This window comes from Pseudophryne corroboree, chromosome 5 (genome assembly GCF_028390025.1).
Source record: "Pseudophryne corroboree isolate aPseCor3 chromosome 5, aPseCor3.hap2, whole genome shotgun sequence".
NCBI lineage: Eukaryota > Metazoa > Chordata > Amphibia > Anura > Myobatrachidae > Pseudophryne > Pseudophryne corroboree.
In genome coordinates, this window is record NC_086448.1 from 146,081,844 (window position 1) to 146,153,932 (window position 72,089).

The window sequence follows — 72,089 nt, forward strand, 5'->3', positions numbered from 1 at the left end:
CTAACAGGGGTTCCACCGTGAGGTGCTGCTATTTGAAGCGCGTGATAAGGGTATTTTTTCTTTTTATATATATATATATATATATATATATATACATACAGAGTATGGAGAGAGGTAGCACTCTGAAGACTGGCTCTTGAAAACAGTTAATAAACTGAAACGTTGAGAAAGATTTCTGCTATCCTCGTTTGGTTATCTGCATCACGAGTGCCGCATCTTTTGGAATATACAAAGCTGCATTGTGTCACAACTGAGGGCCTGAGCTGACGGGAGGCAGCCTCAGTTGTAGGGGCTGAGATGTACCGGAACCTGGGAGGTTGTATCAGACCCCTGGACATGTAAGTAACATGAATAATAACTGCCCGAAGGCGTGACCACGACAACTTAGATAAAAGTCAATGATGTTTATTATGACAACTCCGCATCACAGCAGCAATAAAAGAAAACGTAAAAATCAGCAAAGAATAAATACAGTTCCTGAGTACTACAGCATGGCAGGAGCCACAGGGCACTGGTAGTGTGAGATAGTTCTTATGATCTTCTAGATGGAAAGTCCTTACCAGGCCCGGCTGTAGCAATGGAGATAACCCAGGATTATACCAGCTGGTGTTCCAGGAAGAGCTGGGTTGCTGAAGGTAAAACAGCTGCTGTGGATACTGGCTGGAACCAGACTGTTGTTAGCACGGAGTGGATACTGGCTGGAACCAGTTAAATAATAAATGAACTTTGGGAGCGATGAAATGTGAACTGAAATGTAGAACTTGAGAGCGGAGAAATAATAATTCCGGTGGAGAGTGGTAAAGTGTAGAAAGGACACCGGCCCTTTAAGGGAAGCTGTACTCTGCTGGAAGCTGAGGCTGGAAGCAGGTAGTGTTGTAGCTGGAAACAGATGAATCCACAATGGATTGGAGAGTCAGGCTACACCGCAGGTGGAATGCTGGTGCGGGTCTCTATGGTGGAAGTCTTGAGACAGGAGCTGGAACCTGGAAGACAATCATAGAAGAGAGACAAACAGGAACTAGGTTTGACAACCAAAGCACTGACGTCTTCCTTGCTCAGGTACAGCTTACTTATACCTGCAGCAAGGAAGGGGTTGGCTAGGCAATTATGCAAATCAACAACACAGACAGCAGATTGGTGGAAATGATCAGATGACAGAATCCAAGATGGCTGCGCCCATGCAGACACTTGGAGGGAAGTTTGGTTTGTAATCCATGTGGTCTGGGAAACAGTAATGGCGGCGCCGGCCACCGGAGACAGGAGACGCCAGGCTGATAGATGCACATTTAACCACGCGGGCACAGCGGAGGCCGCGGCTGATGAAAAGACCACTCTGTATGTGGAAACTCAGGAACAGCGGAATCCGGTCCTGGAACGCTGAGCCCGCCTTAGGAGGCATCTGAAGGGTAAGTAATGGCGTCCAGATACCCGGATCGTGACAGCACCCCCCCCTTTAGGAGTGGCCCCAGGACACTTCTTAGGCTTTAAAGGAAACTTTGCGTGGAAATTTCGGACCAAGGCAGGAGCATGGACGTCAGAGGCATTGGTCCAAGAGCGTTCTTCAGGACCATAGCCCTTCCAGTCAATGAGATACTGAAGTTGACCGTAACGGTGACGTGAGTCCAGGATCTTGGCCACTTCATACTCAACGCCTCGTTGAGTTTGGACTTTCGGAGTTGGTGGAAGTGAGGAATGAAACCGATTCAAGATTAGCGGTTTCAACAGGGAAACATGGAATGTCCTGGGTATTTTTAAGAAGGGAGGTAACTGGAGTCTGTAAGCGACAGGATTGATGACTTGATCAATTTTGAAAGGACCGATGTAGCGAGGTGCAAACTTCATACTGGGAACTCTTAACCTCAAATTCTTCGTGGATAACCATACCCGATCACCCACCTTGAGAGCAGGAACTGCTCGACGCTTCTTATCCGCAAACTTCTTGTACCTGAACGATGCCTTGAGCAGAGCTGATCGTACGCTCTTCCAGATATTGGCAAACTGATGCAAGGTGATATCCACTGCGGGAACAGAAGTTGCTGGAAGCGGTTGGAACTCAGGGACTTTAGGGTGGAATCCAAAGTTGGTGAAGAATGGTGTTGAAGAAGATGAAGAATGATACTGGTTGTTATGACAGAACTCGGCCCAGGGAAGTAATTGAACCCAGTCATCTTGAGAGGAGGACACATAGATGCGGAGGAAGGCCTCCAAGTCCTGATTCACCCTCTCAGTTTGACCATTGGTCTGAGGATGGTAAGCCGTGGAAAACTTTAACTTGACTTGGAGGACTTGACATAAACTTCGCCAGAATTTGGCTGTGAATTGAACTCCTCGATCTGAGATAATTTCTTCTGGAAGACCGTGGAGTCGGAAGATCTCTTGTATGAATACTTGAGCCAACTTGGAAGCTGACGGAAGACCGGTGAGAGGAATGAAGTGTGCCATCTTGGTGAACCGGTCAACTACCACCCAGATGGTATTGAACTTGTTGCACATGGGCAAATCTGTAATAAAATCCATCGACAAATGGGTCCATGGTCGACGGGGAACAGATAGTGGAACCAGTTGCCCCGCAGGCGACTGGCGGGATACTTTATGTTGAGCACACTTTGGGCAAGATGCAATAAACTCCAAAACGTCCTTTTTCAGAGTTGGCCACCAATAGGACCTAGAGATAAACTCCAGGGTTTTTTGGATACCTGTATGTCCGGCAAAACGGGAAGCATGGGCCCAATGCATGAGCTTCTTCCTTAGTGTCGGCTTCACAAAACTTTTCCCTGATGGGGGCGTAGAGTCCATCCCTACCGTGGAGAATGCCAACGGATTTATAATAGGATGCTTGTCTGAAGACTCTGACTCATTTTCTTGCTCCCATGAGCGGGAAAGGGCATCGGCCTTGCGATTCTGAGAGCCCGGACAGAACTGGAGTTTAAAGTCGAACCTGGAAAAGAAAAGTGCCCATCTGGCCTGACGAGGGTTGAGACATTGTGCGCCTTTTAGATATAGAAGGTTCTTGTGGTCTGTAAGGATGGTGATTGAATGAGAAGCTCCCTCCAACAGATATCTCCACTCCTCTAGAGCGAGCTTGATGGCTAGCAACTCCTGGTCGCCAATGGCATAGTTGCGCTCCGCTGGGGAGAACTTCCGTGAGAAGAAACTGCAAGGATGTAAATGACCATCTTTAGCCCTCTGAGATAACACCGCTCCTACTCCAACGGAGGAGGCATCCACCTCTAAGATGAAAGGAGAGTCGATGTCAGGCTGTTTCAGGACAGGTGCAGAGATGAACCTCTGTTTTAAAAGATGAAAAGCTTGCATGGCTTCTTCAGACCACTTGGACGGGTTAGCACCCTTCTTGGTGAAAGCAGTAATAGGCGCCACAATGGTGGAAAAGTCTCGTATAAACTTTCGGTAATAATTGGCGAACCCTAAGAACCTCTGGACCCCTTTGAGGGTTAAGGGTACCGGCCAATTCTGGATTGCTTGTAGTTTCTCAGGATCCATCTCTAGTCCGGAACCGGACACAATGTACCCTAGAAACGGAATGGACTTGACTTCAAAGACGCATTTCTCTAATTTGCAGTAGAGATGATTGACACGGAGACGGGACAGAACCTCCTTTACCCAGAAACGATGTTCCTCTAAATCGTTGGCAAAAATGAGGATATCATCTAGATAGACCACGACATGACGGTATAGAATGTCTCTGAAGATCTCATTGACGAAATGCTGGAAGACAGCTGGAGCATTGCTCAATCCGAAGGGCATGACGAGGTACTCATAATGTCCGTCACGGGTGTTAAATGCGGTCTTCCACTCGTCACCCTCACGGATCCGGATGAGATTGTATGCACCTCTCAGGTCCAGCTTTGTAAAGATGGTAGCTCCGCTAACTCTGTCAAAGAGCTCAGTAATCAGGGGTAAAGGATAGCGGTTCTTGATGGTAATGTCGTTCAAACCTCTGTAGTCGATGCACGGCCGCAGACCACCATCTTTCTTCTTTACAAAAAAGAAGCCTGCGCCGGCTGGAGAAGAAGAAGGTCGAATGAACCCCTTTGCTAGGTTCTCTTTAATGTATTCCTCCATAGAATGTGTCTCGGGGAGAGACAACGGATAAGTTCGGCCTCGAGGTGGAACCTTCCCTGGAACGAGATCAATCGGGCAGTCCCATTCTCTATGAGGAGGAAGGATATCAGCAGAAGCTTTACTGAACACATCCGTGAAATCTTGATATGGAGGAGGTGGAACATCAGACGACCTGGGGGAGGAAGAACAGACAGGCAACACTTTAAACAAACATGTCTTAGTACAGGAGGAACCCCATGCCAGGATTTGCGTAGTCGTCCAATCAATTGTAGGATTGTGAAGACGGAGCCATGGAAGGCCCAGGACCACAGGATGTGTGGCTCTTGGAATCACTAAAAATGAAATAAGTTCGGAATGAAGAACTCCCACTCTCAGACGAACTGGTAGAGTCCTTAGAGAAATAACTGTATCAAAAATTTTACTGCCATCCACAGCAGTTAAGGAAAAGGACGAAGGAAGTCTCTCGGTGGGTAGGGACCACCATTTAACATAGGCTTCAGTAATAAAGTTCCCAGCTGCTCCGGAATCCAGGAGGGCAATGACGTTCTGATAACGTTGAGCAACTTGAAGCGAGACTGGGAGGTTACAATCTTGAGGAGATGGAGAGGAGATCATTACTCCTAGCCGGCCCTCTCCTTGGCGAGCTAGGATTTGGAGTTTCCCGGACGTTTGGGACAGGCATTAATGGTGTGAGACGGAGCTGCACAATACAGACAGAGAAACTCGGAGAGACGTCTTCGGCGCTCAGCAGGAGTTAAACGGGAACGGCCAATTTGCATGGGTTCATCTGTAGTTGGTGACAGTTGGCGAGGAGGAGGAGTAGAAGATTTTGGAGCAGATGATCTTCCACGCTCAGTTGCTCTCTCTCTGAAACGCAAGTCAACTTTCGTACAAAGTGAGATTAGCTCATCTAACTTGGAGGGTAAGTCTCTGGTAGCTAACTCATCTTTAATACGCTCGGATAAACCATGCCAGAATGCAGCATACAGGGCCTCGTCGTTCCATGCCAGTTCGGATGCCAGGATCTGGAACTGTATAAGATATTGTCCTACAGTACGTGATTCCTGGCGTAAACGGAGAATCTCAGACGAAGCTGAAGTTACCCGGCCTGGCTCGTCGAAGATGCGCCTGAATGTTGACACAAATGCAGTGTAAGAAGATAGCAGGGTGTCGGACCTCTCCCATAACGGTGATGCCCAATCAAGGGCTGAGCCACTGAGAAGAGAAATAATGTAAGCAATTTTTGTACGGTCACTGGGAAAATTGCCAGGTTGTAGCTCAAACTGAATCTCACACTGGTTGAGAAATCCCCTGCAGAATCTTGGAGATCCGTCAAATTTTGCTGGCGTTGGAAGATGAAGACGTGGAGCAGAAATGGGTAAGGTGGGTGGGGTTATAGCTGGAGTCACTGTGGTTGACGCACCAGACGCGCCTGATCCACGGAGAGTTGTCTGAATCCCATCCAGCCGAGTAGAGAGATCCTGGAGACAGCGGATGATGTGGCCCTGTGCAGCCTCCTGATGTTCTAGTCGGGCTGCCAGTTCTTGCATCGGCCTGGCCGCTTGATCCTGGTCTCCGGCTGGATTCATTAGGTCAGTGCTTACTGTCACAACTGAGGGCCTGAGCTGACGGGAGGCAGCCTCAGTTGTAGGGGCTGAGATGTACCGGAACCTGGGAGGTTGTATCAGACCCCTGGACATGTAAGTAACATGAATAATAACTGCCCGAAGGCGTGACCACGACAACTTAGATAAAAGTCAATGATGTTTATTATGACAACTCCGCATCACAGCAGCAATAAAAGAAAACGTAAAAATCAGCAAAGAATAAATACAGTTCCTGAGTACTACAGCATGGCAGGAGCCACAGGGCACTGGTAGTGTGAGATAGTTCTTATGATCTTCTAGATGGAAAGTCCTTACCAGGCCCGGCTGTAGCAATGGAGATAACCCAGGATTATACCAGCTGGTGTTCCAGGAAGAGCTGGGTTGCGGAAGGTAAAACAGCTGCTGTGGATACTGGCTGGAACCAGACTGTTGTTAGCACGGAGTGGATACTGGCTGGAACCAGTTAAATAATAAATGAACTTTGGGAGCGATGAAATGTGAACTGAAATGTAGAACTTGAGAGCGGAGAAATAATAATTCCGGTGGAGAGTGGTAAAGTGTAGAAAGGACACCGGCCCTTTAAGGGAAGCTGTACTCTGCTGGAAGCTGAGGCTGGAAGCAGGTAGTGTTGTAGCTGGAAACAGATGAATCCACAATGGATTGGAGAGTCAGGCTACACCGCAGGTGGAATGCTGGTGCGGGTCTCTATGGTGGAAGTCTTGAGACAGGAGCTGGAACCTGGAAGACAATCATAGAAGAGAGACAAACAGGAACTAGGTTTGACAACCAAAGCACTGACGTCTTCCTTGCTCAGGTACAGCTTACTTATACCTGCAGCAAGGAAGGGGTTGGCTAGGCAATTATGCAAATCAACAACACAGACAGCAGATTGGTGGAAATGATCAGATGACAGAATCCAAGATGGCTGCGCCCATGCAGACACTTGGAGGGAAGTTTGGTTTGTAATCCATGTGGTCTGGGAAACAGTAATGGCGGCGCCGGCCACCGGAGACAGGAGACGCCAGGCTGATAGATGCACATTTAACCACGCGGGCACAGCGGAGGCCGCGGCTGATGAAAAGACCACTCTGTATGTGGAAACTCAGGAACAGCGGAATCCGGTCCTGGAACGCTGAGCCCGCCTTAGGAGGCATCTGAAGGGTAAGTAATGGCGTCCAGATACCCGGATCGTGACACATTGCCTATGCTGCACCGGATCAAGCTGCCCACTGGTTATGTGAGTGCCGGACCATAACTGATATTATATATATATATATATATATAGAGAGAGAGAGAGAGAGAGAGATAGCACTCTGGAGACTGGACAAGGTTAAATATCACCACAAAAACTTGTTTATTCTGTCAACGTTTCGGGGTTCCTGCCCTTTCCTCAATACATGGGGGGTAAGACAGACCTGATCGCTAGGGTGCGTTTTTTGCATCCCTGCGATCAGGTAGTTGCCGCCTACAGGGGGAGGGGGAATTCGCTGTGCAGGGGTGCGATTGCATGTGCAGGAGAGCTGCACAAACAGAACTTTGTGCAGTCACTGCACAGCCCAGGACTTACTTAGCCGCTGCGATGATCGGGCCGGAGCTGACGTCACGAATGGGTCCCTCCTGCGTTTTTCCGGACACTGCCTAGAAACGGTCAGTTGCCACCCACAAACGGCCTCTTCCTGTCAATCTTTTTGCGATCGCCGGTGCGATCAAATTTGTCGCACCATCCCGTCGCTGCCCAGCGCTCCCTGTCGCTGAGGACCATCGCGCCTGCGCATTGCGGTACATACGCATGCACAGTTCAGACCTGATCACCCGCTGTGTGAAAACGCACAGCAGCGATCAGGTCTGAATTAGCCCCATGATTAGAATAATACAAAGAAGATTTTTAGAAATATCACCTTTGTACTATTCATATCATTTTTGGGTTGTTCTGATTATATTTATAGTCAAAACTCACCACCAAATCATATGTGTGTGTTTAAATCTGTCTCTGACACTAGCCAGTGCCTCCCCAGCCATTGACCTCACCACACATCACTGATCAAATCCCACATTATAAAACAAAAGTGTAGCTAATTTTAAATGGGCAAGAACTAAAATGAAAACCAGGCTCGGTTAGCATTCTTTTCCATTGATGGCAGAGAGCCAATGGTTCTCTGCTTTCAATAGCTGAATAGCACCAAATATATAATTTTTTTAACCGTAAGGAGCTTAACCCCCCCCCCACACACACACACACACACACACACACACACACACATTTTTTTATCGTGGTGCAAACCATGGATGGTTCATCATAGATGGTTTAAGTGCCATTGATGGTTTCCATGAACTCACTGCAAATGACGTAACAGGGAAGAGGTTCCTAAATGGTTAATGGCCCTACCTCTACTTGCTGTTGTCAAGATTTGGGTAAAAATAATTCCACACATAAGAGGTGGATTTTTTGGTGTCCAGGCAGGACAATGACCTTCTTATTATTATGGACAAGAACTGATTCCACTGGTGCCTGTCTTACACAAACAACATCCTCTTCATCAACATCCTCAAAAGCATTGGCGTCAGCTAAACAAATATTCCCCTCATCCTGTTGCACTTCCACACTGGCATTCTCAATTTCTATGTCACCAGCTATACTGCTGCTGCTCATCCCCATATTTGCAGAGGGTGCAGAAATGGTGGAAGGAGGCTTCTCTACGAGTACGGTATCAGAAAGGTCGGACTCACACATAGCACTCGTGGACACACTTGGACTCTCTTCAGAGATTTGTGACATATCTGTTTCTGAACACACAGCGTAATTCTACTGCCTTAGTCGTTTTACATTTTTTTCAGCACTGATTTTCCAGTTTTACATGTTTTTGACACCTCTTACACACTCTGAATGAGAAGGGCTTGCATCGTCAACATGAGAGGCAGAAGAAGATGCCTTACTGACAGTTGCAGAACCAATATTCATAAATAAAGGCCGAGGCCTGAGCCTTTTCTTGCCACTGGCTGTGGTGAACATCATATTGGCAATTTTATGTTTTTCGACACAAAAATCAACATACAATCACTGTATAATTCATATCAAGGTTTCTTTTCCAGACTAGGTAGTTCATACTGTAAGGCGAGGTGCAAAGCGAGCACGTTGGGGGTGGGAGGGTTGTTGTCTTTATGCAACAACTTATATATTGTTCCTTTGGATTCTATTCCATCATGGCTACAGTGTAGTGGAGGAGAGGACTGAGAAGGGTCGTATGAACTACCCAGTTGGGAAATGAAAGCTTGATGTGAATTATACAGTGGTTGTAGCTGTAAGTGGGGTACGCCCCTTTTTCCATCTTTTTACACACCACTTACTGACCCATTATAGAAAATAGACGTTTGAAGATTGGTATATCGGTGGTCTATAAAGATACCTTTATGTTTGGAGCCCACTTTATCTTGGTATAAGTACGGTACAACATTTTTTATATATCCCTGTGGTGAAGAAGGAACCAACTTTGGAAATACTATACCGGCCATTTGAACTATTCACTTATCTGCGACCTACTACACTATGGAGGTCATTCCGAGTTGTTCGCTCGCAAGGCGATTTTAGCAGAGTTGCTCACGCTAAGCCGCCGCCTACTGGGAGTGAATCTTAGCATCTTAAAATTGCGAACGAAGTAATCGCAATATTGCGATTACACACCTCGTAGCAGTTTCTGAGTAGCTTCAGACTTACTTGGCATCTGCGATCAGTTCAGTGCTTGTCGTTCCTGGTTTGACGTCACAAACACACCCAGCGTTCGCCCAGACACTCCTCCGTTTCTCCGGCCACTCCTGCGTTTTTTCCGGAAACGGTAGCGTTTTTTCCCACATGCCCATAAAACGGCCTGTTTCCGCCCAGTAACACCCATTTCCTGTCAATCACATTACGATCGCCAGAACGATGAAAAAGCCGTGAGTAAAATTACTAAGTGCATAGCAAATTTACTTGGCGCAGTCGCAGTGCGAACATTGCGTATGCGCATTAAGCGGAAAATCGCTGCAATGCGAAGATTTTTACCGAGCGAACAACTCGGAATGAGGGCCCATATTCCTCTATTGTTTTTTCCTATTTCTTATGTCCCGAGAACATTCTTCATTTGGAGGCTCACGAATAGCTAAGGACTGAAAGAGAAGACACTAACCGGGATGCTTGCATGCAGCATTTAACTTCCGTCCAGCTCTGAATCAGGCCCTAAGTCACTTTTGCCCAAGCATGGTTAGCCTTAAAACCTGGAGTGTTATGGTGCCTTGAGGACCAAGTTTGGGAACCCCAGACCTAACCATTGAAAATTGCATTATTATATCATGCCTTTACTAACTGCTCAGTTTTGATTAACATACAGTATGTTTCTTTTTGTTATTATTTAATCAATGTCATACATTAATCTGCATTCATTGCACTCAAGCAAATGTGTATTTATATTCTACCCTACCTGTCTACTACAACTCACATGAATACAGGATCTAAGTTCTAGCTTGGCCAAGATAGAAAGCTCCACCATTGGTGACTTGGGGATCTCTGTTAGAAGGATTCTCCTAGTGAAGGTAAACAAATTATGTATTTCTGTCATTATTTTAATTTTCTAGTGGTTATTTTTTAGATTTATTTTTTAAATCATTGGATTGTGCCTATTTGCCATCAGAGAATTGCACTCAGTATTCTGAATACACGGATTATAAAACTAGTTAGTGGACAATGCCCCGGAGGCCGGCCCCGCCGATATAGTCAATGTTGGGCTGCTTGCACAGTCTATTTTTTCTTGTGATGCCGATTCCACGGGACCGCGCATCGGTATCGCAAGCTGTGTACACACGGTCAATATGCACTAACTTTCCTTACAATTTTGACTATATAGTAATCGTAAGGAATCGTAAGGAAAGTTAAGTGCATATTGTATCGTGTGTATGCACCTTAAGTAATATAACTTGTGTAACAACTGTAACTGTGTCACTCAGTACCAGTCTTGCTTAGCAAATAAGAGTCACTTTGTCACTTTAATTACACCCCATCATATAGTGTGCAGTGCAGACAATTATATAGTGTACTAGGTGATTCATCGCGCCCTACGGGCGCTCTTCACACCGTAGTGAGAGCTATGTCCCCTTAACCCTTGCACGCTCTTGTGGCGTGCAATAGTTGTATTATATGGAGTATTACCTCCAATCATAATTGTGAGTGGTTAAATATTGCACGGACAAAGGGCGTGCAATGGTTAAGGGGGTCATAGCCCCTTGCAATGGCGTGAACAGCGCATGCAGGGCCTAATGAATCACCAAGTAGGTGCTGTGGTTGGGAGAGTGGCGGGTGCGGGGGAGACGCGAATGGGGGAGGGGGTCTGGGGGTGCCGTGGGAGGTGGAGGGGTGGTTGTGGGGGTGGTGCGGGTGGGGGAGGGGCCGGTGCCGCGGGTGGGGGTCTGGAGCCACCACGGGAGCAGGGGTGCCACGGGTGGGGCGGGTGCAGGGGTGCTGCGGGTGGGGGAGAGGGTCCAGAGCTACCGTGGGTGGTGGAGGGGGTGTGTACGGGTGCCGCAGATGGGGCCCGGAGGTACTGCGAGTGGGGGAGGTGTGGGTAATGCTTCTCCTGCGTCTCCTCCTGGAAGCAGCTAGGCTGCTGTCCTCCTTTTGGCAGTGGCTCTCCCGGAGACTCGCATTACAGAGAAGAAAATGCACTCAATAAACTACAGCTGCCAGCAGCCCTTAGCGCCTGAATGCTTCGGCGCTAAGGGTTGCTGGGAGCTGTATTTTATTTAGTGCGTATACGTCCCTGTAATGCGGCGCCATGGGACACCGGCGCTAACAATAGTGACTGGCTGGCAGAACTGACTGACTCGCTGAATCAATGTAAAAAGTGAGAGTGCTGTGCAGTGTCAGTGTCAGCGTCCAGACATTACCCTCCGTGATATCACCCACTCTATCCGTTACATTAGCCGGCCGGCCAGTTGCTGTGTTGTGGAATCCGGGCCTCTGGGGATCTGTGAGCGGCTGTGGCAGGGAGGCACTTCTGAGACATCATGCGCAGAGGAGGCTCCGGGGCTCAAGAGTATGCGGTGCTGGGAGGGCTCTGAAAGCCTTCCGCTGCACCGCTTTCATACACATCTATGCTGGTGGCCACAGCAGCTTTTGTTCCACGTGCGCCGCGGCCAGGGAATGGGGATTGTTGATGCCGGAGGCGGCAGGCGGACTTGAAGCAGGACATAGGGGGTCATTTCGACCTGAAAGCAGCTGTGCTAAATTTAGCATAGCTATGATCATTTACACTGACACGCCACGCCTGCATTAGCCGGACCGTGGCCACAAAATGGCGAGAAAACACCGCCATGCCGCCCCCTCCCTGTCAATCAGGCAGAGATTATCGCTAGGCAACGTCAGCCGTCGGCTTTCAGCCATGTGCCGGCGCATGTGCTATTCTGACCTGATCGCTGCACTGCGATAAACTGCAGCAAGCAATCAGGTCAGAATGACCCCCATAGGACGCTGCAGTAAAAGGATTCTCCCTCCTTATCTACAGCGCAGAGACTTGCTGCAGATGCAGTGGCATATCCTCCAGCTGTACCTTTTTGGCAGGTACAGTACCTTTTTTTTATGGTCTGTACCGATGTTTGGCTCTCCAAACTTCCATTGAAAGTATAGGAAAAGGGGCGTGGCCATGCCACTGTACCCGTGGCCTCGCCCCCCTTTTCGAATTTGTGTAAATTGTTGGAGGGTATGTTGCTGCAGATGCAGTGGACCTATTTTGGGGTGTGGAGCTGGAGCTGCAGCTCCATCGGCCCCATTGTTAATCCTGCTCTGAGAACACACAGCAGCCAAAGGACAGAGCCTCCCATTGGATGTAACCTGTGTCGGAGGGCATTTCTCACCCAATCAGCTGTGGACTGGGTGTGATAGACCTGCGGCTAACCCAATGAGAGCTCCTAGCCACGCCCAGCGTTAGCCACTCAGTCACAGAGTGACAGATCTGGGCAATTATATAGGAGATTGTGGTATTCCACCAACCGGTGTGCCTGTTCTTATTGACACTTTTAATTTCATTCTATACAGTTTATGTTCTTAAATCACTTGTATATAGTGAGTCCATCAGTTATTTTCCTGTTTACTCTCAGAGCAGTTGTCTGTAATGGATTTTATATATGATCTAGCTACATATTACCACAATATTTTCTTAAAAATCAAACTATAAATAAAAATGTAACATGCAAAACACACCAATACATTAACAATAGAAGAGACTTTCTGCATTGCCACCTCCTGGCCAAATATGATACTACAGCTACTCTTTTTTATTTTTTTGACTGATCCCAGTCCCGTTTCTGAAAGATTCAGGCCCTCATTCATTTAGGATCGCTACTGAGGCGGAAATAGTGATTGTCTAAAAACTGCTACTGCTAAAAAATCAAGTGACGATCCGCCCAGAAAGAAACTTGACGGCCACCGCTGCATTCACAAATTTGCATATGCAGTTGCACAACTGCAATGCATATGCAGAAATCGAGCACCATCGACAGTTGCCATTGACCTATGCATACTCAAAACAATGCAATTTCAGTCACATCGGGCGCCATGTTTTTCATTGCAGTGATCGCAGCTGTTGTCAGATGCACGCCCCGGAAATGGCCATGACACGCCTGCATTTTCCCAACCACTGCTCACAAACTCCATGGGGTATGTTTACTAAGCTCCCGATTTTGATCGAGTTAGTGTTTTTTCATCTCGGGAATTTACTAAACTCAAATCTCGGCAGTGATGAGGGCATTCGTATTTTTTTGGAAGGCAAAGTAAAAAAATACGAATGAATACACCATCGGTCAAATACGCCTGTTATTTTATACAATTTGGTAATCTACTAAAAAATCGAATTCACAAACACTGCCGGCAATAGCCAAACACTGCCGTGAAAAAATACAAATCGTCAAAAAAAGCAGTTTTAAAATAGACCTGCTTTTTTTTACCGTGTTCTGATAGGCATGCATGGATCCGAGAGATCTGTGCATGTTTATCAGTGGGAAGGGGTGGGAAAGAGTTAAAAATCTGAAAAAATATGTGTGGGGTTCCCCCTCCTTAGCATAACCAGCCTCGGGTTCTTTGAGCCAGTCCTGGTTGTAAAAATACGGGGGGGAAATTGACAGGGGTTCCCCCATATTTTAACAACCAGCACCGGGCTCTGCGCCTGGTCCTGGTGCAAAATATATGGGGGACAAAACACGTAGGGGTCCCCCGTATTTTTAACACCAGCATAGGGCTCCACTAGTCAGAGAGATAATGCCAAAGCCGGGGGACACTTTTATATTGGTTCCTGTGGCCCTGGCATTAAATCACCAACTAGTCACTAGTGATGAGCACCGGAAATTTTTCGGGTTTTGTGTTTTGGTTTTGGGTTCGGTTCCGCGGCCGTGTTTTGGGTTCGAACGCGTTTTGGCAAAACCTCACCGAATTTTTTTTGTCGGATTCGGGTGTGTTTTGGATTCGGGTGTTTTTTTTCAAAAAACCCTAAAAAAACAGCTTGAATCATAGAATTTGGGGGTCATTTTGATCCCAAAGTATTATTAACCTCAATAACCATAATTTCCACTCATTTTCAGTCTATTCTGAACACCTCACACCTCACAATATTATTTTTAGTCCTAAAATTTGCACCGAGGTCGCTGGATGGCTAAGCTAAGCGACCCAAGTGGCCGACACAAACACCTGGCCCATCTAGGAGTGGCACTGCAGTGTCACGCAGGATGGCCCTTCCAAAAAACACTCCCCAAACAGCACATGACGCAAAGAAAAAAAGAGGCGCAATGAGGTAGCTGTGTGAGTAAGCTAAGCGACCCTAGTGGCCGACACAAACACCTGGCCCATCTAGGAGTGGCACTGCAGTGTCACGCAGGATGGCCCTTCCAAAAAACACTCCCCAAACAGCACATGACGCAAAGAAAAAAAGAGGCGCAATGAGGTAGCTGTGTGAGTGAGCTAAGCGACCCTAGTGGCCGACACAAACACCTGGCCCATCTAGGAGTGGCACTGCAGTGTCACGCAGGATGGCCCTTCCAAAAAACACCCCCCAAACAGCACATGACGCAAAGAAAAATGAAAGAAAAACGAGGTGCAAGATGGAATTGTCCTTGGGCCCTCCCACCCACCCTTATGTTGTATAAACAGGACATGCACACTTTAACCAACCCATCATTTCAGTGACAGGGTCTGCCACACGACTGTGACTGAAATGACGGGTTGGTTTGGACCCCCACCAAAAAAGAAGCAATTAATCTCTCCTTGCACAAACTGGCTCTACAGAGGCAAGATGTCCACCTCATCATCATCCTCCGATATATCACCGTGTACATCCCCCTCCTCACAGATTATCAATTCGTCCCCACTGGAATCCACCATCTCAGCTCCCTGTGTACTTTGTGGAGGCAATTGCTGCTGGTCAATGTCTCCACGGAGGAATTGATTATAATTCATTTTAATGAACATCATCATCTCCACATTTTCTGGATGTAACCTCGTACGCCGATTGCTGACAAGGTGAGCGGCGGCACTAAACACTCTTTCGGAGTACACACTTGTGGGAGGGCAACTTAGGTAGAATAAAGCCAGTTTGTGCAAGGGCCTCCAAATTGCCTCTTTTTCCTGCCAGTATAAGTACGGACTGTCTGACGTGCCTACTTGGATGCGGTCACTCATATAATCCTCCACCATTCTTTCAATGGGGAGAGAATCATATGCAGTGACAGTAGACGACATGTCCGTAATCGTTGTCAGGTCCTTCAGTCTGGACCAGATGTCAGCATCAGCAGTCGCTCCAGACTGCCCTGCATCACCGCCAGCGGGTGGGCTCGGAATTCTGAGCCTTTTCCTCGCACCCCCAGTTGCGGGAGAATGTGAAGGAGGAGATGTTGACAGGTCGCATTCCGCTTGACTTGACAATTTTGTCACCAGCAGTTCTTTGAACCCCAGCAGACTTGTGTCTGCCGGAAAGAGAGATCCAAGGTAGGTTTTAAATCTAGGATCGAGCACGGTGGCCAAAATGTAGTGCTCTGATTTCAACAGATTGACCACCCGTGAATCCTTGTTAAGCGAATTAAGGGCTCCATCCACAAGTCCCACATGCCTAGCGGAATCGCTCTGTGTTAGCTCCTCCTTCAATGTCTCCAGCTTCTTCTGCAAAAGCCTGATGAGGGGAATGACCTGACTCAGGCTGGCAGTGTCTCAACTGACTTCACGTGTGGCAAGTTCAAAAGGTTGCAGAACCTTGCACAACGTTGAAATCATTATCCACTGCGCTTGAGACAGGTGCATTCCACCTCCTATATCGTGCTCAGTTGTATAGGCTTGAATGGCCTTTTGCTGCTCCTCCAACCTCTGAAGCATATAGAGGGTTGAATTCCACCTCGTTACGACTTCTTGCTTCAGATGATGGCAGGGCAGGTTCAGGCGTTTTTGGTGGTGCTCCAGTCTTCTGTACGTGGTGCCTGTACGCCGAAAGTGTACCGCAATTCTTCTGGCCACCGACAGCATCTCTTGCACGCCCCTGTCGTTTTTTAAATAATTCTGCACCACCAAATTCAAGGTATGTGCAAAACATGGGACGTGCTGGAATTTGCCCAGATTTAATGCACACACAATATTGCTGGCGTTGTCCGATGCCACAAATCCACAGGAGAGTCCAATTGGGGTAAGCCATTCTGCGATGATCTTCCTCAGTTGCCGTAAGAGGTTTTTAGCTGTGTGCGTATTCTGGAAAGCGGTGATACAAAGCGTAGCCTGCCTAGGAAAGAGTTGGCGTTTGCGAGATGCTGCTACTGGTGCCGCCGCTGCTGTTCTTGCGGCGGGAGTCCATACATCTACCCAGTGGGCTGTCACAGTCATATAGTCCTGAGCCTGCTCTGCTCCACTTGTCCACATGTCCGTGGTTAAGTGGACATTGGGTACAACTGCATTTTTTAGGACACTGGTGAGTCTTTTTCTGAGGTCTGTGTACATTTTCGGTATCGCCTGCCTAGAGAAATGGAACCTAGATGGTATTTGGTACCGGGGACACAGTACCTCCAACAAGTCTCTAGTTGCCTCTGCAGTAATGTTGGATACCGGAACCACGTTTCTCACCGCCCAGGATGCCAAGGCCTCAGTTATCCGCTTTGCAGCAGGATGACTGCTGTGATATTTCATCTTCCTCGCAAAGGACTGTTGGACAGTCAATTGCTTGGTGGAAGTAGTAAAAGTGGTCTTACGAGTACGACTTCCCCTCTGGGATGACCATCGACTCCCAGCAGCAACAACAGCAGCGCCAGCAGCAGTAGGCGTTACACGCAAGGATGCATCGGAGGAATCCCAGGCAGGAGAGGACTCGTCAGAATTGCCAGTGACATGGCCTGCAGGACTATTGGCATTCCTGGGGAAGGAGGAAATTGACACTGAGGGAGTTGGTGGGGTGGTTTGCGTGAGCTTGGTTACAAGAGGAAGGGATTTACTGGTCAGTGGACTGCTTCCGCTGTCGCCCAAAGTTTTTGAACTTGTCACTGACTTATGATGAATGCGCTGCAGGTGACGTATAAGGGAGGATGTTCCGAGGTGGTTAACGTCCTTACCCCTACTTATTACAGCTTGACAAAGGCAACACACGGCTTGACAAATGTTGTCCGCATTTCTGTTGAAATACTTCCACACCGAAGAGCTGATTTTTTTTGTATTTTCACCAGGCATGTCAATGGCCCTATTCCTCCCACGGACAACAGGTGTCTCCCCGGGTGCCTGACTTAAACAAACCACCTCACCATCAGAATCCTCCTGGTCAATTTCCTCCCAAGCGCCAGCAACACCCATATCCTCCTCATCCTGGTGTACTTCAACACTGACATCTTCAATCTGACTATCAGGAACTGGACTGCGGGTGCTCCTTCCAGCACTTGCAGGGGGCGTGCAAATGGTGGAAGGCGCATGCTCTTCACGTCCAGTGTTGGGAAGGTCAGGCATCGCAAACGACACAATTGGACTCTCCTTGTGGATTTGTGATTTCGAAGAACGCACAGTTCTTTGCTGTGCTTTTGCCAGCTTGAGTCTTTTCATTTTTCTAGCGAGAGGCTGAGTGCTTCCATCCTCATGTGAAGCTGAACCACTAGCCATGAACATAGGCCAGGGCCTCAGCCGTTCCTTGCCACTCCGTGTGGTAAATGGCATATTGGCAAGTTTACGCTTCTCCTCTGACAATTTTATTTTAGATTTTTGAGTCCTTTTTTTACTGATATTTGGTGTTTTGGATTTTACATGCTCTGTACTATGACATTGGGCATCGGCCTTGGCAGACGACGTTGCTGGCATTTCATCGTCTCGGCCATGACTAGTGGCAGCAGCTTCAGCACGAGGTGGAAGTCGATCTTGATCTTTCCCTATTTTTGGAACCTCAACATTTTTGTTCTCCATATTTTAATAGGCACAACTAAAAGGCACCTCAGGTAAACAATGGAGATGGATGGATACTAGTATACTTATGGAAGGACGAGCGACTGCCGACACAGAGGTAGCTACAGCCGTGGACTACCGTACTGCGTCTGCTGCTAATATAGACTGGATGATAATGATATAAAAAATATATATATATCACTACTGCAGCCGGACAGGTATATATTATATAATGACGGACCTGCTGGACACTGTCAGCACTGCAGACTCCTAAAGTAAGCTACTAGTATCAAGAAGATAGAAAGAAAAAAAAACACCACAGGTAGGTGGTATACAATTATGGATGGACGAGCGACTGCCGACACAGAGGTAGCTACAGCCGTGGACTACCATACTGCGTCTGCTGCTAATATAGACTGGATGATAATGATATAAAAAATATATATATATATCACTACTGCAGCCGGACAGGTATATATTATATAATGACGGACCTGCTGGACACTGTCAGCTCAGCACTGCAGACTCCTAAAGTAAGCTACTAGTAGTATCAAGAAGATAGAAAAAAAAAAACACCACGGGTAGGTGGTATACAATTATGGATGGACGAGCGACTGCCGACACAGAGGTAGCTACAGCCGTGGACTACCGTACTGCGTCTGCTGCTAATATAGACTGGATGATAATGATATAAAAAATATATATATATCACTACTGCAGCCGGACAGGTATATATTATATAATGACGGACCTGCTGGACACTGTCAGCTCAGCACTGCAGACTCCTAAAGTAAGCTACTAGTATCAAGAAGATAGAAAGAAAAAAAAACACCACGGGTAGGTGGTATACAATTATGGATGGACGAGCGACTGCCGACACAGAGGTAGCTACAGCCGTGGACTACCGTACTGCGTCTGCTGCTAATATAGACTGGATGATAATGAGATATAAAATATATATATATCACTACTGCAGCCGGACAGGTATATATTATATAATGACGGACCTGCTGGACACTGTCAGCTCAGTACTGCAGACTCCTAAAGTAAGCTACTAGTATCAAGAAGATAGAAAAAAAAAAAAAACACCACGGGTAGGTGGTATACAATTATGGATGGACGAGCGACTGCCGACACAGAGGTAGCTACAGCCGTGGACTACCGTACTGCGTCTGCTGCTAATATAGACTGGATGATAATTATATAAAAAATATATATATATCACTACTGCAGCCGGACAGGTATATATTATATAATGACGGACCTGCTGGACACTGTCAGCTCAGCACTGCAGACTCCTAAAGTAAGCTACTAGTATCAAGAAGATAGAAAAAAGAAAAAAAAACCACGGGTAGGTGGTATACAATTATGGATGGACGAGCGACTGCCGACACAGAGGTAGCTACAGCCGTGGACTACCGTACTGCATCTGCTGCAGTGCTAATATAGACTGGATGATAATGATATAAAAAATATATATATATCACTACTGCAGCCGGACAGGTATATATTATATAATGACGGACCTGCTGGACACTGTCAGCAGAATGCGTTTATAGAATAAAAACACCACACGACGAGTGTTTAACTTTTTCAGGCAGACAATCACAATATACTGGTGGTCAGTGGTCACTGGTCAGTCACACTGGCAGTGGCACTCTGGCAGCAAAAGTGTGCACTGTTAAAATATGTACTCCTGCTATAACTGCTCCCCAGTCTCCCCCACAATTAAGCTGTGTGAGCAGTGAGCACTCAGCACAGTCAGATATACAGTATTACATAGATGATGCAGCACACTGAGGCTGAGCACAGATATGGTATGTGACTGTGTCACACTGTGTATCGTTTTTTTTCAGGCAGAGAACGGATTAATTAAACTGGTGGTCACTGGTCACACTATCAGCAAGTAGTACTCCGTCCTAATATGCTCCCCAAAATTAGTAAATCAAGTGTCTCTACTACTCTCTAGTCTACTCTAAACGGAGAGGACGCCAGCCACGTCCTCTCCCTATCAATCTCAATGCACATGTGAAAATGGCGGCGACGCGCGGCTCCTTATATAGAATCCGAGTCTCGCGATAGAATCCGAGCCTCGCGAGAATCCGACAGCGGGATGATGACGTTCGGGCGCGCTCGGGTTAACCGAGCAAGGCGGGAAGATCCGAGTCTGCCTCGGACCCGTGTAAAAAGCGTGAAGTTCGGGGGGGTTCGGTTTCCGAGAAACCGAACCCGCTCATCACTACTAGTCACCCCTGGCCGGGGTACCCTGGAGGAGTGGGGACCCCTTAAATCAAGGGGTCCCCCCCCCTCCAGCCACCCAAGGGCCAGGGGTGAAGCCCGAGGCTGTCCCCCCATCAAAGGGCGGCGGAAGGGGGGCTGATAGCCTTCTGTGTAAAAATAAGAATATTGTTTTTTGTAGCAGTACTGCAAGTCCCATCAAGCCTCCCCCGCAAGCTGGTACTTGGAGAACCACAAGTACCAGCATGCAGGGGGGAAACGGGCCCGCTGGTACCTGTAGTTCTTCTACAAAAAAATACCCAAATAAAAACAAAACACACACACCGTGATAGTACAACTTTATTACATACATGCACACCAACATACATACATACATACATACATACATACTTACCTATGTTGACACGAAGCAGTCGGTCCCCTTCTCCACGTAGAATCCACGGGGTACCTGTAAATAAAATTATACTCACAACAATACTGTGTAGATCGGTCCTCTTCTTTGTTTGTTAACCACGTACAAGGGTCACTCTTGTGGTTGGCCCCACTTAACCTTGCGGTCTACCGCAGACCGCAAAGTTCCCACCATTGGATACAATGGAGCGCCTATGCGCTACATTGTATCTCCAGTGCGCCGCCTGACTGACAGCTCAGGGGCACACAGCCAATCAGGAGAGTGCCATGACGTGGCGCTCCCTGATTGGCTGAAGGGACCCTCTTTGACAGCAGTCACGGGGGGTCCCGCCAGTCGGGGAAAGTGCATGATCCGGTTTTTTTTTTTTTTGCCAAGTACGTGGATTACAAACAAAGAAGAGGACCGATCTACACAGGATTGTTGTGAGTATAATTTTATTTACAGGTACCCCATGGATTCTACGAGGAGAAGGGGACGGACTGCTTCGTGTCAACATAGGTAAGTATGTATGTATGTTGGTGTGCATGTATGTAATAAGGTTGTACTATCACGGTGTGTGTGTTTTGTTTTTATTTGGGTATTTTTTGTAGTAGAACTACAGGTACCAGCGGGCCCGTTTTTCCCCCGCATGCTGGTACTTGTGGTTCTCCAAGTACCAGCTTGCGGGGGAGGCTTGCTGGGACTTGTAGTACTGCTATAAAAAACAATATTCTTATTTTTACTCAGAAGGCTATCAGCCCCCCATCCGCCGCCCTTGGATGGGGGGACAGCCTCGGGCTTCACCCCTGGCCCTTGGGTGTCTGGAGGGGGGAACCCCTTGATTTAAAGGGTCCCCACTCCTCCAGGGTACCCCAGCCAGGGGTGACTTGTTGGTGACTTAATGCCAGGGCCGCAGGGACCAATATAAAAGTGTCCCCCGGCTTTGGCATTATCTCTCTGACTAGTGGAGCCCGGTGCTGGTGTTAAAAATACGGGGGACCCCTACGTGTTTTATCCCCCGTATTTTTTGCACCAGGACCAGGCGCAGAGCCCGGTGCTGGTTGTTAAAATATGGGGGAACCCCTGTCAATTTTTTCCCCGTATTTTTACAACCAGGACCGGCTCAAAGAGCCTGAGGCTGGTTATACTTAGGATGGGGGACCCCACGCATTTTTGGTTCTGATTTTTAACTCTTTAAACACTTTTTTTAAGGTACACAATGAAGCCCTGCACGGATCTCACAGATCCGGGCGGGATTCATTGTGTTAAGTTCGGCAGTGTTTTACTAATCACTCCCGTAAAACACTGGGTCGAAATTACGAATGACATCGACATCGGAATACACGAAAATGCAGAATACGACAGCATAGTAAATGAGGCGTAAAAAAATTTAAAAGTGCAAAGTCACACATTCGATGTCATTCGTGTTTAATCTCCCTCCAAATCGACACTAATACAAATCTTAGTAAATATACCCCCATGTTTCTGCCCACCAATGGTCACTTCCTGTCAATCACTTCACGGTCGCATTTCACTGAGCCTGCGATTGCAGAGCATTCGCACTTTGGTCTTTGTGCACTCGCAGTGCGTTCGCAGCGCATGTGCAGACTGCCGATAAACGCTCAGTGCATGTGTTCTCACATTTGCAAATTATAGTGAATTAGGCCCTCGGAGTTGTATAAGACTATGATAGTGATGTTTAGCAGCAGCAGATATACATAGCTATGTGCTGACATAACAGGCCCAGTTAGTCTGCGATTATACATTATGGGGGTCATTCCGAGTTGTTCGCTCGCAAGCTGCTTTTAGCAGCTTTGCACACGCTAAGCCGCCGCCTACTGGGAGTATATCTTAGCTTATCAATATTGCGAACGAAAGATTAGCAGAATTGCGAATAGACACTTCTTAGCAGTTTCTGAGTAGCTCCAGACTTACTTGGCATCTGCGATCAGTTCAGTGCTTGTCGTTCCTGGTTTGACGTCACAAACACACCCAGCGTTCGCCCAGACACTCCTCCGTTGCTCCTGCCACTCCCGCGTTTTTCCCAGAAACGGTAGCGTTTTTTCACACACACCCATAAAACGGCCAGTTTCCGCCCAGAAACACCCACTTCCTGTCAATCACATTACGATCACCAGAACGAAGAAAAAACCTCGTAATGCCGTAAGTAAAAAACCTAACTGCATAGCAAATTTACTTGGCGCAGTCGCACTGCGGACATTGCGCATGCGCATTAGCGACTATTCGCTCCGTTGCGAGAAAAAAATAACGAGCTAACAACTCGGAATGACCCCCTATGTGCCTGTTTATCATTTTACTTTTGTTTCATTGTGTTATAGAATATTGTTTTTGGTGTAACAACAGCCATATGTTTTATGTATTTGTGCTTTTTATTTATTTGATCTGTCCCAGCTCTGGAGTGTGGGGTTGTTTCTAATTTTTCATTCGGGAATGCAGGTATTTGATAGGTGTGCCTCAGAGAAATCATAGTGAGCTGTTAGGCTCCCTTGTCAGAAGCTCTTGGTTCCACCCTGTAACTGTATGTAGCTAACAGATACACGTTATGCGATGGTAAGAACATACAGGCCAAAGTAAGCTTTAAGAGTGCTATCTTGCTTTTTTTCTTAGATGGAGGATCTCAGGCAGGCTGTGCCTGTAACGCAGCAGCCTCCTTGCAATAAATGAGTCAGGGCAACCAGCTGTGCAAAAGTACAGACAGGCAAGTGGGCTCCACTCCTAACTTACACCATCCTGCATCAGCCGTGGCAAAACTCTGCCTATCCCCTTCCTCCTCCCACATCTCTGCCTGTCCCCCTCCTCCCACATCTCTGCCTAGCCCCCTCCTGCAGCTTATCTGATATCCCCCATGGTCGCCTAATGTCTTGCCGGGCTCAGGGACTGGGAGCCCTCGAGAGCACTGCACATCCCAGGGCGCCCAGCTTGTGAGACCATGGGGCTTCATACTGACCTGCAGGTACTGTAACTGCTCTCCTGAGAACCTCCCCTCATTGTGCTGCTGCTGAAATCTCCTCCCCATGCCTCTCTCCCTTGCTCTCTCCCCCATGCCCCTTTCCCCATATCGCTCTTTCTCTCCCCATGCCCCCTCACTCTTCCCATGCCCCCTCTATCCCATGCACACACGCTCTCTCTCTCTCTTCCATTGCTCCTTCTCTCTCCATGCCCCTCTCTCTCTCTTTCCATGCCCCCTATCTGTATGCCTTTCCCTCTCCATACCACTCTCTCTCTCCATCCCAGGCTCCCTTTCTCCATGCCTCTCTCTGACCATGCACCGCTCACTCTCTCCCCATTTCCCCTCTCTCCCCATGTCCATCCTCTCTCTCTCTCTCCTCATATCCCTTTCTCTCTCCCCATGTTCCCCTTCTGTTTCTCCCCATGCCCCCGCTCTCACTCCATGCCTCTCTCTCCTCCCATGCCCCCCTCTCTCTATCCCTTCCCATGTCCCATCTCCCTCTATTCCTCTCTCTCTCTCTCTCTCTCTCTGTCCTTCTCCATGTTATAAATGTCTCTCTGTGTGTGTACGCACACGGGGGTATATAGATATATATATATAGATATATATATATATATATATATATATATTAGAGATGAGCGGGTTTGGTTCCTCGGAATCCAAACCCCCCCGAACTTCAGCCTTTTTACACGGGTCCGAGGCAGACTCGGATCTTCCCGCCTTGCTCGGTTAACCCGAGCGCGCCCGAACGTCATCATCCCGCTGTCGGATTCTCGCGAGGCTCGGATTCTATCGCGAGACTCGGATTCTATATAAGGAGCCGCGCGTCGCCGCAATTTTCACACGTGCATTGAGATTGATAGGGAGAGGACGTGGCTGGCGTCCTCTCCGTTAGAATAGATAGAGACACTTGAGTTGATTTACTACTAACTTAGTAATTTTGGGGAGCATTAGGAGTACTCAGAGTGCAGAGTTTTGCTGATAGTTACTAGTGACCACCACCAGTTTTATTTATTATTTAATATAATCCGTTCTCTGCCTGAAAAAAAACGATACACAGTCACATACCATATCTGTGCTCAGCCTCAGTGTGCTGCATGATAATTAGAGATGAGCGCCTGAAATTTTTCGGGTTTTGTGTTTTGGTTTTGGGTTCGGTTCCGCGGCCGTGTTTTGGGTTCGAACGCGTTTTGGCAAAACCTCACCGAATTTTTTTTGTCGGATTCGGGTGTGTTTTGGATTCGGGTGTTTTTTTCAAAAAACACTAAAAAACAGCTTAAATCATAGAATTTGGGGGTCATTTTGATCCCAAAGTATTATTAACCTCAAAAACCATAATTTACACTCATTTTCAGTCTATTCTGAATACCTCACACCTCACAATATTATTTTTAGTCCTAAAATTTGCACCGAGGTCGCTGTGTGAGTAAGATAAGCGACCCTAGTGGCCGACACAAACACCGGGCCCATCTAGGAGTGGCACTGCAGTGTCACGCAGGATGTCCCTTCCAAAAAACCCTCCCCAAACAGCACATGACGCAAAGAAAAAAAGAGGCGCAATGAGGTAGCTGTGTGAGTAAGATTAGCGACCCTAGTGGCCGACACAAACACCGGGCCCATCTAGGAGTGGCACTGCAGTGTCACGCAGGATGGCCCTTCCAAAAAACCCTCCCCAAACAGCACATGACGCAAAGAAAAAAAGAGGCGCAATGAGGTAGCTGTGTGAGTAAGATTAGCTACCCTAGTGGCCGACACAAACACCGGGCCCATCTAGGAGTGGCACTGCAGTGTCACGCAGGATGTCCCTTCCAAAAAACCCTCCCCAAACAGCACATGACGCAAAGAAAAAAAGAGGCGCAATGAGGTAGCTGTGTGAGTAAGATTAGCGACCCTAGTGGCCGACACAAACACCGGGCCCATCTAGGAGTGGCACTGCAGTGTCACGCAGGATGTCCCTTCCAAAAAACCCTCCCCAAACAGCACATGACGCAAAGAAAAAAAGAGGCGCAATGAGGTAGCTGACTGTGTGAGTAAGATTAGCGACCCTAGTGGCCGAAACAAACACCGGGCCCATCTAGGAGTGGCACTGCAGTGTCACGCAGGATGTCCCTTCCAAAAAACCCTCCCCAATCAGCACATGATGCAAAGAAAAAGAAAAGAAAAAAGAGGTGCAAGATGGAATTGTCCTTGGGCCCTCCCACCCACCCTTATGTTGTATAAACAAAACAGGACATGCACACTTTAACCAACCCATCATTTCAGTGACAGGGTCTGCCACACGACTGTGACTGATATGACGGGTTGGTTTGGACCCCCCCCCAAAAAAAGAAGCAATTAATCTCTCCTTGCACAAACTGGCTCTACAGAGGCAAGATGTCCACCTCATCTTCACCCTCCGATATATCACCGTGTACATCCCCCTCCTCACAGATTATCAATTCGTCCCCACTGGAATCCACCATCTCAGCTCCCTGTGTACTTTGTGGAGGCAATTGCTGCTGGTCAATGTCTCCGCGGAGGAATTGATTATAATTCATTTTAATGAACATCATCTTCTCCACATTTTCTGGATGTAACCTCGTACGCCGATTGCTGACAAGGTGAGCGGCGGCACTAAACACTCTTTCGGAGTACACACTTGTGGGAGGGCAACTTAGGTAGAATAAAGCCAGTTTGTGCAAGGGCCTCCAAATTGCCTCTTTTTCCTGCCAGTATAAGTACGGACTGTGTGACGTGCCTACTTGGATGCGGTCACTCATATAATCCTCCACCATTCTATCAATGTTGAGAGAATCATATGCAGTGACAGTAGACGACATGTCCGTAATCGTTGTCAGGTCCTTCAGTCCGGACCAGATGTCAGCATCAGCAGTCGCTCCAGACTGCCCTGCATCACCGCCAGCGGGTGGGCTCGGAATTCTGAGCCTTTTCCTCGCACCCCCAGTTGCGGGAGAATGTGAAGGAGGAGATGTTGACAGGTCGCGTTCCGCTTGACTTGACAATTTTGTCACCAGCAGGTCTTTCAACCCCAGCAGACCTGTGTCTGCCGGAAAGAGAGATCCAAGGTAGGCTTTAAATCTAGGATCGAGCACGGTGGCCAAAATGTAGTGCTCTGATTTCAACAGATTGACCACCCGTGAATCCTTGTTAAGCGAATTAAGGGCTGCATCCACAAGTCCCACATGCCTAGCGGAATCGCTCCCTTTTAGCTCCTTCTTCAATGCCTCCAGCTTCTTCTGCAAAAGCCTGATGAGGGGAATGACCTGACTCAGGCTGGCAGTGTCTGAACTGACTTCACGTGTGGCAAGTTCAAAGGGCATCAGAACCTTGCACAACGTTGAAATCATTCTCCACTGCACTTGAGACAGGTGCATTCCACCTACTATTTCGTGCTCAATTGTATAGGCTTGAATGGCCTTTTGCTGCTCCTCCAACCTCTGAAGCATATAGAGGGTTGAATTCCACCTCGTTACCACTTCTTGCTTCAGATGATGGCAGGGCAGGTTCAGTAGTTTTTGGTGGTGCTCCAGTCTTCTGTACGTGGTGCCTGTACGCCGAAAGTGTCCCGCAATTTTTCTGGCCACCGACAGCATCTCTTGCACGCCCCTGTCGTTTTTTAAAAAATTCTGCACCACCAAATTCAAGGTATGTGCAAAACATGGGACGTGCTGGAATTTGCCCATATTTAATGCACACACAATATTGCTGGCGTTGTCCGATGCCACAAATCCACAGGAGAGTCCAATTGGGGTAAGCCATTCCGCGATGATCTTCCTCAGTTGCCGTAAGAGGTTTTCAGCTGTGTGCGTATTCTGGAAAGCGGTGATACAAAGCGTAGCCTGCCTAGGAAAGAGTTGGCGTTTGCGAGATGCTGCTACAGGTGCCGCCGCTGCTGTTCTTGCGGCGGGAGTCCATACATCTACCCAGTGGGCTGTCACAGTCATATAGTCCTGACCCTGCCCTGCTCCACTTGTCCACATGTCCGTGGTTAAGTGGACATTGGGTACAACTGCATTTTTTAGGACACTGGTGAGTCTTTTTCTGACGTCCGTGTACATTCTCGGTATCGCCTGCCTAGAGAAGTGGAACCTAGATGGTATTTGGTAACGGGGGCACACTGCCTCAATAAATTGTCTAGTTCCCTGTGAACTAACGGCGGATACCGGACGCACGTCTAACACCAACATAGTTGTCAAGGACTCAGTTATCCGCTTTGCAGTAGGATGACTGCTGTGATATTTCATCTTCCTCGCAAAGGACTGTTGAACAGTCAATTGCTTACTGGAAGTAGTACAAGTGGGCTTACGACTTCCCCTCTGGGATGACCATCGACTCCCAGCGGCAACAACAGCAGCGCCAGCAGCAGTAGGCGTTACACGCAAGGATGCATCGGAGGAATCCCAGGCAGGAGAGGACTCGTCAGAATTGCCAGTGACATGGCCTGCAGGACTATTGGCATTCCTGGGGAAGGAGGAAATTGACACTGAGGGAGTTGGTGGGGTGGTTTGCGTGAGCTTGGTTACAAGAGGAAGGTATTTACTGGTCAGTGGACTGCTTCCGCTGTCACCCAAAGTTTTTGAACTTGTCACTGACTTATTATGAATGCGCTGCAGGTGACGTATAAGGGAGGATGTTCCGAGGTGGTTAACGTCCTTACCCCTACTTATTACAGCTTGACAAAGGGAACACACGGCTTGACACCTGTTGTCAGCATTTCTGGTGAAATACCTCCACACCGAAGAGCTGATTTTTTTGGTATTTTCACCTGGCATGTCAACGGCCATATTCCTCCCACGGACAACAGGTGTCTCCCCGGGTGCCTGACTTAAACAAACCACCTCACCATCAGAATCCTCCTGGTCAATTTCCTCCCCAGCGCCAGCAACACCCATATCCTCCTCATCCTGGTGTACTTCAACACTGACATCTTCAATCTGACTATCAGGAACTGGACTGCGGGTGCTCCTTCCAGCACTTGCAGGGGGCGTGCAAATGGTGGAAGGCGCATGCTCTTCACGTCCAGTGTTGGGAAGGTCAGGCATCGCAACCGACACAATTGGACTCTCCTTGTGGATTTAGGATTTCGAAGAATGCACAGTTCTTTGCTGTGCTGCTTTTGCCAGCTTGAGTCTTTTCATTTTTCTAGCGAGAGGCTGAGTGCTTCCATCCTCATGTGAAGCTGAACCACTAGCCATGAACATAGGCCAGGGCCTCAGCCGTTCCTTGCCACTCCGTGTGGTAAATGGCATATTGGCAAGTTTACGCTTCTCCTCCGACAATTTTATTTTAGGTTTTGGAGTCCTTTTTTTACTGATATTTGGTGTTTTGGATTTGACATGCTCTGTACTATGACATTGGGCATCGGCCTTGGCAGACGACGTTGCTGGCATTTCATCGTCTCGGCCAGTATACTCGTAACTAGTATGTATGTATAAAGAAAGAAAAAAAAACCACGGTTAGGGGGTATATACAATTATGGACGGGCTGCCGAGTGCCGACACAGAGGTAGCCACAGCCGTGAACTACCGCACTGTACTGTGTCTGCTGCTAATATATAGACTGGTTGATAAAGAGATAGTATACTCGTAACTAGTATGTATGTATAAAGAAAGAAAAAAAAACCACGGTTAGGTGGTATATACAATTATGGACGGGCTGCCGAGTGCCGACACAGAGGTAGCCACAGCCGTGAACTACCGCACTGTACTGTGTCTGCTGCTAATATATAGACTGGTTGATAAAGAGATAGTATACTCGTAACTAGTATGTATGTATAAAGAAAGAAAAAAAAACCACGGTTAGGTGGTATATACAATTATGGACGGGCTGCCGAGTGCCGACACAGAGGTAGCCACAGCCGTGAACTACCGCACTGTACTGTGTCTGCTGCTAATATATAGACTGGTTGATAAAGAGATAGTATACTCGTAACTAGTATGTATGTATAAAGAAAGAAAAAAAAACCACGGTTAGGTGGTATATACAATTATGGACGGGCTGCCGAGTGCCGACACAGAGGTAGCCACAGCCGTGAACTACCGCACTGTACTGTGTCTGCTGCTAATATATAGACTGGTTGATAAAGAGATAGTATACTCGTAACTAGTATGTATGTATAAAGAAAGAAAAAAAAAACACGGTTAGGTGGTATATACAATTATGGACGGGCTGCCGAGTGCCGACACAGAGGTAGCCACAGCCGTGAACTACCGCACTGTACTGTGTCTGCTGCTAATATATAGACTGGTTGATAAAGAGATAGTATACTCGTAACTAGTATGTATGTATAAAGAAAGAAAAAAAAACCACGGTTAGGTGGTATATACAATTATGGACGGGCTGCCGAGTGCCGACACAGAGGTAGCCACAGCCGTGAACTACCGCACTGTACTGTGTCTGCTGCTAATATAGACTGGTTGATAAAGAGATAGTATACTACTAATATTATATATACTGGTGGTCAGGTCACTGGTCACTAGTCACACTGGCAGTGGCACTCCTGCAGCAAAAGTGTGCACTGTTTAATTTTAATATAATATTATGTACTCCTGGCTCCTGCTATAACCTATAACTGGCACTGCAGTAGTGCTCCCCAGTCTCCCCCACAATTATAAGCTGTGTGAGCTGAGCAGTCAGACAGATATATAATATATATAGATGATGCAGCACACTGGCCTGAGCCTGAGCAGTGCACACAGATATGGTATGTGACTGACTGAGTCACTGTGTGTATCGCTTTTTTCAGGCAGAGAACGGATATATTAAATAAACTGCACTGTGTGTCTGGTGGTCACTCACTATATAATATATTATGTACTCCTGGCTCCTGCTATAACCTATAACTGGCACTGCAGTAGTGCTCCCCAGTCTCCCCCACAATTATAAGCTGTGTGAGCTGAGCAGTCTGACAGATATATATAATATTATATATAGATAATAGATGATGCAGCACACTGGCCTGAGCCTGAGCAGTGCACACAGATATGGTATGTGACTGAGTCACTGTGTGCTGTGTATCGCTTTTTTCAGGCAGAGAACGGATTATAAATAAAACTGGTGGTCACTGGTCACTATCAGCAAAACTCTGCACTGTACTGAGTACTCCTAATGCTCCCCAAAATTAGTAAATCAAGTGTCTCTCTAATCTATTCTAAACGGAGAGGACGCCAGCCACGTCCTCTCCCTATCAATCTCAATGCACGTGTGAAAATGGCGGCGACGCGCGGCTCCTTATATAGAATCCGAGTCTCGCGATAGAATCCGAGCCTCGCGAGAATCCGACAGCGTCATGATGACGTTCGGGCGCGCTCGGGTTAACCGAGCAAGGCGGGAAGATCCGAGTCGCTCGGACCCGTGAAAAAAAACATGAAGTTCTGGCGGGTTCGGATTCAGAGAAACCGAACCCGCTCATCTCTAATGATAATATCATCTATGTATATCTGACTGTGCTGAGTGCTCACTGCTCACACAGCTGAATTGTGGGGGAGACTGGGGTGCAGTTATAGCAGGAGTACAGTGCACACTTTTGCTGCCAGTGTGACTGACCAGTCACCACCAGTATATTGTCTGCCTGAAAAAGTTAAACACTCCTGTGGTGTTTTTTTTTTTTATTCTATAAACGCATTCTGCTGACAGTGTCCAGCAGGTCCGTCATTCATTATATTATATAAATATTTACCTGCAGTAGTGTTATATTTTTTTTGTTCATCTCTATCATCTTTATCATCTCTATATTAGCAGACGCAGTACGGTAGTCCACGGCTGTGGCTACCTCTGTGTCGTCAGTGCTCGTCCATAATTGTATACCTACCTGTGGTGGGGTTTTTTTTTCTATCTTCTTCATACTAGTAGTTTAGGAGTCTGCTGACAGTGTCCAGCAGGTCCGTCATTATATTATATATACCTGCAGTAGTGATATATATATTTTTTTTATATCATTATCATCTCTATACTAGCAGACGCAGTACGGTAGTCCACGGCTGTAGCTACCTCTGTGTCGTCAGTGCTCGTCCATAATTGTATACCTACCTGTGGTGGGGTTTTTTTTTCTATCTTCTTCATACTAGTAGTTTAGGAGTCTGCTGACAGTGTCCAGCAGGTCCGTCATTATATTATATATACCTGCAGTAGTGATATATATATATTTTTTATATCATTATCATCTCTATACTAGCAGACGCAGTACGGTAGTCCACGGCTGTAGCTACCTCTGTGTCGTCAGTTCTCGTCCATAATTGTATACCTACCTGTGGTGGGGTTTTTTTTTCTATCTTCTTCATACTAGTAGTAGGAGTCTGCTGACAGTGTCCAGCAGGTCCGTCATTATATTATATATACCTGCAGTAGTGATATATATATATTATTTATATCATCTCTATACTAGCAGACGTAGTACGGTAGTCCACGGCTGTAGCTACTGATGTAGCCACCTTTATCTTGACTGTTTCTCCGCCGAGACGGGCGTTTAGTCACGCTAATGCGATAGCTGAGTTTCATCACAGGCAGGCGCGTTGAGGCGATCTAGATACTCATCATGCATTACACATCTCCACCACTGTGTCGCTAATGCTCCACTAATCCAGTACTTTCGATCGTACAGTATAGCGGCGGATTGATCTACAGCTCTGGCAATACTGTAGGCGTAACGGGAGGCGGTGGAAAAAGTATGGAGTACTGTACAGTATGTGTATGGAGACGCAACTACAGTAATTGTGTAAAAGGAAGAATGTACAGTACAATGTATAAACACCGTGCTTTTAAAATATATGAGCGTCTGAGTTCGCTAATGCATAATGGGAATGGAGGGCTAGCCGGAGGCGGAGGAAAACACCGTGCTTTACCTCTGTGTCGTCAGTCACTCGTCATCCATAAGTATACTAGTATCCATCCATCTCCATTGTTTACCTGAGGTGCCTTTTAGTTGTGCCTATTAAAATATGGAGAACAAAAATGTTGAGGTTCCAAAAATAGGGAAAGATCAAGATCCAGTTCCACCTCGTGCTGAAGCTGCTGCCACTAGTCATGGCCGAGACAATGAAATTCCATCAACGTCGTCTGCCAAGGCCGATGCCCAATGTCATAGTACAGAGCATGTAAAATCCAAAACACAAAATATCAGTAAAAAAAGGACTCAAAAATCTAAAATAAAATCGTCGGAGGAGAAGCGTAAACTTGCCAATATGCCATTTACCACACGGAGTGGCAAGGAACGGCTGAGGCCCTGGCCTATGTTCATGGCTAGTGGTTCAGCTTCACATGAGGATGGAAGCACTCAGCCTCTCGCTAGAAAAATGAAAAGACTTAAGCTGGCAAAAGCACAGCAAAGAACTGTGCGTTCTTCGAAATCACAAATCCACAAGGAGAGTCCAATTGTGTCGGTTGCGATGCCTGACCTTCCCAACACTGGACGTGAAGAGCATGCGCCTTCCACCATTTGCACGCCCCCTGCAAGTGCTGGAAGGAGCACCCGCAGTCCAGTTCCTGATAGTCAGATTGAAGATGTCAGTGTTGAAGTACACCAGGATGAGGAGGATATGGGTGTTGCTGGTGCTGGGGAGGAAATTGACAAGGAGGATTCTGATGGTGAGGTGGTTTGTTTAAGTCAGGCACCCGGGGAGACACCTGTTGTCCGTGGGAGGAATATGGCCATTGACATGCCTGGTGAAAATACCAAAAAAATCAGCTCTTCGGTGTGGAAGTATTTCAACAGAAATGCGGACAACAGGTGTCAAGCCGTGTGTTGCCTTTGTCAAGCTGTAATAAGTAGGGGTAAGGACGTTAACCACCTCGGAACATCCTCCCTTATACGTCACCTGCAGCGCATTCATTATAAGTCAGTGACAAGTTCAAAAACTTTGGGCGACAGCGGAAGCAGTCCACTGACCAGTAAATACCTTCCTCTTGTAACCAAGCTCACGCAAACCACCCCACCAACTCCCTCAGTGTCAATTTCCTCCTTCCCCAGGAATGCCAATAGTCCTGCAGGCCATGTCACTGGCAATTCTGACGAGTCCTCTCCTGCCTGGGATTCCTCCGATGCATCCTTGAGTGTAACGCCTACTGCTGCTGGCGCTACTGTTGTTGCTGCTGGGAGTCGATGGTCATCCCAGAGGGGAAGTCGTAAGACCACTTTTACTACTTCCACCAAGCAATTGACTGTCCAACAGTCCTTTGCGAGGAAGATGAAATATCACAGCAGTCATCCTGCTGCAAAGCGGATAACTGAGGCCTTGGCATCCTGGGCGGTAAGAAACGTGGTTCTGGTATCCATCATTACTGCAGAGCCAACTATAGACTTGTTTGAGGTACTGTGTCCCCGGTACCAAATACCATCTAGGTTCCATTTCTCTAGGCAGGCGATACCGAAAATGTACACAGACCTCAGAAAAAGACTCACCAGTGTCCTAAAAAATGCAGTTGTACCCAATGTCCACTTAACCACGGACATGTGGACAAGTGAAGCAGGGCAGACTCAGGACTATATGACTGTGACAGCCCACTGGGTAGATGTATTGACTCCCGCCGCAAGAACAGCAGCGGCGGCACCAGTAGCAGCATCTCGCAAACGCCAACTCTTTCCTAGGCAGGCTACGCTTTGTATCACCGCTTTCCAGAAGAGGCACACAGCTGAAAACCTCTTACGGCAACTGAGGAAGATCATCGCAGAATGGCTTACCCCAATTGGACTCTCCTGTGGATTTGTGGCATCGGACAACGCCAGCAATATTGTGTGTGCATTAAATCTGGGCAAATTCCAGCACGTCCCATGTTTTGCACATACCTTGAATTTGGTGGTGCAGAATTATTTAAAAAACGACAGGGGCGTGCAATAGATGCTGTCGGTGGCCAGAAGAATTGCGGGACACTTTCGGCGTACAGGCACCACGTACAGAAGACTGGAGCAACACCAAAAACGCCTGAACCTGCCCTGCCATCATCTGAAGCAAGAAGTGGTAACGAGGTGGAATTCAACCCTCTATATGTTTCAGAGGTTGGAGGAGCAGCAAAAGGCCATTCAAGCCTATACAATTCAGCACGATATAGGAGGTGGAATGCACCTGTCTCAAGCGCAGTGGAGAATGATTTCAACGTTGTGCAAGGTTCTGCTGCCCTTTGAACTTGCCACACGTGAAGTCAGTTCAGACACTGCCAGCCTGAGTCAGGTCATTCCCCTCATCAGGCTTTTGCAGAAGAAGCTGGAGACATTGAAGGAGGAGCTAACACAGAGCGATTCCGCTAGGCATGTGGGACTTGTGGATGGAGCCCTTAATTCGCTTAACAAGGATTCACGGGTGGTCAATCTGTTGAAATCAGAGCACTACATTTTGGCCACCGTGCTCGATCCTAGATTTAAAACCTACGTTGTATCTCTCTTTCCGGCAGACACAAGTCTGCAGGGGTTCAAAGAACTGCTGGTGAGAAAATTGTCAAGTCAAGCGGAACGCGACCTGTCAACATCTCCTCCTTCACATTCTCCCGCAACTGGGGGTGCGAGGAAAAGGCTCAGAATTCTGAGCCCACCCGCTGGCGGTGATGCAGGGCAGTCTGGAGCGACTGCTGATGCTGACATCTGGTCCGGACTGAAGGACCTGCCAACGATTACGGACATGTCGTCTACTGTCACTGCATATGATTCTCTCACCATTGAAAGAATGGTGGAGGATTATATGAGTGACCGCATCCAAGTAGGCACGTCAGACAGTCCGTACGTATACTGGCAGGAAAAAGAGGCAATTTGGAGGCCCTTGCACAAACTGGCTTTATTCTACCTAAGTTGCCCTCCCACAAGTGTGTACTCCGAAAGAGTGTTTAGTGCCGCCGCTCACCTTGTCAGCAATCGGCGTACGAGGTTACTTCCAGAAAATGTGGAGAAGATGATGTTCATTAAAATGAATTATAATCAATTCCTCCGTGGAGACATTCACCAGCAGCAATTGCCTCCACAAAGTACACAGGGAGCTGTGATGGTGGATTCCAGTGGGGACGAATTGATAATCTGTGAGGAGGGGGATGTACACGGTGATGAATCGGAGGATGATGATGAGGTGGACATCTTGCCTCTGTAGAGCCAGTTTGTGCAAGGAGAGATTAATTGCTTCTTTTTTGGTGGGGGTCCAAACCAACCCGTCATTTCAGTCACAGTCGTGTGGCAGACCCTGTCACTGAAATGATGGGTTGGTTAAAGTGTGCATGTCCTGTTTATACAACATAAGGGTGGGTGGGAGGGCCCAAGGACAATTCCATCTTGCACTTCTTTTTTCTTTCATTTTTCTTTGCGTCATGTGCTGTTTGGGGAGTGTTTTTTGGAAGGGCCATCCTGCGTGACACTGCAGTGCCACTCCTAGATGGGCCAGGTGTTTGTGTCGGCCACTAGGGTCGCTTATCTTAGTCACACAGCTACCTCATTGCGCCTCTTTTTTTCTTCTTTGCGTCATGTGCTGTTTGGGGAGTGTTTTTTGGAAGGGCCATCCTGCGTGACACTGCAGTGCCACTCCTAGATGGGCCAGGTGTTTGTGTCGGACACTAGGGTCACTTATCTTAGTCACACAGCTACCTCATTGCGCCTCTTTTTTTTCTTCTTTGCGTCATGTGCTGTTTGGGGAGTATTTTTTGGAAGGGCCATCCGGCCTGACACTGCAGTGCCACTCCTAGATGGGCCAGGTGTTTGTGTCGGCCACTAGGGTCGCTTAGCTTACTCACACAGCTACCTCATTGCGCCTCTTTTTTTCTTTGCGTCATGTGCTGTTTGGGGGGTGTTTTTTGGAAGGGCCATCCTGCGTGACACTGCAGTGCCACTCCTAGATGGGCCAGGTGTTTGTGTCGGCCACTTGGGTCGCTGAGCTTAGTCATCCAGCGACCTCGGTGCAAATTTTAGGACTAAAAATAATATTGTGAGGTGTGAGGTGTTCAGAATAGACTGAAAATGAATGGAAATTATGGTTATTGAGGTTAATAATACTTTGGGATCAAAATGACCCCCAAATTCTATGATTTAAGCTGTTTTTTAGGGTTTTTTGAAAAAAACACCCGAATCCAAAACACACCCGAATCCGACAAAAAAAATTCGGTGAGGTTTTGCCAAAACGCGTTCGAACCCAAAACACGGCCACGGAACCGAACCCAAAACCAAAACACAAAGCCCGAAAAATTTCCGGTGCACATCTCTAATATATATATACATATATAATAGGGGAAATGGTTCTAAATTGCACACCCTCAAGTAATAAATGGTGCTATGCTGGTGAGAATAAAGTAGTATACACAGATAAAGGGGGTGCAGATACACTAAACGATCATTACAGTATAATAAAATATAATATGTCAAAAGAGGTTGTTGGTATATCGTTGGCCAATGATATCGGCCTGCCCACCAATTGTCCAGGTCAACTCTTGTGGAGTAGGTCCCTAACACTATGGGGCCAACATCTGGAATGCAGGGAACCCCGAAACATGATCCAGCAAAGGACCCCCCCAGGGCATCACACTAAAATTAGTGATAGTAAAGTGATATAAAGTGTAGGTATGTGAAGGTCCCTACTATGAGTTTAAAGGTAGAGAGTATGTGAAAAATATGTGCATACATAAAAAATAGACAAACATGATATAAAAAGTAACTGTGTATTTAAATGGTGATGCCCTGAGACAGTCCAGCCAGAACAGGCACCCCACGTCCAAATGCCAACCCCAAACTTTCTAACACTATATACAAATAAATAGGACTTACCGTACTTAGAATTATGCCTGTGTTACAGTGCAGTCCATGCTGGTTTCCCTGCTTAAAAACATAGAGGGTGTGGGGGAGTTGGGCCAATCTAGATTTGAGGCATTCTCAGACCTCAGGTGTGTATTTCTACACATATACATAGTAGGGGAAATGGTTCTAAATTGTACACCCTCCAGTAATGAAAGGTGCTATGCTGCTGAGAATAAAGTAGTATACACAGACAAAGGGGGTGCAGATGCACTAAACGATAGTTTACGAAGAATTCTCCAAATAAAATCACATATGGTATATCGTTTCTGGGTACGCGCAGGACCCTGTCATCACAGACATCCTGACAACAGGATCCTGTGTGACCCAGAAACTTTGATGTACCATATATGATTTGTCTCACTTTAATATGTTTTGACAATTCCTGCAGTGCCGTATCATGATCTGAGTTCATTCATGTCCATGGAGAATCTGAAATATATATTAGAGATGTGCGCCGGACTATTTTTACTGGATTTGGTTTTGGATTTGGCTCTGATTTATCGTCTGGATTTGGATTTGGACTATGTTGGATATTAAAATGGACATGCACAGTTTAAGAAACCAAGCACTTCAGTGACAGGGACTTACACTTTTGTGGCTGAAGTGCTTGCTTTGTTTGGGCTTCCACAAAACAGTTTTTTGGAAGGACTACCTCCGTTCACTAATGAGGAGATTGATGATGAGGGTATTAATTACATTATAATCTTGTAAAATAAATGTTATGAACTTGCCGCAAATGAGGTAACATGGAGGAGGTGCCTAGATGGCTAATAACCCTACATCTACTAACTTTGGCCTCACAAATAAAGCAGATACCTTCACAAACGTTGTCAGGATTTTGGAAAAAATAACCCCACACCCAAGAGGTCACTTTTTTTGGTCTTATGCCTTGGCAGCACAATGGCTCAGGAAGTACGGCCGCCACTGGTGGCTGACTTACACAAACAACATCACCAACATCCTCATCTTCAATGTCACATAGTAGTAGTACACACATATCCCCCTCATCCTGTTCTACTTCCACACATGAATCCTCATTTTCTATTATGCCCTCATCACCATCTTTACTTGTACTGCTCCCCACATGTGCAGATGGTTCAGAAATGGTGGAAAGAGGTGAAAGAGGTTTCTCTATGAGGACAGTGTAAGAAATGTCAAACTCACACATACTGTAGCTAACGTGGACACTCCTAAACATTCTTCAGGAATGTTTGAAGGTTCTGAATGCAGTTTTTTTGTTTGACACTGAGTGAAAAGTTCTTGCATCATCATGAGAGGCAGAAGATGCCTCACTGACAGTGGCAGAAACACCACTCAGAAATAAAGGCCATGGCCTGAGACTTTCCTTGCCGCTGTGTGTGGTCAACGGCATGCTGGCAATTTTATGTTTTTCCATACCAAACCTTCCCTTTATAAGAGGTGTATTTTTGTTTAACACTGTATATATTTTTTAGATGCACTGACTTAGACCCTCCATGCCCTTGAACATTGGCTTTATTAGATAATGTTGCTGGACTAGCATCGTCATCATGACTGGTGACAGAAGCTGCAGCCCAAGTATTTGGTTGCTCCTCTCTAAACTGATAGTTTGTAAAGTCGCAGATCACTCTGTGGATCACAGGGCTAATAGATGCACGTGAACAAAGTGTGCTTCAGTAAAGCGCACCAACCAGTACAAAAACAATAGATATATATTTTTCTTTTTCTATTTTTTACCTTGCAACTCAGTTCGAACTGCGCTTATTACAGGGCTTATAGATGCATGTGAACAAAGTAATCAGGGATAAAGCACACCGACCAACAAGTACAAAAACAATAGATTTATATTTTTATTTTTCTATTTTTTACCTTGCAACTCCGTTCGAACTGCGCTTATTACAGGGCAATCTTGGGTAAAGCGCACCAACTAACAAGTACAAAAACAATAGATTTATATTTTTCTTTTTTTAAACTTTCAGCTTGGATCAAACTGTGCAGATCACAGGTCTTATAGATGCACATGAACATTGTGCAACTGAGTAAAGCGCACCAACCAACCAATACAAAAACAATAGATATATATATATATATATTGTATTTTTCTATTTTTAAGCTTGCAGCTCGGTTCGAACTGTGCAGATCACATGGGTTATAGATGCACGTGAACAAAACGTACTTGAGTAAAGCGCACCAACCAACCAGTACAAAAACAATAGATATATATTTACATTTTTCTATTTGTAAACTTGCAGCATGGATTGAACTGTGCAGATCACATGGGTTATAGATGCACGTGAACAAAACGTACTTGAGTAAAGCGCACCAATCAACCAGTACAAAAACCATAGATAGATATACATTGTATTTTTCTATTTTTAAACTTAAAGCTCAGTTCAAACTGCGCAGCTCACAGGGCTTATAGATGCACTTGAACAAAGCGCCCCTGAGTAAAGCACACCAACCAACCAGTACAAAAACAATATATATATATTTGTATTTTTCTATTTTTAACTTTGCAGCTCGGTTCAAACTGCGCTTATCACAGGGCTTACAGATGCACATAAACAAAGCGATCTTGGGTAAAGCGCAACAACCAACAAGTACAAAATTAATAGAATTATATTTTTCTACTTTTAAACTTGCAGCTCAGTTCAAACTGAGGAGATCACATGGGTTACAGATGAACGTGAACAAAGCGCACTTGAGTAAAGCGCACCAACAAACCAATACAAAACAATAGATATATATTTTTTATTTTTCTATTTTAAAACTTCCAGCTTGGTTCAAACTTCGCCGATCAGAGGGCTTATAGATGCAGGTGAACAAACTGCACTTGAGTAAAGTGCACCAACCAACCAGTACAAAAACAATAGATATATAATTTTATTTTTCTATATTTAAACTTGCAGCTTGGTTTAAACTGCACAGATCACAGGTCTTATAGATGCATGTGAACACAGTGAGCTTCAGTAAAGCGCACCAACCAACCAGTACAAAAACAATAGATATATCATTTTATTTTTCTATATTTAAACTTGCAGCTTGGTTTAAACTGCACAGATCACAGCTCTTATAGATGCATGTGAACAAAGTGAGCTTCAGTAAAGCGCACCAACCAACCAGTACAAATCAATAGATAAATATTTCTTATTTTCCTATTTTTAACCTTGCAGATCGGTTCGAACTGCACTTATCACAGGGCTTATAGATGCAAGTGAACAAAGCGATCTTGGGTAAAGCGCACCAACCAACAAGTACAAAAACAGTAGATTTATATTTTTCTATTTTTAAACTTGCAGCTTGGTTCGAACTGTGCAGATCACATGGGTTATAGATGCATGTGAACAAAGCGCACTTGAGTAAAGTGCATCAACCAACCAGTACAAAAACAAAATATATATATTTGTATTTTTCTATTTTTAAGCTTGCAGCTCATTTCGAACTGTGCAGATCAAAGGGGTTATAGATGCACATGAACAAAGCGCACTTGAGTAAAGCGCACCAAACAACCAGTACAAAAACAATAGATATATTGTTCCCAGTGGAAACAGTTATAGGGTGATACAAGTGCAATAGAGTATTAGGTGAAGGCAAAAATACACACAACAATACTGTATATGAAAAATGCAGTTTAATATTCAAAGTACTTAACTGCCAATTTCCATTCAGTCAGAAAATGTTCGGTTACAGCAATTCATAATCCAGGAGCCCCTCCTTACCACATAGGCTGGATACGTCAGATCTCCCAGTACTTCTGCAGTCAGTCTGGGTGTAAGGATGCTGACCCACCCGAAGGTCACATACCTATAGAGTTACTGACCAGCCTCAGATGTGGCAATACCATATAAGGGCATAATCCTACAGATCACATAGGTCAGGTACCAACAGGATATATGATGCACAAAGGAATGTACAATGCTGTATGCAAAGTCCTGTTATCCATGCTCACCAAAGCATTACAAGTACAAAGGAACAATAAAACCACAAGATGGCGGTAGAGTCAATTGTCCCATATCACACTTCACCCTTACTTTTAATGCGTGATATTGTGAAAAGTATCTGTGCAAGGACAGGGTTGCTTATGAACCCGTCTTACTTGATACATTTTTGTTCTCTCGACAATGTCACACATCTTCCCCATAACCCACATTACTATTTTTGAAAAGACATATAACCCCAACAATAAAAGCAGCGCATACCCCACCATATGCAGTATGCCTACTACCCATCCTTTGATACCGGTGAACCAGTTAGTTGGGTTCAACCAGGACAACCAATTGGGATCTACATCATATTCAGGGTCATTGTTTTCCTTCTTAAATTCCTCTTTCAATCTCTTTATCTCTTGTAAGTGTGCAGATATGGGATCACTGAAATTATCAGCTATGTAACTACAACAAGCTGGACCTACTATTTGACAAAGACCACCCTGTGCAGCAGTCAGGTAATCAAGTACCAACTGATGCTGTCTCAATATTTTAACATGGTTTTTAATAGTCTCAGTGGTGATTTCCAACACATCCAAGATCTGATCTGTCACATTGTCAAATAGTTTGGCTAAAACTTCAATATTATGGGCATTTTGCACCGAACTGGCAGAATGAAGAAATTTCTTGTACCATGGCATATACACTAAATCATGTGCATGCTCCTTCTTGACTATTAATGTCCTCTTGGCTCTCATATGAGCTGGGCTTGCTTGTAGGTTTATGGTCTTCTGTATCCACGTGGCTGAACTGAGTCTATCTACTGGTAATTGGTTTTGGCCTCCTCTTACTATGTCATTTGCATACCACAATAAGGCTGAGGTGGCCTTCTCTGGACACCACCCTTGCACTGCTACACTTTGTGCCATGGACACATCATCACCACACCATGTACCATTGACAGTAATAGACTGGTTAAGTGTATTTTCCCATTCTTGGGACAGGGTATGATATTTCAATGTTGTATTTAAACCAAATGTTACCTTTACAGATTCTAACAATATTCCCAGATTATTAGTGGTGGCATTTACTCTGATACATTTCCCTCTAATGGATGTCTCTTCACATATTTGTATTGGGTACTGGGACTGGGCAGAACGGTTGGCTGCCCACCATGGTGGCTCTACCCATCCCACCACATACAATGCTACTTTGGTATTATTGAAATGTGAGAAACTCAATTTAGTAGGGGCCGTCCATGTCTGCGCCATCTTCTTGTGAGCCCCCCTGCTCCATTCACTCAGTTCATCCCAAGATACTGGCACAGCTACATATGGTATAGTCTGAGATGATATGGGAGAATGTGTGCAGATCCAACAATTTTTCTTGGGTAACTGTGACATCAGTATATGGTGCATATAAATTAATTTATAGTTCCATTCGTCCTGCATAGAATCATGTAGTTCTCTTTTGGACCGGTTGGGCCTAGTGGCATTGTTATGGAGTAGATCTGTTATCTCTAAAGTCATCCAGACAGTAAACACGATAGCTACTGTGATAGCACTGGACACCAGGATATATCCCCAAAGGCCTTTGACCGGTCTAGGGCCAAGTAATGTACGCACGGTCATTATGTTGTTCTAGGGTATAACCTGTGGGAAGGGAAATAAACAGGATTAGTATCACCCTCCAGTAATACATAATAGGTCCTGCCTAAACCTTCTGCCACTATTTCTCCCTTTAATTTCTCTGTTTGCCGCCCAACAGGGAGCATCTAAACCTTTCCACCAGGTACAGAGTATTTAATTTCTTGTCTAATGTACAGCTGATTTGGCATAATCAACACATAACCTACTGGTTCTCCTTCTGTGAGCTCCAGTTTTGCACAAACACCTATGCTGACAATGTATTCTACATCCTCTCCCATCCTGACCTTGTCTTGCCAGGTACATCTAATCTTTATTTTTTCTGTGGGAAGGAAGTAAATTACTTTCCCATCTTCCAACCTGGTAATACCTGTGGAGTACAGTAACAAACATACTGGTGTTCCCACCCTTGTATCATCAGGGATATCCTTCCCATACACTTCACTGAAAGGGGCTTTCACTACCAGATCATGACTGCAAGTCTGGTCAATGTGTTTTTTGGTCCTGATGATGACAGTGTGTGGTGGTCTTGGGTTGGGGGTGTAAGCAACCTTTCATAGGGTGATATATCTCCCTCCACTAATCTTTCATTCAAACACTTCAAAGCCTCCTAACGGACCTTGTCCATCTCTGTAAGCTATTAGTGGGCGTCTTTTTCCTAATCTAGTCCTTCAGGAGTCAATTCAAGCGCTCTATTAGGCCTGCTGCCTGTGGGCAATACGGAATGTGGTACACCCAGTATACGCACTGTTCAACGGCTCACTGTTTCACTTGTTTGCCAGTGAAGTGCGTGGCGTTCCATAATGGAGTTGTAAATTTTCCAGCAGTGTCAAGATTGCTGCTTGGTCTGCATGCTTGCTGGACTTCACCACTAGAACTCCTGAATAGGTGTCAACTGCGGTGCAACAGAACTTCACCCCTCCTACTCCAGTAGGTAGGGGCCCGATGAAATCAATCTGCCACACTTGTCCTGCTCTTTCTCCTCTGTATACTGAGCCGATATCTCCCGACAATTTCTAGCGATAGTTTAACTGTTGGCACGTTTTACACTATTCCACTATTTGCCTGGCCATAAGCTCGTCATTGGGATGCCTTTTCTTTGTGCCCACTGATAGGTTCCTTCAGCTCCTCTGTGCCCAGACTGAGCATGAGCCCATTCACCAAGATTGTATAGTTTTTTGTGTTCTGCATCTATGAAGCTAGCTGTCTTCACCTTGTCAGCATCCAGGGTCTTACCGGTACGCTGGGGCCGCGGGGCTGGCTTCACAGGTGGCTTGTGGGCAGCAGCGGAGGAGGGCTGCCGCACCAGGTCCGTGGGCAGCGGTAACGGCGGTGAGGGGGTTAGCTCGTGGCAGCGGGACACCGCTGCGCGGGTATCTCTTGCCGGAATGGTTGCTAGGAGACCAGGGGCAGTGAGCTGTGTGGCTATGCAGAGAGGTCTGCATTACTGGGTGCCGCCATGTTGGAGACCAAGTTTGAGGCATAGTTTTGGCTTCCTGTTTCTTCCAGCCAATCCAGAGAAAGTTCTCCTTATAAAAGGGGGCTGGTTTATGACAGGGAGGCCAGTGCTTCAAGTTACAACCCTGTTGTAGGTGCTTTAGCCCTGTGCTCCCAGGATTCTTGCCGTATTCTGGTTACTCCTAACCCTGCTTAGCCGGTTCTCAGTTGCTGCTGCAGCCCTGCCGTTCCTAACCTACTGCTGCCTGTGGAAACGCTCCTGGAAAACCCGGTCCAGTTAAACCCTTTGGGCACGGATGGCCTTGGGCTTTCTGCCTCATCTTTCAAGCCACAGTCCACAGATCTTTGTCTCCAGCCTTGTCTTTGAACCACCGTCCACAGTTCCGCAGTTCATTATCTACAGCCTCATCTTTCAAGTCACAGTCCACAGTTCTTTGTCTCCAGCCACGTCCTTAATCACCATTCACAGTTCCACAGTTCTTTATCTACAACCTCGTCTTTCAAGTCACAGTCCACCGTTCTTTGTCTCCAGCCACGTCTTTAATCACCATTCACAGTTCCACAGTTCATTATCTACTGTCTCGTCTTTCAAGCCACAACCCGCAGTTCTTTGTCTACAACTACATCTTTAAGTCATCATTCACAAGCCACAGTTCTCTACCTCAGCCTCATTCTCAAGAACTACAACTTACTGACTCTTAGCCCCGCCTACATACTTTATTGCCCCTTGTCCCATGAGAAGGAACTTTATCCAACCCCCTCGTCTTATTCATCTGCAGACAACTATTTCCTTGGGCAAGTCTCAGCTGCCGGATCCTCAAACCTTGCTAGGCATGACACACCTAGACCAGTGCATTTGCAATTTCATTGCCTTCTAGGCGAGTATGGGCATTGACATGACCCAAGGCCACAAGCCGCTCATGACACTGGTTCCAGATCTTTGTCCAAAGGGCTGTTCCACCCCATATCACCTTTTCATGGACTTTCCAGTCATTTTGTTGCCACGTAGCCATCCATACAGTGAGACCTTGAAACATTGCCCAGCTGTCTGTGTAGATTATCACTGGACCCTTTGTTTCTTCTAACACCATCATCACTGCTCTTAGTTCTGCATACTGGCTGGAACCTCCTTCTCCACTTTCATGGATCAGTTCTTGTGATTGAGGCTGGTATGCTGCTGCTGCTGAACAACTCCTTCCTGAGTTAGTAAGGATTGCTGAGCCATCGGTGAACCAGGCGTAAGGTAATTGTTCTGGTGACAAAGCAGCAAATGGTTCTGCCACTGGTCCTCCTCCAATCTGGAGAGGGGGCAGTTCTTTTTATTCACTTTCAAAATTCACCATCCCAGCTAAATGAGTGACCAATTGAGAGGATTCTTGACTTGAAATTCCTCCTCTTTCTTGGAGATAACACTTCCATTTCATCAATGTGGATTTCTGTGCCACTTCTGTATGTGTTCCCAAACCTTCTTGTCGCACCCATCCAGCCACAGGTAACTCAGTTCTGATTGTCACACTTTGCTGCTTGGTAGTGCTTTCCACATGTTGAAGGGCTGTATATACAGCTAATAGTGTCTTCTCCAAAGAAGTGTATCTTGACTGAGCTGGTGCAAACTGTTTTGCCCAGAAACCAATGGGGATTTTCTTTTCCCCACTGTTGACGTTTTTCTGCCATAAACCCCAAGACATACCATGTTGTGTTACCGTCACATCCAGGAAGAATGGCTGATCTCCCTGGATGGGCCCAGGGCATTATGTGCCTGGATAGCTTGCTTTGCTGCTAGAAAAGCATCTTCTTGTTCACTCGTCCATACGAACTCTGTCTTCTTGCACGTGATATTGTATATAGGCCGCAGAATGAGGCCTAATTGCGGGACAAAAGATCTCCAGTATTCCAGGGTGCCCAGAATTTGTTGCGCTTCTTTTGCTGATGTAGGAGTTTTCATCTGTGTTATTGCCTCCAACACAGGCTCTGGTATGGTTCCCTTGGGTCCTGTCCATATCATCCCCAGGAACTTCACAGTTTGGGCTGAGCCTTGTACCTTGTCTTTAATCACAGCCTACCCTCGGTTTACCATATGTTCCATCAGCACATGCAGATCTGTGGTCACCTCTTCTGCAGATTCCCCAGACAGCATGATGTCATCTATGTAATGGTATATCTGACACTTTAATTGTTCTTATATGGTGTCCTGTGTTTGTAGCCCTGGGGTAAAATGGTAGGGGCATGTTGTCTTCCATCCCAGGTAAAAGCAAACTGATCTTGACTCTCTTGCAATGGGTATGGAAAAGAAAGCATTGGCCAAGTCGATCATGGCATGCCATTCTCTTGATGTGTCTTGAATCTTTTCCATGAAGGCTATCATATCAGGGACTGCTGCTGCCAGAGGAGGGGCTACTTTGTTGAGACCCCTGTAATCGATTGGCAGTCTATATGAACCATCTGGCTTTTTCACAGGATACACTGGAGCATCGTAGGGGCTGCAGGCTGGCCTGAATACTCCCACTTAATTCAGCAATGGTTTGAGATATTTCTTCATGGCCTCCATGGATGCGGTATTGCTTTAAATTCACAGGATCTGGTCGTGGGGGAATGTATACGGGTTCCCACTTCGCATTTCCCCATACTACCGGCTTCACTGCAGAGATAGTAATGGCTCTTATGGCATAAACAAACATATAAGTGCCGGACGGGGTGTATATGGACTGTCCCTTCAATATGTCCATACGAATTATATTGTCTGGTAGGTCCAAGACCAAAACTTCAGCATGGAACCAGGGGCTTTTCCCCAACCACATCTTGCAGTGTAAGCGGACCGCCCACGTTTGCTGACCCCCCCCCCCCCAATCCTTCTAATGCTACCCAAGTGCTTTTTCCTGCTGGTAGGTGTGACCTGCGAAATAATGAAACCTCTGCCCCTGTATCTAGCAAAGCTGTGCATTGTGTGATTGTGTTTCCATTATCCCAACTCAAAATGCAGTTTACGTATGGGCGTCGGTCCCCGGCATTCATTGCACACACTTGATAACGTACTACCTCTGTGTGAGGTGGAAGTTCCAAAGCCAAGGACCTGCCTTCATCTCATAAGGGTTGTGACACCTTCCATGTGTTATGCTTAGGGGGTGCATCCTGCATATCCTCTAGTGCAACCCTTGCTTTCTGATAGGGTGATGGGCGGACCATGGAGGGACTGATGGAACGACCCTCTCTGTCACTTCCTCATCCACATCACTCTTGGCAATATGCTTGGAGGGTGCTGAGCTAATGCCCTGTTTCTGTAGCTTTTGCTGCAGCACTCTCCACCTTTCAAACAAATCCTCATTTGAAATGCCATCTATTTTTGTGTGGGGAACTCCAGCATTCAGTAAATCAAAGAACATTTGCTTTCTTGATGATTTATAACGCTTAGGGGAAGCTGTGCAATCTGCCTGTGCTGTTTGTGAGAATCACTCATGTTCCTATCACCTCCTAATGCTGCAAGTTTTCCCAGACTCTCACACAACTCCCACACAGTATGCCTCTGCGCTCCAGTCACTCCTAGCACCAGAAACAAAGATGTTTTGTACACTTGCGGGGCATGTTTCACAAAGAGCTGCAACATCCTATCATCTAAACGTGTCATATCTGGCCCTTCACAATTCCAATTTAACTGTTTCTGGTAATTTTTCTCTACACCTGACACATAGCCTAACAATCGCAGCCTATGTATACCTGCATTAATGTCTGGCCATGGGGTGCTTGGCACTAAATCAGAAGGATACGTGTGCACATCAGCAATAGCTTTACGTATTATGCTAAGCACTGACCACTCCCCAGTGTCTGTTCATATTTTCTGCAAGCGTAACCGCACCTGGGGGTCTGTGCTCATGAACCCCAATTGTGCAGCTTCTGGTGCTTCCAACTGTCACCTTCCTCCCACACACGTAACAACCAATCCAACAATCCTTCATGACTTCTTTGTTTAAACCTGGAGCCTATCTGCACTAATTCATTGGGAGACCAATTCCTTTTCTCTATCACAGCCCCATCTACTTCAGTGCTCTCATGTACAGCCCGCATCTCACCCCCTGTCCCACTACGTGTTGCACGGGAGGATGTGGTTTTATATTTAGGGTTTATTACATATGCTGAGACCATGTCCCCAGACTCCCCTGTGACCTTGACATGTGAATTATCATCCTTATTTATCAGGGGCAAAAATTGTTCAAATCCTATCTGACTCATCAACCAGAAACCCAGTATTTGCCATTTTCAATGCAGACTGAGGGGGTAATTCCAAGTTGATCGCAGCAGTGATTTGGTTAGCAGTTGGGCAAAACCATGTGCACTGCAGGGGAGGCAGATATAACATGTGCAGAGAGAGTTAGATTTGGGTGTGGTGTGTTCAATCTGCAATCTAAATTGCAGTGTAAAAATAAAGCAGCCAGTATTTACCCTGCACAGAAACAAAATAACCCACCCAAATCTAACTCTCTCTGCACATGTTGTATCTGCCTCCCCTGCAGTGCACATGGGCCCTCATTCCGAGTCGTTCGCTCTGTATTTTTCATCGCATCGCAGTGAAATTCCGCATAGTGCGCATGCGCAATATTCGCACTGCGACTGTGCCAAGTATCTTTGCTATGAAGATAGTATTTTTACTCACGGCTTTTTCCTCGCTCCGGCGATCGTAATGTGATTGACAGGAAATGGGTGTTACTGGGCGGAAACACGGCGTTTTATGGGCGTGTGGCTGAAAACGCTACCGTTTCCGGAAAAAACGCAGGAGTGGCCGGAGAAACGGGGGAGTGGTTGGGCGAACGCTGGGTGTGTTTGTGACGTCAAACCAGGAACGACAAGCACTGAACTGATCGCACAGGCAGAGTAAGTGTGGAGCTACTCTAAAACTGCTAAGTAGTTTGTGATCGCAATATTGCGAATACATCGGTCGCAATTTTAAGATGCTAAGATACACTCCCAGTAGGCGGCGGCTTAGCGTGTGTAACTCTGCTAAATTCGCCTTGCGACCGATCAACTCGGAATGAGGGCCATGGTTTTGCCCAACTGCTAAAAAATTTCCTGCTGCGATCAACTTGGAATTACCCCCTGAGCCTGCATGTGTTCACTATGCTGGGTTTTTGTTGTAATTGGTCTCAGTTATTCCCCTGACATTTCATACTCAATTTCCTCACAAGAGGATTCACAATCATTTAATGTCTGCCACTGCTGCCCCACAATTAAAGTTCTAATACGGACAGCATCCACATTGGGTCTCTTACGGCATTTCTGCCGCTTATTCACAGTTTTAACAGCATAATGCTCGAACTGCATCTGCAAATCTTTTGCACATTCATCCTGGGATCGTATACATGACCTCAGTACACAATTCTGTTCACGGAGCGAATCTGTTTCTACCTGTACCTCTTGCAGGTGTGAATCCAGCTCACTCACTGCTTGTGCTGCCAGGCTAAGGATTGAAGATGCAGATCTTGCTTCTGACTTTGAAAATACCGTCATATCAATATTTTGCAAATGTTCAACAGCATTTCTACTTTGTACAGGCTGTAAATACTGACAGGCAGTCCACATCATTGGCCCCCAGGGTCCGGAGCTAAGAAGCCAAGATGGGTACTTCCCTGCTTTTTCTGACTTAAACATTATTTTAAAAAAAGACAATTTTACCTTCAAATACTCACACAGATGCATGTGAACAAAGCACACTTGAGTAAAGCACACTAACAAACCAGTACAAAACAATAGATACATATTTTTTATTTTTCTATTTTTAAACTTACAGCTCGGTTCAAACTTCGCCGATCACAGGGCTTATAGATGCAGGTGAACAAAGTGCACCTGAGTAAAGCGCACCAACCAACCAGTACAAAAACAATAGATATATAAGTTTATTTTTCTATATTTAAACTTGCAGCTTGATTTAAACTGCACAGATCACAGGTCTTATAGATGCACGTGAACAAAGCGCACTTGAGTAAAGTGCACCAACCAACCAGTACAACACAATAGATATATATTTTTTATTTTTTTATTTTTAAACTTGCAGCTTGGTTTAAGCTGCGCAGATCCCAGGTCTTATAGATGCACGGGAACAAAGCGCACTTGAGTAAAGCGCACCAACCAACCAGTACAAAACAATAGATATATATTTTTATTTTTCTATTTTAAGCTTGCAGCTCAGTTCAAACTGCACTTATCACAGGGCTTATAGGTGCACGTGAACAAAGCGATCTTGGGTAAAGCGCACCAACCAACAAGTACAGCGCAAACACACAGAAGCGTGCAGCATGCCCTGTATACACATTCACTGTACTGCACAAACACAATAAGTCTGTAGTCTCTATATGGACATAGCCCGACAAAACAGCAGAGAATAGCGCAGCGTACCCCTGTGCAGTCACCGTACTGCACAGCCACAATTAGTCTGGAGTCTCCGGATGGACACAGCACAGCCTAAACAGAATCCAGCACAGTGTGTCCCTATATGGTCACTATAATGCTCGCACAGCGCACAGTGCACAGCCAGAATTAATCTGGAGTCTGGATGGACACACAGCACAGCCTAAACAGCAGAGTGCAGTGCAGTGTGCCCCTATACAGTCACTATACTGCATGCACAGTGCACAGCTATAATTAGTCTGGATTGACACACAGCACATCCTAAACAGCAGAGTACAGTGCATCCCCTATATATACAGTCACTATTTACTGCACAGCTACAATTAGTAGTCACTGGATGGACACAGCACATCCTAAACAGCAGAGTACTGGACAGCATTCATCAGCGTACATTGAGTGAAATGGTGCCAAGTCCTGGCTGCGGTGCCTTATATGGAATACAAGTCCCATGAGAATACAACGCCGGGAAGATCCCAATATTGAAAGTGGCTCAGATTCTGTGGGATGGATGTATACGACATGGAGATCTGTGTGTCCATGTATTCTCTCCTCAGATTCCATGTGCACTGTGCACCCCATGTTGCCACTATCATAGGCAAATGTGTGGGGGGGGGGCTTTCCGGTTGCTTGGAAACCCCCATCCTCTTGGGAGTTAGCTGTATTGATGTCATATTAAAATAATGTTTTCCATAGTAAAATAATTTTCTTCTCAGATTTCGTGCTCCACTGTGCACCCCGTGACGCCGCCGTCATAGGCAAATGGACCAGAGAGTTACTATCAGTAAGAAGAGACAGGAGCCTTCTCATGATGTGGGAGAATGTGTGCTTAGAAAGTGCAGTACTGGTTCTATTATGTTTGTGTATTTATTATGGTATGTTTAACCTTTTCCCGATCACTTTTTTTATTTATATTATTTAAATATGTTTGATACAGTATATATTACACAACATCTATAGTGTTAAATATTAATACTATATTCTATATAGTATCCATTGTTTAAAAAAAAACCAATGTTTACATTAATGTCCAGGATCGTTACTAGGTTCTTCTACTGCTCCCCCAGACTCCCACACTTGCGCCAATGTTCTGCAGAATGGGAGATTGTGGATTGCATTTGGAAACCCCCTCATGAAAGCTTATGTTTACCACTGGCCATTTTGGAGGTGGGAAGAGGCCAGGGATCTCCTTCTTAGGACGGAGATTTACTGGCTTCTGCGACGGATCATTATTCTCAATAAAAAATTTAGCATGTCTAATTTTTTGTCTCATTTGTTTCATTTGGTTCTCTTATTCTACTTTTAGGGCTTGTGTGAAAATCAGAGGTAGTTTTAGGCCAAATTTCCGCAGAAATATAGAAAATTCTGAAGGGTTCACAAACTTTCAAGCACCACTGTAAGTCTTCCTCATAGACAAGAACAGATAGGATACTGAGCTGGTAAGTATCAATAACTGGAGCAGCAGTAGAAGGGAATGGCCTTGTCTGTAAACTGGAGCTTTCTGGAAGATGGACTGGCTACGCAGTATGGGGGTAATTCCAAGTTGATCGCAGCAGGAAATTTTTTAGCAGTTGGGCAAAACCATGTGCACTGCAGGGGGTGCAGATATAACATGTGCAGAGAGAGAGAGATTTGGGTGTGGTGAGTTCAATCTGCAATCTAAATTGCAGTGTAAAAATAAAGCAGCCAGTATTTACCCTGCACAGAAACAAAATAACCCACCCAAATCTAACTCTCTCTGCAAATGTTATATCTGCCCCCCCCCCCTGCAGTGCACATGGTTTTGCCCAACTGCTAAAAAATATCCTGCTGCGATCAACTTGGAATTACCCCCTATAACTGGAATTGTGCTTAGACGGATTCGGAATGCACCGGATAGCCAGAGCTGTGGTTGGAGCGATGCCGGACTGTGCCAGAAACTGGAACTGTAGTTGAACGGAGCCGGACTGCACCAAATAACTGGAACTGCAGCTAGGTGGAACCGGACTGTGCCGAATAACTAGAGCAGTAGTTGAATGGATTCGGACTGCGCTGGATAACTGGGTCTGGTGAAACAATATGCCAAGCTGGACTGGACAATTAACTAGACCGAGCTGGAACCAGTGGAACTTTAAGCCAAGTTGGACTTGACGATTATCTGGACCGGACTGGTACCAGTGGAACTTTAAGCCAAGCTGGACTTGACAATTAACTGGACCGGGCTGGAACCAGTGGAACTTTATGCCAAACTGAAGTGGATAATTAACTGGGCCAGACTGGAACTGGTGGAACTTTAGGGATAACTTTTGAGGAAACTAAAAGCACCCTGAGTCAGATCTGTCAGGTAGTTTCCTTTATACCCCCTCTTGGATTGGCATTGGTAGAGTGGGGCAGGTGACAAGCTGCAGTCCCATGAGTGGTCAGTCCTGGTCAACTGACTAGCGGGATGGTGCCCATGGATCGGAACCAGCGGGAACTAGACACATGGGACGCCGTCTGTCAGAGCAGCAACAGCAGCGTGAGAAGGGACTTAGCCTTGTAACCGAGCATCTGGAACCAACCTGCAGCCAGATTAAAATGCCGAACAGGTAAGGATGCGGCCCAAAGCCGTCGGGGCATGGACAAAACAGCTATGTTGTAGTTCGATATTTTCTATTTTTAATAAATTTGTTTTAAAAAAAATGTATTATGATTATCTTGCTAGTTACTTAAAAAAATAAGCAAAAATTAATTGTGAGATTTGTGAGACCAACTTTAGGTAATGTTATCATAGGAATTAAAGGAGTTTGGAGTCTGACATTTTAGCAGTGTCATGGTGACTACTTAGGGAGTTAGCTCTATTGATATCATAATAAAATAATGTTTTCCTTTGTACTGTAGCTATAAGCAGCTGAATTCTAAATAAAATTTTACACAGAATTAATTGGGGCTTTGATTGTTGAAATCAGCGGCAAAAGTTGTACAGGCATGTCAATTTATACAACTTGTATGCCTCTAGATCCACCACAACAGTAACCTAAACACTGTGCCGCCGAGTCAGTGACATTTTTACCTACTATTGCATATTGTGAACTAAAGCTTTCCCAAAGTTAATCTGATATGTATGCCAACCATGCAAAAGTTTATCAAAACTGGAGATGGTCTGGTGGGGATGATCTTCAAAATTGTGACCCAGCTGTCATCTAGCAGAAGGACGCCACTCCACCCACAGCCACACAGATTCCATCCACAGAACTTGTAGTGGGCTGCAGGACTATACAGGCATTACTATATTTTCTGCTGGGCTGACTTGATCTGCACAGTACATTAAAGATGACAAGTGTGGAGGGGAGAGGGGAATGTGTTTTGTTTTTTTAATGATCGAATATATTTCCTACAGGTGTGAATTATATATATTTAGTTATGATTTGGTATGCATTATAATCCATAGCACTGTAGAATGGCTATAGCTGTGATGGACGGACACTCCCGGCGTGGTTAGGCGCCCCTGCGCGCCGAGCTGTGTATTTAGCTGCCCCATTAAATGTGAATGGGATGCTTGCGCATTTAATAAGTGCTTAGACATGCATGCGGACACGCCTTACTTCACTGGGATGTAGTGACGATGATCGTGGTTATATCTGTATATAATCAGTATATATATACACGTGTGTGTGTGTGTGTGTGTGTGTGTGTGTGTGTGTGTGTGTGTGTGTATACACACACACACACACACACATACACACACATTAATGCATTAGTAACATATTATATTTTGCTATTTTGCTTGTCTTTGAAAGTGTGACCCACAGAATGTATTAATTGCAGTATTTGTTAAAGCATAACCATAGATAACTATTGCTTATGTAAAGTCCATAGATTAGAGATAGAAACAGATGAAAAGTGATAATAGAATAAGTGTACTTATTATATTAAGGAATATGGATCATAGGGTCCACCAGGAAAAGGTTGACAGTCACTTGGTCAATACACAAGAGGTCGACATGGGGAAAAGGTTGACAGTGTAAAATGGTTGACACAGAAAAGGCCAACACAGGACTGTAAAGTCACTGGAAACCCCAATTAGTGCACCGAGTCCCCGTACATGGCTCGCTTTGCTCCCCTTGCTGCGGGCAGTGTGCCTCACTCTGCTACCGATGCACTTGCCACAGGTTACTATTTCCAATCGCAGTCAACGTGGATGGTAAAGTATGAAAAAGTTAAATATTTTAATATTTTCTTAAAAACTTAAAAACGATTTGTCCTGTGTCGACCACTGACCATTTTAGCTGCAGGTATTTAACCGTTATGCATTCTGAATTTCAGGTGTATTCCTTTGTTTAGCTTATGTTGGTCTACATAGGAGGTCTTATTTATCTAATTACACAATTGTGATGCTAATTAGCTTCCAAATCATGTTTAAATACGGAGAGGATAGGTAACCACCATCATAGTTGCTGCCTCTGAGGAAACAACGAGTTTGGATCGAGAAACGCGTCAGTACTTACATATCCCCCGATGATGGGTTTGACAGGATATCACTAACAGAGACTTCTGTACACAGAGCGATCTGGAGGCTCTGGCACTTCCAATAAATACAAACTGCAAATCATTCTCTCAGAAGCCTTTCACCTCTCTGAAGCCTGTTGCCCTGCTGAAGGGTGAGACAACGCTCTCCAAGCGTCAGGTCAGAGAGATAATGTGCTGTTACTTGCAGCAGCTTTTGGATGATACCTGCTGCCCGGCCATCACGGTCGGCAGGAGCCATTACTAGTCACCTCATGACTGGACTGTGTTTATGAGCTTTCTACTAAAACAGCTCCAATGTATAAATTGAATAATTTGCCAAAGGAGAGCACTATTGGAACAGTGCAGTAAAGGGAGATAAGTACTTTAACTACTCTCATTCCTATTTTTATTCCTATTTTTAATTTTTATTCCCATTTTTTTCTTATAGAATTTTTGTGTGCCTACACATGTGTAAAACCTATACTGGTATATCTAAATATATCTTCTCACCACACATACCTGAATTTAAGATAATTACAGCTGGATTATTCCTAATCATGTGGTGTGAATCAAGAACTTTTTGAGAAAAGAACAGAAATTCTGTCCTGCACTGTGTCACTTAAGTATTAATTTTATCTGCATCCTATCCATCAGTATAGACAGCGGTGTTCTAGTAGTAATGGTTTTTAGGATAGATACAAATGGGTATTGTTACTGAATTAAATACTGTATTGCTACTTTAGATAAATATTTTATACTAGTGTTTCAGTTTTTATTTGTAAAAACAGTAAGCAAGGGGATATATTCCTCTCAAATTTTATATATAAATAAATAACAAGGCTTTATTTATTCATTACTCCCTGTTGCGCTCTGGATTTTTTCTTTCTGTATCATTGCCATGTCTGCCTTTTTACAATAGGAACCTTTTGTCCATGTCAACCTAATGCATGTCGACCTTAGTAATGTCGGGCTACTGTGAGAGTGGCGGTGCAGTGTAGTGCCTGCTGCCGTGTAGGTGTAGACTCACTACTTACCAGGCACTGCACCCTCTCACCTTCAGGTCGTGGAAACTCCAACAGACCTGGAACTCCAAATGGACCCGGACACGACAACCTAGGGGGAAGGAAATGGTTGAGTGCCGTTCCTCCTAACTGCAGACCAAAACGCTCTCTGACAAAGACTGGAGATAGAGCTTTCAGGCTAGGTGAAGGTCATCCTTGGCACTCTGCCTCAGAGCCCGAATTTCACCTATTAGTACTCTTGCACCAGGTATAAATTCAACCTTGCACCGGCGTGAAAGGTTCACCGTCCGCCCAGAAGAAAGGAGGATAGGTAGGGAACAGACAGACACTTATAGAGACACACAGACAGAGATGTTTCTCACCATCACAAATCTTGCACGCTGAACTTCTTCTTCGCTTACAGTTCCCTGTAAGGAGATAAGAACCACACTACTGTGCAGGTGTAACACCACTACACTAAATACAACAGCAGAGCCCTCAAACTAACTCTGTGTGTATAGGTGCAACAAAACTAAACACAACAATTCTACAACTTGGCCCTGCACGAAAACTACACAAGATGGTACATGCAGATATGTTTGATGGTGCCATCCCTTCAATGAATCGCCTCTCACTATGTCGCAGACCCCACCTATCCAGAGCTGGCTGCTATAACTAATTGTGTGGAGCTAGACTGCTCCTCCACACAGGGGAAAATCTACTTTAGATTACTGGGGAGTGGGCTCTGTACAGCCTACCCACCTCCCCATACAGTATTTTGCCAGGGGCTCAGGCCCTGCGGGCCTGCCTACAATTACACGCTGGAGTGGCCTGGGCCTTGTGCCCAGCACCCCCTTATTCATGGGGAAGGTGGGAAACACTCTATTTGCTGGGTCTAGTGCCCCCTAATTAACCACAGGCCAGATGCCTGACAATTACCCACGGGCCTAGTGCCCGCCTATCACGGGGTCGGTTGGGTGACCTGGGCCTATTGCCCAGGGTCACCTTATATACCTAAATGTCTGCACTTTAACTAGGGCCTAATGCCCTCTACATGGGGACAGGCCTAATGCCTGGGATTAGCCACGGGCCTACTGCCCGCCTACTGCGTCACAGGCCGGTGGCCTGACTGTGCCCACGGGCCGGATCCTTCATGGTCTAGGGCGGAGGGGTGGGTTACAGGCGCCCTCACCGAGGGCCTTCCTGTACTGGTGGGAGATGCACCAGGGGGGAGCTTTGTCACTTCTTTTCCTTTCCACCCCTGGTGGCCTCTCTGGTCCTCCTCTTCACTCTTCTGCCGCTGGCCCATCCTGGCCAGTGGCGCCGCCGCCTCTTCTGTGCGTCCAGCTACCACTGGACATCTTCTTCCTGGATGCAGGTGTCTTCAGGCATCTTCTGCGGCCACCGGAGCTCTTCGCCGCTCTTTCGCGTGGCCTCCTCCCTTCTCTCCATACCGGCGGCATCTGATGTCACTGATTGGCTTGCCACAGCCACCCGTGATTGGCTGGCGCTCCGTGATTCATGATTGTCTCGCGGAGGGTGCCAGATTTGAAACGCCGCTGGCGGCACTTTCTATTGGCTGCCAAAGCGGCGCCAAATTTGAAGCAATACACAGTCCCTGCACCGGACACCCGCCGCCGCTGCACAACCAGCGCTGGGGACAGACAAGCTGCCCCAGCGCTGTCTACAGCCCGTAACTGCAGGCGACACAGATCCCCTGCACTCTGCCGGGAGCCTGGCGCTGAGAGAGGACACACCACCCCAGCGCCTACGCACATCTCCACACTACCATCTGGATACCTTTATTACGTAAATTGTACAAGCAGATACTTTGTGTGCCTTATATCTGTGTATATTAGTCTCTATTTTTGTTTTTGGACCATGTACTTCTGTTACATCCTGCCATCTCCCATGTGATTGTAGTTCGGTGTAGTGCGAAGGCTGTACCCTGCGCACCAATAAACACAGCAATGCAGGATGGCTATGGGGACAGAGATGAGATTGCTGGACATTTATACAAACCCTCCCATTAGATACTAACCCATAAAGGAGTGCAAGATATAGTAAACCTACTAAATCAAGCGCTAACACAATGTATACTTTAAATTTCTAAAATGCACCTCTTAGAATGTTTAGTTAAAAACAGCAGCTCCCATATGGCAACTGGATGCCTTACACAGAAAAATACCCAACTGAGTTTCCAAGGAAACATTAAGAAGCGCTAATAATAAATGTGTATTCAGAATATATTTTAATATTGCTTAGAACCATAAAAACAAAATATCAATGTTCAACTAAATAAATAAATGGTAACAAGATTGTATAGTAGCAACAATAAAAATGTATAATCAGTATAACTTGCTTATTGTTTGCAAAGCAAAGAAAGCGTCTAAACCCCCACTTAGATTGAAATAAAGAGTGTATACACCCGATTATACTTAATATATCCCACTAATATTGGGCATTGGTATATTCACCCTATTTATCCTACAAAGCAAATCGGTCAAGTTTCTAAAATTATTTATATAGAAGTTTTATTAATTATTTTTGCTTTTTGACTATTATTTATTATTTCTGAGGTGGGGTTTCAGCTTTCCAATTTTTCTCACCATTCCCCTAAAGTGTAAATAAATAAAAATCCTTTGTGTTCGGTAGAAATGGCATCCAAGAGGAGAGGAGAGGAGCAATTATCATTACCATTTTTTATTTTTGTTTCTATCTCTATTATTGTCTGCACATATATATTGCTGTAGCCCTTAAAAGTCTATATAATAAGAGGACCCAAAGCAGCCATAAGGCTGCCGTGGCTCAGCGAACAAGCAACTGAGCCAGAGCACACAGGGCCACCAGTTCAAGCCCGACCCGGGCACACACAACTCGCGCAGATATAGATAGTTATTATGATTGTTTATGTAGCCCTTGAAAATCTATATAATAAAAGGACCTAAATCGATCATATGATTGCTGTGGCTCAGCGAACAAGCAACTGAGCCACAGCACAAAGGGCAACCAGTTCAAGCCCAACCCGGGCACACGAAACTCCCACAGCTCTTTTATAGATGTTGATAGTTATTGTATATTGTTTATGTAAACATCAATAAGAATAAAAATAATAAAGAGTGGAGCGGGTGTTTCACCTGAATATATAGATAGTAGAGCAATGCTTCATTTAAAAGATTTAAATGAGACGCGTAAGTTAGCAATACGTCTTTTCAATCATGTTACAGACACATGGTACTGCCATGGGCACCAGGTTCGCCCCAAGCTTTGCTAATTTGTACATGGGACGTCTTGAGGAACATTACATCTGGGACGGTCCCTATCGGGCGAACCTGGTGCTCTATGGCAGATACATAGATGATCTTTTCATAATTTGGGATGGGGACACCTCTTCAGTCACATCTTTTTTAATTATCTGAACACTAACACTTACGGTCTTACTTTTACCAGCACTGTTCGCTGCACTGATATTACCTTTCTGGATATTGCACTACATGCAGAGCTCACAACAGGTATACTGTCTACAAAAACTCATAAGAAAAAGGTTGACTGTAGTGCTTTTCTAAACTTCTCGAGTTGTCATTATCGTCCTTGGCTAACTAACATCCCAAAAAGCCAGTATTTAAGGCTGAAGAGAAATTGCTCAAGTGACTCTGATTTTTTAATTCAGAGGTATGAACTAACACAATCATTTAGAGATCAGGGATACCCTCGCGAGATTTTGGATAAAGCACTTTCTGAAACTTTTGAAAGAGACAGGGAAGATCTTCTAGTGATGAAAACCACCAAACCTCCCCCTTTGTCGGCACTAACTAACAATAAACCTATTTTTATTACAAAATTTAATAATGCCTCAAATACAATTCGGAAGATAATACAGAAGAATTTTTCAACCTTAAAAATGGACAGAATCCTTGCAGATTCCTTGGAAAATGAAGCCAAAATAATTTTTAAGAAAACTAAGAATCTTCAAAACTATCTATCTCCTAGCCATTTCTCTATATCTAATGAGCAGAAAGCTCTAAGTTCCAATACGAGTGGCACTAGAACAGGCTGCTATAGATGCAACAGGTTAAAATGTATTACCTGTAGGTATGTCAAGCAGGGCCAACACTTTATATCATCTAGAACTAAGGAATCCTTTGACATAGTTGGCAATATAAACTGCCAAACCTCTTTTGTTGTATATTTAATTTCCTGTAAATGTGGGAGCCAATATGTGGGCAGAACCACCCGCCCACTTAACACTAGGTTTCTAGAACACAGAAGATTAATTCGTAACAAATCAACAAATCACAGTGTACCAAGACATATTAATACACTTCATGAAGGAGATTGTGGGGTTCTATCCATACAGGGAGTGGAACATATAGAACAGACTTTTCGCGGTGGGGATAGATATAACCACCTTTGTAATAGGGAAGCCTACTGGATTTGTATCTTAGACACCTTGTTCCCTCTAGGACTCAATGAAAACATTGAGATTAACAACGTATAAACATGTAACTTATGTTTCTACCTCTTCCTCTCCCTTATCCTCCCTCTCCATATGTTAATGCACTTTTCGATCCTAGCTCTCCTCTCCTTTTTGGTCTTCCTTTGGTTCTATGTTCTCCTAAATAATATTACTAATTTTTGAAAGGAGTGACTCGTACACTGTGGAGAAGTGTCCCCCTAGAAATGAATAGGAGAAAAGGAAAATAGGTTCATAGAACTTTTGACTGTCTTTGTATGTAACGTGATTGAAAAGACGTATTGCTAACTTACGCGTCTCATTTAAATCTTTTAAATGAAGCATTGCTCTACTATCTATATATTCAGGTGAAACACCCGCTCCACTCTTTATTATTTTTATTCTTATTGATGTTTACATAAACAATATACAATAACTATCTACATCTATAAAAGAGCTGTGGGAGATGCGTGTGCCCGGGTTGGGCTTGAACTGGTGGCCCTTTGTGCTGTGGCTCAGTTGCTTGTTCGCTGAGCCACGGCAATCATATGACTGATTTAGGTCCTTTAATTATATAGATTTTCAAGGGCTACATAAACAATCATAATAACTATCTATATCTGCAAAAGATCTGCGCGAGTTGTGTGTGCCCGGGTCGGGCTTGAACTGGTGGCCCTGTGTGCTCTGGCTCAGTTGCTTGTTCGCTGAGCCACGGCAGCCTTATGGCTGATTTGGGTCCTCTTATTATATAGACTTTTAAGGGCTACAGCAATATATATGTGCAGACAATAAAGAGAGATAGAAACAAAAATTAAAAATGGTAATGATAATTGCTCCTCTCCTCTCCTCTTGGATGCCATTTCTACCGAACACAAAGGATTTTTATTTATTTACACTTTAGGGGAATGGTGAGAAAAATTGGAAAGCTGAAACCCCACCTCAGAAATAATAAATAATAGACAAAAAGCAAAAATAGTTAATAAAACTTCTATATAAATAATTTTAGAAACTTGACCGATTTGCTTTGTAGGATAAATAGGGTGAAGAATATACCAATGCCCAATATTAGTGGGATATATTAAGTATAATCGGGTGTATACACTCTTTATTTCAATCTAAGTGGGGGTTTAGACGCTTTCTTTGCTTTCTCATCATCTACCAATATGTATACTAATACTAATGTCATTATGTAATATTTTTTAAATATTTCTGAATTTTATATGTTGTATTGAGATTTTTTATAAAAGCACCTTAACTCATAATAACATGTGAATGAACTTACCATTAATTATGCAGTAGGGACTGACTACACAGGTGTGTTTAATAACACCCTAGAGCTGATTGGTTGGAATCGATTTAAATACTTCTCTACCTGCCTGTCTGGTATCTACACCTCCTGATGAAACTGCCGATTACGTTGGGCAGAGAAACGCGTTGAGGATCGTGGCAACTGCTAGCCCCTGAAAGGAGACCTCTGTTTACCATTCTCAACCCTGCTTCTGCTAAATTAATTCTTCTCAATTGGTGCCTGGCCAGACATCACACCACAAGTGCCCACCGCTGTGCTTGAAAAGCCCTGTCTGCAGACTTGCCTATGGGAATTTGCGGCTTCTCTTCCGGATACATCGAGATAAGAGCCATCTAACCGCACATAGTACAAGCTGCAATACGCCATTGATGGGAATCAGCGGAGACCTCCAGTATTGGGTGAGATCAGTGCCCCGTAATTCAGGGGCTCGAACTAAGCATTTTCTATTCCCCATAAAATCAGGGGAAGTTTCTCCAGTGCACTTGAGCTATATTAATCAGCGGATAATCCCAGCATGTCTCCTTTAACAATGGACTGCAGTACTGCACACAAACAATAAGCAAGTTATACTGATTATACATTTTTATTGTTGCTACTATACAATCTTGTTACCATTTATTTATTTAGTTGAACATTGATATTTTGTTTTTATGGTTCTAAGCAATATTAAAATATATTCTGAATACATATATTATTAGCGCTTCTTAATGTTTCCTTGGAAACTCAGTTGGGTATTTTACTAACCCATAAAATATGCACAAGTGTTTCCAGTGCACATCCTGGTATTCCTCCCACCTGCTAGCAAATAATATATAGGGGGTCATTCATACCTTATCGCACGCTAGGTTTTTTGCTGCGCTGCGATCAGGTCAGAACTGCGCATGCGTATGCACCGCAATCCACAGGCGCATCGCACAGGTACAAAGCAGATCATTGCTGTGTAATGGGTTTCACGAAGAATCCATTCGCACAGCCGATCGCAAGGAGATTGACAGGAAGAAGGTGATTCTGGGTGTCATCTGACCGTTTTCAGGGAGTGGTTGGAAAAACGCAGGCGTGTCCAAACGTTTGCAGGGCGGGTGTCTGATGTCAATTCCGGTCCTGAACAGGCTGAAGTGATCGCAGCGGCTGAGTAAGACCTGAGCTACTCAGAAACTGCACAAACTCTTTTTGTACCACTCGGCTGAACATGCGGTCGCACACTTGCACAGCTAAAATACTCTCCCCTGTAGGCGGCGACTATCTGATCGCAGCGCTGCAAAAAATAGCTAGCAAGCGATCAGATATGAATGACCCCCATAGTCTTGTTAGTTTGCTGCTTGTTAATCCAATGCAGCCAAAGCCACATGGACGTTCAAACAAGTAGCTGACATCATTACTATTACACACATCCTCAGAGAGTAAACCCAGGTCCTGGTAATGCAGCACGTTGTGTTCCACTCAAGATGAGCTTGCAGTGAGTGGCATAGCCAGAGCTTTGTGGGCCCCATAGCAACATTTTGAAGGGACCCATGTCCCAGAGTTTCCAGAGAGACACCTCTATGCAGCAGATGTTACTTTTATGCCCCATAATAGTGCCCCAGTTAATTTTCTGACCCATAGTAGTGCCCTAGTTCACATTATGTCACATTGTAGGGCTGCCAGTGCACATTATGTTTCACGGTACCCCCAAATCACATTATGACATACAATGCCCCCAGTTTATATTATGTAACATTATAATGCCCTACAGTTCATTTGATAACACATTAAAATGAGCTGGTCAGGGGTATAAGTAGATATATTGTAGGCCCCAAGGCAAAAGTATGGAATGGCCCCTAAGTACCATCCACTGGTGAAAAATGTATAAAACACATGTAACTGTGACACGGGAGGTGGGCCCCTCTCAGCTCTGGGCCCCATAGCAGCTGCATTCCCGCACTTACGGTAGCTACATCCTTGGATGCATGCACTGACTGACAGCGGCCCATACACTCTGCGCACAGAGGACACATAAGCTATCACTCTGCTTCCAGCTGTTCGCTTGGATGTCAGAGCCCATCTCCCATCAAGAGCTTATTATTAAATTAGACTGAAAATCTTTGTGGCATTGTCGCTGGCATAATGTCATGACTTTGTGAGGTTGCTGAATGCTTTGCCAGTCTGTAGAAAGTAGACTTGTCACTGGAGAAGGAGAAAATGGAGTGAAGCCAAATTGCCAACAGAAGCACGAGAAGAGAAACTTATCGGGCAGGGAGCGGAAAACAAAAGGGAGAGGGGCACAGTAACAGCTATACAAACATGGAACAGAGGGGGGCACAGTAATGGCTATACAGACATGGAAGAGAGAGGGGCACAGTAATGGCTATACAGACATGGAAGAGAGAGGAGCACAGTAATGGCTATGCAGGCACGTAAGAAGGGAATCACAGTACCGGCTATACAGATATGGAAGAGAGGGGGGAACCGTAACAGCTATGCAGACATGTAAGAAGGGGGCACAGTAATGGCTATGCAGACATGGAAGAGAGAGGAGCACAGTAATGGCTATACAGACACGGAACAGAGGGGGGCACAGTAATGGCTATACAGACATGGAACAGAGGGGGGCACAGTAATGGCTATACAGACATGGAACAGAGGGGGGCACATTAATGGCTATACAGACATGGAAGAGAGAGGAGCACAGTAATGGCTATACAGACACGGAACAGAGGGGGGCACAGTAATTGCTATACAGACATGGAAGAGAGAGGAGCACAGTAATGGCTATACAGACACGGAACAGAGGGGGGCACAGTAATGGCTATACAGACATGGAACAGAGGGGGGCACAGTAATGGCTATACAGACATGGAACAGAGGGGGGCACATTAATGGCTATACAGACATGGAAGAGAGAGGGGCACAGTAATGGCTATGCAGGCACGTAAGAAGGGAATCACAGTACCGGCTATACAGATATGGAAGAGAGGGGGGAACCGTAACAGCTATGCAGACATGTAAGAAGGGGGCACAGTAATGGCTATGCAGACACGGAAGAGAGGGAAGCGCAGGCCTGGCCTCACAGAGGGTTTTACCGCTGTGGGAGCATGCCCAGTGCTCTGGAAGCTGCTGGCATGCCCCCTGTCCCTCTCTCCCAGTGAACAGATGCTGTGAGTCACCCGCACCAGCCCCAGAGCCCTGATGATTGTGAGAGGAGGAAACAGTCACCTCAGGCGGTGCTTACCACTTTCACCTGAAGTTGTGATTTCGGGATCCTGTCAGTCTTCTGGAACCAGTCAGCGAGAACATGCGCTGTGATAAGATGACACAAATAATTAATATATGTATCCGCCCTTTCTCCGGAAGGGGAGACGTCAAGGGTGACTGCGATCTTCACTGGTTAGGTGAGTGATCATCACTGACAATGAGCCTCAGCCACCCAGTTTTCACCTATGCAGTACTCACGTACCAAGCTGTAATACGGACCTCACAAGGCCGCATGAGGACCACGGAATCGGCACTGAAAAGGGTCAAAGAAACAGAGAGACAAACGGACACAGCTGAAACTCACCGTCACTTATCTTGTACTTCAACTTCAAGAAAACCACAGCCACACAGGGCCTAAACCTATTGTAGCTTAAGTGTGTCATAACTACACTAAGGGGTCTATTTACTAAGCCTTGGATGGAGGTTTAGTGGACGGAGATAAAGTACCAACCAACCAGCTCCCAACTGCCATTTTTCAGACACAACCTGTGATGTGGTAGTTAGGAGCTGATTGGCTACTACTTTATCTCCGTCCACTTTATCTCCTTCCAAGGCTTAGTAAATAGATCCCTACGTTCAATAACAGAACCTCTAACTAACTCTGTGTGTGTGGTGTGTCACAAATTTTAACAGTTCTAATACATTCACCCCTGCATGGAAATGGCAATCACCCATAAACCGTAGTACAAGAACAACCAACAGTCCTGTCTCTTTATTTCTGCCTACCTACAGTTCCAGCAACCCCTACCTACAAGAGCTGGCCAGCACATTTCTATCCCTGGATGTTATGACGACTATTGGCAGACTACAACTATCTAAGTTGGGTGCTGGACTGCTGCTCCACACACAGAGGAAATTTATTCAACTAAAGGGGGGTTTTGCTTAAATAACAGGGTCTATTGCCCTCTAGTGTGCACTGGGCTGAGAGGTCTCCAATAAAATACTATAGTGCAAGAATCACCATTGCGCATGAGTGAAGTCTCCATTGAAATACACTATAGCACAAGAACTACTTTACTGTACATATCTGTGGCTATATTGGCCTAGTGGTATCGCCGATGGTTACCATGCACTTAACCATTCTTTGTGTAATAGCGGCTCTATCCGCATCCGAAATAAAATGTTAGTGTTTTCCAGGAAAACACTGTAGCAGAGCATTTTGTATGCAAATACAGTCACAGTCACACACATGTTGCATATCATTTTAATCAGCAGAAGCTGCTTGTGCATCCTATTATAAGATGCATTTTTGCAGAAAAAAAAACAAAGACGGTTACTGAGTCCCACCGCGGCATGGTGTGACTTCAAAGGCTATTTAGCATGACTGCAACAAGGATGTAAGAGGACACATCTGTAGATAGGCTCATAGGGGGTCATTCCAACCTGATCGCATGCTGCCGTTTTTTGCAGCGCAGTGATCAGGTCACTACTGTGCATGCGTATGCACCACAATGCGCAGGTGCGTCGTATGGGTACACAGCGGATTGTTGCTGGGTGATGGATTTAACGAAGAATCCATTCGCACAGCCGATCGCAAGAAGATTGACAGGAAGAAGACGTTTATGGGTGACCGTTTTCAGGGAGTGGTTGGAAAAATGCAGGCGTGTCCAAGCATTTGCAGGGCGGGTGTCTGACATCAATTTCCGGGACCGGACAGGCTGAAGTGATCACAGCAGCAGAGTAAGTTCAAACCTACTCAGAAACTGCACAAACTATTTTTGTAGTGCTCAGCTGCAAAGGCGTTCGCACACTTGCAAAGCTAAAATACACTCCCCAGTGGGCGGTGACTATGCATTTGCACGGCTGCAAAAAGTAGCTAGCGAGCGATCAACTCAGAATGACCCCTACAGTCTCCTATGCACACAAAGAAAAGCACAGTTCAGAGTTCTATACATCTTGGCATAGTGGTATCACTGATGCCTGTGAGCTAGGGTTCAATTCCCGCAAAGGACACACTTGTATTGTATATCTGTGTAAAGATTAGTATCCACAGTTTTTTTCTAATTTTGCGAAAATAAGTCCTGTCATATTTTGTATACCGTATCAGACATGCACAAAGATATAGTCAAAATTGGGAAAAAAAACACGTAGGGGTAAATTTACTAAGGTCCCGATTTTGACCGAGATGCCGTTTTTTCATCAAAGTGTCATCTCGGTAATTTACTAAGCAATAATCACGGCAGTGATGAGGGCATTCGTAATTTTTTGGAAGTCCAACAAAAAAATTACGAATGAATACACCATCGGTCAAAACGCGGCTGTTTAACTATGAATCTCGGTAATTTACTAAGAAGTGCAAAGCAAAAAAAAACCAAACACTGCCGTGAAAAATTACAACTCGTAAAAAAGTGCTTTAAAAAAACAGACCTGCTTTTTTTTACCGTGATTGTATAGGCATGCAGGGATCCATGAGATCCGTGCATGTATATCAGTGGGAAGGGGTGGGAAAGTGATTATTTTCTCAAAAAAAATTGCGTGGGGTCCCCCCTCCTAAGCATAACCAGCCTCGGGCTCTTTGAGCCAATCCTGGTTGCAGAAATATGGGGAAAAAATTGACAGGGGTTCCCCCATATTTAAGCAACCAGCATCGGGCTCTGCGCCTGGTCCTGGTTCCAAAAATACGGGGGACAAAAAGAGTAGGGGTCCCCCGTATTTTTAAAACCAGCACCGGGCTCCACTAGCTGGACAGATAATGCCACAGCCGGGGGTCACTTTTATATAGTGCCCTGCGGCCGTGGCATCAAATATCCAACTAGTCACCCCTGGCCGGGGTACCCTGGGGGAGTGGGGACCCCTTCAATCAAGGGGTCCCCCCCCCCAGCCACCCAAGGGCCAGGGGTGAAGCCCGAGGCTGTCCCCCCCATCCAATTGGCTGCGGATGGGGGGCTGATAGCCTTTTGTGAAAATGAAAAGATATTGTTTTTAGTAGCAGTACTACAAGTCCCAGCAAGCCTCCCCCGCATGCTGGTACTTGGAGAACCACAAGTACCAGCATGCGGCGGAAAAACGGGCCCGCTGGTACCTGTAGTACTACTACTAAAAAAATACCCAAAAAAAGACAAGACACACACACCGTGAAAGTAAAGATTTATTACATACATGCACACAAACATACATACATACTTACCTTATGTTCACACGCAGGTCGGTCCTCTTCTCCAGTAGAATCCAAGGGGTACCTGTTGAATAAATTCTACTCACCAGATCCAGGGTCCTCGGGGCAACCATTTGTAATCCAGGTACTTGAATAAAATAACAAAACGGATACCCGAGCCACGAACTGAAAGGGGCCCCATGTTTTCACATGGGACTCCTTTCCCCGAATGCCAGAAACCCACTCTGACTTCTGTCTAAGTGGGTTTCTTCAGCCAATCAGGGAGCGCCACGTTCTAGCACTCTCCTGATCGGCTGTGTGCTCCTGTACTGAGTGACAGGCGGCACACGGCAGTGTTACAATGCAGCGCCTATGCGCTCCATTGTAACCAATGGTGGGAACTTTCTGCCCTGCGGTTGACCGAAAGTGACGTCACCGCTGAGCAGAAAGTTCCCACCATTGTTTACAATGGAGCGCATAGGCGCTACATTGTAACACTGCCGTGTGCCGCCTGTCAGTCAGTACAGGAGCACACAGCCGATCAGGAGGGTGCTACAACGTGGCGCTCCCTGATTGACTGAAGAAACCCACTTAGACATCAGTCAGAGTGGGTTTCTGGCATTCGGGGAAAGGGGGCCCATGTGCAAACATGGGTCCCCTTTCAGTGCGTGGCTCGGCTCTCCGTTTTTTTATTTTATTCAAGTACGTGGATTACAAATGGATGCTACGAGGAGCCTGGGACCCTGGATCTGGTGAGTAGAATTTATTCAACAGGTACCCCATGGATTCTACTGGAGAAGAGGACAGACCCTCGTGTGAACATTAGAGATGTGCACTTGAAATTTTTCGGGTTTTGTGTTTTGGTTTTGGGTTCGGTTCCGCGGCCGTGTTTTGGGTTCGACCGCGTTTTGGCAAAACCTCACCGAATTTTTTTTGTCGGATTCGGGTGTGTTTTGGATTCGGGTGTTTTTTTCAAAAAACACTAAAAAACAGCTTAAATCATAGAATTTGGGGGTCATTTTGATCCCAAAGTATTATTAACCTCAAAAACCATAATTTCCACTCATTTTCAGTCTATTCTGAATACCTCACACCTCACAATATTATTTTTAGTCCTAAAATTTGCACCGAGGTCGCTGGATGACTAAGCTAAGCGACCCTAGTGGCCGACACAAACACTTGGCCCATCTAGGAGTGGCACTGCAGTGTCAAGCAGGATGGCCCTTCCAAAAAACACTCCCCAAACAGCACATGACGCAAAGAAAAAAAGAGGCGCAATGAGGTAGCTGTGTGAGTAAGCTAAGCGACCCTAGTGGCCGACACAAACACCTGGCCCATCTAGGAGTGGCACTGCAGTGTCACGCAGGATGGCCCTTCCAAAAAACACTCCCCAAACAGCACATGACGCAAAGAAAAAAAGAGGCGCAATGAGGTAGCTGTGTGAGTAAGATAAGCGACCCTAGTGGCCGACACAAACACCTGGCCCATCTAGGAGTGGCACTGCAGTGTCACGCAGGATGGCCCTTCCAAAAAACACTCCCCAAACAGCACATGACGCAAAGAAAAAAAGAGGCGCAATGAGGTAGCTGTGTGAGTAAGCTAAGCGACCCTAGTGGCCGACACAAACACCTGGCCCATCTAGGAGTGGCACTGCAGTGTCACGCAGGATGGCCCTTCCAAAAAACACTCCCCAAACAGCACATGACGCAAAGAAAAAAAGAGGCGCAATGAGGTAGCTGTGTGAGTAAGCTAAGCGACCCTAGTGGCCGACACAAACACCTGGCCCATCTAGGAGTGGCACTGCAGTGTCACGCAGGATGGCCCTTCCAAAAAACACTCCCCAAACAGCACATGACGCAAAGAAAAAAAGAGGCACAATGAGGTAGCTGTGTGAGTAAGATAAGTGACCCTAGTGGCCGACACAAACACCTGGCCCATCTAGAAGTGGCACTGCAGTGTCACGCAGGATGGCCCTTCCAAAAAACACTCCCCAAACAGCACATGACGCAAAGAAAAAAAGAGGCGCAATGAGGTAGCTGTGTGAGTAAGCTAAGCGACCCTAGTGGCCGACACAAACACCTGGCCCATCTAGGAGTGGCACTGCAGTGTCACGCAGGATGGCCCTTCCAAAAAACACTCCCCAAACAGCACATGACGCAAAGAAAAAAAGAGGCGCAATGAGGTAGCTGTGTGAGTAAGATAAGCGACCCTAGTGGCCAACACAAACACCTGGCCCATCTAGGAGTGGCACTGCAGTGTCACGCAGGATGGCCCTTCCAAAAAACACTCCCCAAACAGCACATGACGCAAAGAAAAATTAAAGAAAAAAGAGGTGCAAGATGGAATTGTCCTTGGGCCCTCCCACCCACCCTTATGTTGTATAAACAGGACATGCACACTTTAACCAACCCATCATTTCAGTGACAGTGTCTGCCACACGACTGTGACTGAAATGACGGGTTGGTTTGGACCCCCACCAAAAAAGAAGCAATTAATCTCTCCTTGCACAAACTGGCTCTACAGAGGCAAGATGTCCACCTCATCATCATCCTCCGATATATCACCGTGTACATCCCCCTCCTCACAGATTATCAATTCGTCCCCATTGGAATCCACCATCTCAGCTCCCTGTGTACTTTGTGGAGGCAATTGCTGCTGGTCAATGTCTCCACGGAGGAATTGATTATAATTCATTTTAATGAACATCATCTTCTCCACATTTTCTGGAAGTAACCTCGTACGCCGATTGCTGACAAGGTGAGCGGCGGCACTAAACACTCTTTCGGAGTACACACTTGTGGGAGGGCAACTTAGGTAGAATAAAGCCAGTTTGTGCAAGGGCCTCCAAATTGCCTCTTTTTCCTGCCAGTATAAGTACGGACTGTCTGACGTGCCTACTTGGATGCGGTCACTCATATAATCCTCCACCATTCTTTCAATGGGGAGAGAATCATATGCAGTGACAGTAGACGACATGTCCGTAATCGTTGTCAGGTCCTTCAGTCCGGACCAGATGTCAGCATCAGCAGTCGCTCCAGACTGCCCTGCATCACCGCCAGCGGGTGGGCTCGGAATTCTGAGCCTTTTCCTCGCACCCCCAGTTGCGGGAGAATGTGAAGGAGGAGATGTTGACAGGTCGCGTTCCGCTTGACTTGACAATTTTCTCACCAGCAGGTCTTTGAACCCCAGCAGACTTGTGTCTGCCGGAAAGAGAGATCCAAGGTAGGTTTTAAATCTAGGATCGAGCACGGTGGCCAAAATGTAGTGATCTGATTTCAACAGATTGACCACCCGTGAATCCTTGTTAAGCGAATTAAGGGCTCCATCCACAAGTCCCACATGCCTAGCGGAATCGCTCCGTGTTAGCTCCTCCTTCAATGTCTCCAGCTTCTTCTGCAAAAGCCTGATGAGGGGAATGACCTGACTCAGGCTGGCAGTGTCTGAACTGACTTCACGTGTGGCAAGTTCAAAGGGCAGCAGAACCTTGCACAACGTTGAAATCATTCTCCACTGCGCTTGAGACAGGTGCATTCCACCTCCTATATCGTGCTGAATTGTATAGGCTTGAATGGCCTTTTGCTGCTCCTCCAACCTCTGAAGCATATAGAGGGTTGAATTCCACCTCGTTACCACTTCTTGCTTCAGATGATGGCAGGGCAGGTTCAGGCGTTTTTGGTGTTGCTCCAGTC